The sequence below is a fragment of the Lates calcarifer genome, linkage group LG6, assembly GCF_001640805.2.
Source record: "Lates calcarifer isolate ASB-BC8 linkage group LG6, TLL_Latcal_v3, whole genome shotgun sequence".
Lineage (NCBI taxonomy): Eukaryota > Metazoa > Chordata > Actinopteri > Centropomidae > Lates > Lates calcarifer.
Genome location: NC_066838.1, coordinates 772,564 through 833,511, shown reverse-complemented (window position 1 = coordinate 833,511; position 60,948 = coordinate 772,564). Strand labels below are relative to the sequence as shown.

The following is a 60,948-nucleotide window of genomic DNA, read 5'->3' as shown; positions in this document are numbered from 1 at the left end:
CACAAAGAAATTTGCATATGCAGCATCCAGGAACAGAACCAAAAGACACAATATATCTGAAAAAACACGCCATTACCCCCTTTTTAAAAATTATATCACCCACTCTATGACAGCTGACTTTTCACTCTTTTTAGGCTTCAGAGAGGTCAGTCTATACTTTTGTGAAAGTTTTGAACTGATATTACTCTATGCTAAACTGGCCTCTGGTCTTTCTGCCAGCACGTAACACATTCCCACATTGCCATCAAACAATACAGCTTAGAGCCAAACACTGTAGTGTTCATTGTAAAGAAAGTAAAGCACTGAGAAAAGTTTTTTGGCGTTACTGAGACATTTTTAGACCTGATTTCAATAATGTCAGAACTGGTTAGTGCTGAAGTGCACCTGTTGGGGATATCTGTTAGTCTCAGCTCTGTCAGTGGCCACTTATGGGTAAATGCTTGTGCACCTGTCCATGCTACGATGAGATTCCTAGGGTTGTCATAAATAATTGTCTGCAGTATGCAGTGATCAGCACATAATACTGTATATGGAATATGAGGATTCATGGAAAATTATAGGTTGCTATCATGTTACAGTGGGTTAACACTGTACTTAGTTTTCTTTTTGTCATGTCACAGTAGGAAAAAGCACAGCTTGATGGCTCAATTCAGCTTCAGTGCAGGGTCCTGGTATTGTTCTAATGGCTGCCTGTCAAGACAGTTACATGTGCACATTTTCCTGTTAAACTTGGCCCAAAAGACTTCAACAAATTTGATTTGTTTCTGTGAGTGGAAAACCAGATTGGAACAATTCCAATTAATTCAATTGATATGTAATAAGGATTGTCTTAATTTCATATTAAAATGTCCACCCAAACATTATCTATACCGCTTATCCATAATGGGGAGCTGGAGCCTATCCCAGCTGTCATTGGGTGAGAGGCAGGGTACACCCTGTACAGATCACCAGTCCATCATTGGGCCAACACATATAGACAGACAACCATTCACTCACATTAACACCTACGGACAATTCAGAGTCAGCAGTTAACCTGCATGTGTTTGGACTGTGAGAGGAAGCTGGAGAACCTGGAGAGAACCCACACAGGAACAGAGAGAACATGCAAACTCCACACAGAAAAGCCCCGGGTGAACCGGGCTTGAACCCGGAACCTTGCTACTGTGAGGCGACAGTGCTGATACATCCAGACAGAAAATCTTACGAGCCACTCTGTCAGTTTACATGATGACAGGCATTAAAAATTAGGGTAAACAGACAACAATTTGTGAAAGTCATTTTCATTAGGCGGCTGTGTGTGTGTCATCATAAAAATCATAAAAAGTGACGAGGAACCTTCATTGAATAAATTTATTTCTCACCTCTTACGGTTTACTTTAACCATCAGCATACCTAACCTTTAAGGATAACAGGATGATCTTTGTTCCCATCTTTTGACAGTAAATGATTGTTAGGGACACCAATATTTGGAATCTGTGTAGTATTGAGCAAGAACAGTGCACCAGGCCACCACAAACAACTGCTGCAGTGTAATCCAATGTAAAAGTACTTCCACTAAAGTGCTTATTTTCACCACTGACAGGCTCCGATTATTATGTGTATCAATGGATATACTGTATATATATATGTGTACGTCACATTGTACACCACTGCAAATTAAATTACACAAAAAGAAGAAAAATGTCTTTGATAAGAGCAACAGCACACATTAAAATCCTGTCATATACTTGTCATCCAGTTTCAGTACACTTCAGTTTGTCACTCTCAGTGTGCAGCAACTGACAATTGTCATTATCAATTCATCTGCTGATTATTTTCTAGATTTATCAATTAATTGACTGACAAAATAGTTGCTGATTATTTTTCTATTAATCCACACATGAATTAATCCATTAATCCACTTAGCTCTAGACTAGTTAACATATTACATACTTTAGTTAAGTTAGTATGGTTAAGTATATAAAGCCTCATCTATGTTTTTACACAAAAATATATGCAGACACACTTTGTGTGATTGAGAAAACAGAAGGACCTTTATTTTAACAATAATAAAGGCACAAGACAGAGTTCTCTGCTTCTTTGTTCCATGGCTGCAACTTTTTTGCCATGTGCCTTTTTCCTACATTTGTAGAAACTACAAACTCCTAGCAAGCACAGGGCGTTAAGTCTCCACGTAAGTCAAGTGACACAAAAAGTATTTGGCAAACAGCCCATGAGGTCTCAATTCACAGGAGGACATACTCTCCTCTGTTTCTCTCTGAATCTCATACACTGCAGACCATACAGTATTTAAAATGGGTAAACAATAAAATTAGCTCAGACAGAAATGCAATTGCATGGCACTGAGTCATTCACAGCACAGGCAGCAAATCATAAAAATAAAATTGTATAAAAAATAATCTCTTAAATAAAACATAAAGCAGATAAGGGATTACTGATGTACAAATATGTGTGGATGGATGGATGCTAATAATCCATCAACCTGACACATGGTGGACTTCATGTCCATCAATTAATTTAAAACTTACTTTTACTTGTCTTTGCTTCACATTTTTGATCCCTTCAAGGAATGACAATGAAATACTAGGACAACTGGCCAAAAAGATACTATACTGCTGAAAATCTAATGTCAGAGTACTAACTGTTGAATGAATGAAATGAAACTGTTTAAATATTAGTTTTAGCAAAATGGGACTTGTGCTGTTTGTCATTCAAAAATCCAGTCCTTTCAATTCTGTATCATATAACAAAACCTTGGTCAACACACAGTCACAATATTAAGACCAGTAACTGGTTTTAATGTTACTGGAAACGGTCAAATCCACAGTCCTCTTCGCCTTGGCACAATCTAACACTGAACTGACAGAATGACAGTGAAAATATTACTACGTATCATATGTGCAAAACAATCATAATGAATTTACAGACTGCTGACGTGGTTAGAAAACGTTGCCGTATGTCCTGCTTGGAATGAACTGACATGGTCACTGGGCAAACTCCACTTCCAAGAACTACTGAAGTCTAGTTTAGTTGCAGGCCGTGAGGGAATGTCGGCCTGTTTTTAGTGCATATGTTCCAGTTACTTACACAGAAAATTAAAATGTACAATAGTCAAAAATAAAAGTGCTACAGTGACAACAATGATAAAGCATCTTCAAAAGGTCAAAAGAACGATTCTGAAGGTAGTAAGGAAACTGCCCTTTCATTTTGGTAGTTTGCTGTACCACAGGCTTCAAACTGTGAGCAACTGCGTCAACAAGTCACTGGAGCTGTCACTTTTTCCAACATGCAGGTTCAAACTAATTCAAACTAACACGTACCTGTCCTAATCTAAGATGCAGATGCAGCAAACAGCCTTACCTCTACCTACAACTTTCCATGTATAGTGTCAAAACTAAAATGCCCTTTCAGTTACTTCTCAGGTGGTTCATGATTACTGTATCTGTACAGCACAGTTTGCTACTTTTCTTCATTCAGTAGGAAGTGTGTAAGATAGACACTGGTAGAATATCACATTTTTAAGTATCTTTCCTTAATGTCATTTTAAATAACACAGAAGCTGTGATGGTGACTGCAGGAACCTTAAATTCCTTCACTTTTTCATGATGACTGAAAAAGAATGCAGTCATTTCTGCAAGTGCAATTCTGACTACAACAACCTGCACAGTTACATCAGTGTCATCCAAACTTGTTGACATTTTATAACTATTTTAGATTTGGTTTTTAGTGGATGTACTTTGGTAGGCAGAAGGCTGTGTAAAAGACAATGACTTCTTCATTGTGAATTCTGTCTGCAAAGCTCTGGTTGGTTGACTGTGTCTCCAACCACCAGTGTCAATGTGCTCAACATCAGATTTATTTGAATCACTGAACTATTCTATTGCCACCAACGTTTATCTGCAAACCTACATTGAGTGAGCTGCTGTTGCTGTTTTTCAGTCTTTATTTTCACTTCTATCCTTCTGTGACAGTGGATCTCAAATTAGGGTGCAGGCCCTCTGGAAGCTTTGGGGTGAGGATGGCATTATAACCAGGGAATAAAATGTGGGGCACAACTAAAGTTGAATGAATATGATATGAGTATCATGAACATGACTCATGTTGACACAATCAACAAACTAGAGCTTGCTGCTGCTAGCAAGGCTATTTTGCTAACCTTTTAGTACTTCCCCAATTATGTTAACGATTGACAAAATCTAATTGCAGCGATTGCTAATGCTTTAAGCTTAATGCTTTAAGATCCTCTAGTGTTGTTGTGTCAAAACAGAAAGACCCCGCTGTTGCTCACAGTCTGAATGCACAGCTAGTGTTCATGAATTATCAGCCATCAGTCCATCAGTATGGTGGTGGATGTGAGTTTAGTCAAATATGGTTCTATGACAGCCATATTTTGTGGTCCCAGTCCCAGCATCGAGAAGCAGTGGATCTGAGACTAGGCTGGAGGAAGGCTGACAATTCCTCAACACTGAAAATGTAAGACTTGGTTTCACTTACAGGAGAACTGTGTTCCCTAATGTACCACAGACGATGTGTGAATGGTTGTGAATGTCCTGCATATGTTTAGGAATGTCTACATGCTATTAGGAATGGACAGAGACAAAGGCTCAGGACTAGGCTGAACAGAGTTTGGATCTGAATAGCAGTAGGGCGTCCTGAGTCAGGTCAAACAGTGATGTAGTGCTGTCGCAGTTTGGCCACAAGGAACTCGTGAGTTAAATTATGTCTTGTGATTATTCCAACAATCTGAAAGAGATGACAGATAATAAATGAGTTTTTACTTAGAGTTTCCCCTGGTGTATCATGACAAAAACACTCAAAAGTCTATACTGGAGAAACTAAAACCTCTTTTTAATACTTACTTCTCCGACAGCATTGACCACTGGCAAGTGTCGCAGGCCCATGGTCCTGAACAGGTTGAAGACTTGGGAGATGCGGGTGTTGGGTGACACTGTGTAGGGACATGGGTTCATGTATGGGGTGACATCCTGGAAGACAGGGAACATAATTTTTCAGCTCTTATAGACTCTGTATTACAGTTTAAATGTTGAGAAATCTTGTTGATTTTTTTTTTTTTTTCAGTTGGAATAGTGTTCAGTCATACCACTATCATGCGGGGGTTGAGCAGGGCGAGGTCTAAGTCATGGATGTCAGGATAACGTGGGTAATCTTCAGTCATCTCTGCATAGGATAACCTGGGCTGGGTGGCACTCTGTGATGGATGGTATAGAGAGACATTCACTCAAAGCACTTTATACAGCTAGAGTCATAAAGAACTATGTTCAGAGACAGGAAGAACAAAGAGTAATATTACTTGCATGTGTGTGTTTTGTTTATGTGTATATGTGTGTATTACTCATGTTGTGGGGACATAAATCTGTTTACACAGTCACATGATGAGGGCCAAACTTAAAGTCATTAAATGTTTGGGTGAAGATTTGATTTAAATCTAAGGTAAAGATTAGGGTTAGGCTAGTGGAGTATATGATTAGGGGTAGGGTAAGTCAGTGTACTGTCTTGAATGTGTTAATATGTGTGTGTGTGTAACTGACCGACTGGTTCTCAGCGTAGCAGACTCCTCTGATTAGCAGGTTGACCAGCTGAGAGCGCAGGATGAGGCCGTGGAAGGTGAGCGGTCTGAAACGCTCCTCCATGGTCCACTCCTCACTGGGAGACTGATCTGGGTACAGGTTGGGGTAGGGAGCATGCCTGCATGTGAATAGCAACAGTACAATAATTTAAGCAAGCAGTGTTGATTGGGCACATTTTGCCACACCCATGCACAAGACCCATAAAACATATAAATTCTGAAGTGTGTGCACTGACAGTCCCTCATGTTTGAAAATCCCACTCTGACAAAACAATGGCCATATTCAGCTTGATATAGTATTAACTTCTATAATATAATTCAGTACATAAGTATATTATACCATTCACACTTAGGATTATTGTATTGCTGTTATAGCATGAAAGATTGAAAAGGTCTAAATTTAAACAAATCTAATGAAGAAATAAAATGAAATACAAAATTAATGTCACAATGAAAAACAATTCATTTATTTTTAACTCAGTCGGTTCATAGATAAAAAAGGAAAATCCTGGTCTTAACTTAGGTGCAGTAGTACAACAATTACAAAATATCACTTTTAATTTCAGTGTGATTTTAGCGCAGCACTTTATCAACTCTGGTTTTTAGTCATCAGCAACTTAAACTCCACCCTCAGATAAGCCACTGACTTTCCACATGTGTACTTCTGTGTAACGGTGTACCTGTGTGTCTGTCCTACCTCCTCTCTAACATTTGCTGCAGCAGGTCCTCTCCCTCCTCTGCGGGCTCTACCACGACGCTCTGTTCGTCACAGCACGTTCCTCAGCTCACTGGATGGGTACGACTTCATGGACTGGCAGCGGCGTCGCTGTTCCCCCGCACGGGACACAACACTGGATTTCTACATGTGACAGTGGAGGGTAAGTTGTGGTGGTGCACACTTTTCTTGATGTTGAGTCCCAGATCCATTCTAACACCAACAAATTAGACTACTGACATAATCGAGAAAATCTTATATTAACATCAGCATATCAACTCATCTATACCTCTTAAGATATAATCACTTGGGTGACATAAAAACAAATACAGGGCCAACCCTTTGGAGTGACCTGGTTTTCTACATGAATTGGTCATAAAATGTGATCTGATCTTCATCTAAGTCACAAGTAAAACTTTGGCAGCAATAACCCAAACCAGTTCCTCCAGTAGCTGTGGATCAGACCTGCACAAAGTTTAGGAGGAACACTGAACCATTCTTCCTACAGAACTGGCTTCAGACACACTGTCAGGATGTCTGGAATGAATGACTCTCTGAGCTCATTCCACCTCCAGTCTCTTTCAGTGACTGGACTCCTGCTTTGCTAACTCCTCATCAGCTGAGGGGTTCACAACTTACACTGTGAGTGTTTGAATGATGTATTCAGTATGGACAAGAGCAATAAAAAATGATTTGTGTGTTACTAGTTCAAATAGATGGTATTTGTCTATTATTGTGACTTAGATGGATTCTGATCATTGTTAAGACGAACCTACACATAAAGGGCTCACTTACATTTTCACTGTAATAATACCACTGATTTCTGTGAGAAATTAGGCTGTTTTTATTATGCACTTGAAAAGTGTTTTGGCCAAATAGAAATTGTATTTCTCACTAATTAATGACAACCTTGTAATCTGACCTAATGCAAACAGAGATATTAAACCATAAGTCTGGCTTTGTTCTATATGTTGTATATGTAATACTGAACAAATGACATGAAGAGCCAAACCAACATGTTTTAGTCCATCTCTCTACACTTTCTGACTTCATCCTCTACTCTCTGCAGCTCCAAGCCCATTGCTTCCTGTCCTAAACCAGCAGGTCACTGCAGTTTTTGCCACACGTTACTCAGACAGGAATAAATAGTGCATTTGTTGGGGCCTATTTTCAGTGACAGTGTTATCCTCATTTGGTTCTCCAGTGAGTATTTCTGGTAGGAGGGTAGTGTATGTGGGATTGAGTCAAACAAGTGTGTGTTCATGGTAACACTACACACAGACCTCTACCTCCATCTACTGGCTGTTACACAGTTGAATACAGCTCTATGTGTAAGTCATGAATATGAGGCATGGCTATTAAATAACAAGACTAATACTGTAATACAATTTTATTGAACATAAACATTTTTCAGTGTCTTTCTCCTTTAACATACTCCCTTTCTGCATCAACACACCGCTGCATTCAGGTCTTCCACTGATCAAAGCAGTGCAGTAGGTCTTTGGACAGTTGTCTCAGAACCTCTGTCATTCTTTTCTTAACTTCTGCCAGACTAAACGTGTTCCTCTGAGCACAGATTTGATCTTAGGAAACAGTCACATGGTGCTGGATCAGGTGAGTAGGGAGGGTGATCAAGCACTGTGATTTGTTTTTGGGCCAGAAACTGCTTTACCAAGAACGCAGTGTGAGCTGGCACACAGAAGTTTTGAGACAACTTTGGCACCCACTTTTGTCATGTTCAAAATTCCATGCAAAATTTGCTGAACTGTCTCTTTATCAATGGAGACCATTCCTGCTATCATTCTTATACTGAATCATTGATCATTTTGAACGATTTGTTCAATTCCTTGAATGTTTTCAGAAGTTTTTGATGTTCATTGGGTGCCCAGAACGTTCATCGTCTTGGACATCCTCTCCGCCTTCACTAAATCTTTTGTGCCATTCAAACACATGTGCACGTTTCACCAAAAATTTCAAGTTGATGGTTTGCTCAACTTTTAAGCTAATCATTTTCTGACGCCTTAGCAAAAACATGTGCACTTCAATCAGTAGCTGCAGTGAACTAAAGACGTCACTTATTGGAAACTTGTTGCGTGTGAATACCCAACCTTTAATATATAACACGGTGTGACTGTGAACCACATGGTTTTATCCTTATAAGCACAGTCTTGTTATTTAATAGCCATACCTCGTATATGTATGCATCTATTAAAAGGTCCAGTGTGCAACATTTATGGGGATCTATTGTCAGAAATGGAATATAATATACAAATATATGTTTTCATAGCAGCACAGTACATCATTGGCAGGGTAGCAGCATCATTAGAGAGATGTTTCAAATCCACAAGATCTGCTTAATGCTTCATGGTACAGGACATACCTTGAAGCGGATGTTGTTGCTGACCAGAATATTGCCCTTCATGAAGTCCCGCTCATTCTGGCGGTTTTCAGTGACCACAGGGAAGGCGTGGTAGACTGTGGTGCGCAGGATGCTGACAAGAGACTGGACTCGGGTGTGGGGGTACACATAGGTCAAGTTGGGCTCCATGATATCACTAGCTGTCAGCCTTGGAAAGATGAAGGAAATTATACATATTAATAACAAGATGACACAGAATAAGCAGTGATGTTACAATTCACCCGAGACTTGTGCGTGTAAGATGAGTCTGTTGACTGCTTAATCTTTCAATGTGCTGCATAAACTTGCACTTACACCATATTTATCCAGTTTATGACGTGACAATCGCTGGTTTTCAGAAAGTCTGTCAGAGCTTGTTCATTTAAGAAACAAATACTGGGCACAAGCTAGGTTTTCAAACTCCTCTGCTGAAATTTAAAACCTTAAGAAACAAATGTACCTTAATGATTAGAAAGTCTAAATCCGAGTTTTATTTAAAGTCAGTCACAGAGAACTTAAATAATCCATCAAAGTTCTGGAAAATAATCAAATCTCTGTCAAATACTAATGTTGTCTCAAGCCTTCCTGACAACATTCTGGTTGGTTCAGTTGAATTAAAGGACAAAGCTGCTATTGTGAATCAGTTTAATAAACACTCTCAGTGCAGGGTCTATAATTGACAGCTTATATGTAAATACCTGTGACCCATGCTCCTCCACCCCAGTTACTGATGTAAATCTAGATTTGTTTGATTTTAAACCCATCTTAGTCACCCATGTCTACAAAGCCCTAAAAGACATTGACCACAAAAAATCTGCAGGTCCAGACAACCTGGATCCTCACCTCTTAAAGTTGGCTGCAGATATCATTGCCGAGCCTAGTGCGCATATTTTCAATTTAAGTCTCCAATTAAGCATAATACCTACAATTTGGAAAGCTGCACACATCCTTCCCTTACATAAAGGTGGAGACCCTTCTGAGTTAAACAACTATCGTCCCATTTCCAAACTTTCAGTCCAGGCTAAGATCCTTGAATCTCAGGTTAATTCACAGTTGAAACAGTTTGTGTCAGAGAATAACATTTTATGCGAGTTTCAGTCTGGTTTTAGAAGTGGCTACAGTACTATTACTGCTGACAAATGATCTCATTGGTGCCTTGGACAGAAAACACAATCGTGACGCCTGATTTGTAGATCTTTCAAAAGTGTTTGATTCAGTGGATCATGAACTACTTCTAGACAAACTCAGGAATGCTGGCTTTGGCTCTAAGGCTCTTAAATGGTTTAAAAATTACTTAACAGGTAGGACTCAGTGTGTCCAGGCAGAGGGCCATAAATCAGACTTAGAGTTAACTAAAGGTGTGCCCCAAGGTTCCATTTTGGCCCCTATTTTATTTTCTATTTTTATAAATGATTTAGGTAAAGATGTTTAAGCTAAATTGCATTTGTACGCGGATGACACAATTGTCTATTCATCTGCTCCCTCTGCAGCACAGGCGATAGAAGAACCTCAGACTGTATTTCAGTCATCACAAAGAGCTTTGAAGGGTCTAAAATTGGTGTTAAATGCCCAGAAAACAAAGTTTTCACTGTACTTAACTGTACAGTGACAATAAAGCCTATTCTTCATTCTTATGATTTTATCAAAAGCTCGCTTGCAAAACTTTGACAATTTATTTCAATTTTTACGCCTGATGGTTCTTTGATTGAAAGGGTGTCCTCCTGTAAGTACTTGGGAATATGGATTGATGGAAAGCTTTCATTTAATGTACATATTTCTAATCTAGTTAAGAAACTCAAAATGAAGATTGGCTTTTATTTTAGAAATATATCATGTTTCACATTCTCTGCAAAGAAAAAACTTGTGGAAGCCATCTTTCTGTTTGTGATTGATTATGGTGATATACTGTACATGCACACAGCCTCCTCCATTTAAGAAGCCTCGATTCAGTGTATCATGCTTCTCTATGTTTCATTACAAATGCAAAATCTCTCACTCACCACTGCGTTCTCTATGATCTAGTTGGCTGGACATCATTAACCATTCGCAGACAACAACACTGGTATATGTTATATGTTATATGGTATATGTATATATATATATCTATAAAGCTCTGCTGGGTAAACTCCCAGAATGCTGCTGTGCATAATGGTGGTTTGCAAATGATTGCTCCAAATAGAGACCACAGATATAAAGAGTAAAAGAGGAGCCTTCAGTATAAACTGCCCGTTGTGGATGACTGGCCATAAAAATCGCTCATAATCTTCATTCTGTCTCTCTGGCTTTAATGCCATCATGGTTAAAGACCCCAGAATGGAACAGAGTAGCAAAACACAAAGAAAGATCTATGTGTGATTTTAAAGGGTTTGTGTGTGTGTGTGTACCCCCTGCATTGGTCTGGTGATCTGTACAGGGTGTACCCCGCCTCTCACCCAATGTCAGCTGGAATAGGCTCCAGCGCCCCCGTGGCCCTTAATGGATAAGCGGCGTAGATAATGAATGGATGAATGAATGTATGTGTTCCATAAGCAAATAAAATATTGACCTGTTCCGAGCAGGTAGGCTTTGGACCATATGAAATACAGTTATTCTTGGCACCAACATAGCAGTATGCTGTTGGACAAACCCACTACCGCATGCAGTAAACTACCAAAATACCAAACTGACACAGGTGAGGACAAAACATCAATGTGCCTCAGGAAAACACAATCTTGTTTGTAAAACAACAATTCTTACTTGTCCATCTCAACTTCAGTCTCCCACTCCAGCAGAGGCACTCCTCTTAGCTGGATGTGGATGTCATAGATGCCCTTGTTGAAGAAATCTCCAGTCCACTTGGCAACCTGTTGACACAATTGACACAAGACCATTTACCACATGAACCAAACAGGAAATACAGTCCATCACTTTATTTTACACACTAATGGACTTATCAACACTTCTATGTATTTCCCAACACCGATATTAGATAAATGATTTTGCCTTAATCAAGAAAATGCTGTACCATTAGAGTGATCATGATGGGAAGTCCATATGTGATTTCATTAGTGGATTCAATGAGGATCACAGTCAGACTAATGGTCATTCTGACCACGCCTCCGAGGAAGGCAGCAGCTCCAATGAGAGCAAATGTTCCTGAGTAGATGTCCATTCCCAGTTTCCTACACAGTAACACACAGACAGTAAAAACACACAGTAAAAACCAGTATTACTCCATTCAGTGGAAAACTGATGTGTGATCAGAGGAGGGTGAGGTGAGAAACAGCAGTGTGCTGGGTGGTGGTGGGGGGGTGGGGGTATGGCCTGGTAAGGCCTGTGCTAACAGTGGTTATGGTCAGCAGAAATGAGCTTAAAGCCTGGTCGTGACAGCACAGGAAACGAAAGAAGAGAACTGAAAGAAGAAGAGAAAGTCATCCTGTCCACAACAGCCATGTTACCAGGCTCACACTCATTATAGCCCTTTAGTCATTTGGGGTTTTCACCGTTTCTCTCATTTTTCAAAAATTCCCATTAATTTTCTCCTTAAAGTAATTGTAATTTTTTGAGAAATGTGCTTATTTACTTTTCTTATGTCTGTATTTCCTAGCCTAGCTTATCTTAGACTGGAAGCAGGGACAAAGACCAAGCCTAGCTCTGCACAGAGTTCAAAAAAATCTACCAACACCTCTGTACACATTCTCCAAAGACACTGAACTATTAACTTAAACAGCTTTCATTTACTCGTGTCAGCGAACACACACTTTTAGCACTGTTTTTGGTCTTGGACCAACACCTGAGTGAAATATCTGGCTCTTTACCAGCTAAAGACTCCCCTATGATCATCAATAAATCTCTAACTGGGTCCGTCTGCTGTTTGGTGCTGAATATGTGGTGGACTGTGGGTCCATCACAACCTTGTCGCTGAAAACAGCTGCCAAAGCTGACTTAAGTGCTGAGTAAATGTGACAGAGAGGCTAAATAGCTTTGCAGAGCTGTAGAGTTGGGTGATGATTCTGTCACTGTGAGCGATCTCTGATTTAATCCACTGAAAAAACTGTGTATGCACCAAGATGCAAGATGATGTTTCAAAGGTATATTTCCCACTGAACTAGCATGCAATCTGCACTATCCTTAGAGACTTGAATCATTACAAAATCTGTGACATAAAACTGTTCCTGGTCCGAAAATTATTCTGACTTGATATTTTATAGCCACTGGGAATGGGGAGCAGGTAAACCTTGGTCATTAAAACATTAGGAGAACATGGTTCTTACACTCTGAGGATGTTGGCAACCAGACGTCCAAAAGCTGCCCCACAGAGCAATGAGGGGACAAAGAGACCGCTGGGTACAGACACGCCGTAGGTCCAACAGGCCAATAGGAAATACAGTAGGAAGAACACTGATAGAGTCACCGGGCTGAAGGTACCTGAGGGGAAAGGAGAAGGGATGACCAGTCAGTAAAATAATAGAATATATACCGTCTGAAACTGAGCAATAGGAGGCTGGGAGCATCTGTCATTTTAACAACAATTCCCTGGTCTCATGCTGCTTTCTACTGCCATTTTTGAGTCTACACACAGAGAGCAGACGAGAACAGATGGCAGCATGGGACCACAGAAAGCTGAGCAATGCTGCATAATAAATTCTGTGGAACATAGTGGATGTGCATGCCAGTGCAAGTTTTGTCATTTGGGCTCTGCAGTGGTGAGTATTTTTCAAAATACAGTGTGACACACAAGAAAAGATCACAGTCAGGATGCTAGCAAAGAAAATATTATAATATTATTATACAGTAAATAGTACAGCACACAAATCTTGCCATTAATCTCATGCTCCATTTCACCCTCACTCCTTAACAAAACCCAGAGATACATAAATATAAAAATACATAAACTCCTTCACTTCCAACCCAAAGGGAACAATCCAGTGTTTTCCAGCAGAGAACCATGGTCTCAGACATGAAGGTGTTGACGCTCATCCCAACCACTTCACACTCGCCTGTAAACTCTTACCTATACTCCCATAGTACCCCCGATAAGACTCCCCAAGGAGCACTATAATAAGCCTGCTCCAAATCCAAATTCCAGTAGCTGCACTAGCATGAGAATTCAAAACAACTGAGCGTGTGATATATGGTTTGCAAGATAGTAACTAAAAGGTATTTGACTTTCTTATATTGGCCCATTGTAATAATGACAAAAATACTAACAATCCCAGCAAAAACAAAAAGGTTCCAACATGACTGGTGCCTAAACAAAATAAAAAAGATACATAAATGAAAAATAAAGTATGTCTTTGAGTGCCAGGTAATTCAAGAACAGCTTATTAAATGATATGATATAGTTAATACAGAGCTCTTATGAATGTGTGTGTGTGTGTGTGTGTGTGTACACTCATCTCACCATCCTGGTGAAAGAGTTGGTGGATGGCAGCCTCCTGTGGGTTGAAGAACAACGTGGCCATATCATTGTAAGTCTTGTTGGTACAGAAGAACTGGCGGATGGTGGAATTTATGTCCTCACTGCCGGAGAACTAAAAAGAAAAAAAAAAACAAAACAAAATTTGCAACTTGATGCAGGATGATAAATACATGACTGGAATGTAGAGAGTCTGGTAAGAAGGCTGCATATTGTGTTGTGTTTCTTCAGTTTCACTTCTTGTTTTCAGAATTCTGTCACACAAGCACTACACTGAACATTTAAATACTGATTCAGAACAATCGACAAGATGAGTGAAATTGTGGTACTTGTGCTTAGTACTGTAATGATGGAGGAGAGAGCGGATACTTACTGTAGTGTTATGAGTTGTGGGGGAGGACAGGTCACGACATTCACCTAACAGCATGGAAGCTGCAAATATCACCACTGTTGTCACCATGGTAACCAGCAGACTCTCTAGAACTCTAAAGTGCAGAGATCAGATCAACTTCTGTAATTACACTCTTTTTTTCTTTCCATAGCACAACTGATATTAAAGATTTTCTTTTATTGGCGTTGTGATGGCCCATATAAAGGTGGTCTCCTCCTTCTATGAACAAGTGATGGAGCAATCACCTGATAAACTTGGCCTTGGGGTGGATGTGTCTGATGCGATACTTGGCCAAGCACTTGTTCATGCAGTTGAAGAGTGCCCCCAGCAGGCCGCCCGCCACCCCCATCAGGACAAAGAAAGCCAGGTCCACAGCTGTCCACAGGTGGCAGTTCTTATCACCATCTGGACACTGGTGAGCAAGGAGTTTTGCAGCAGGGTTAAATTGAGAAATCACTGTTCTGATATATTATATGAGGCTGACAAATTAACAATAATAATAATTATAATGATAACAATAATAAAATAAATGAGGTAATAATTTTATCTATTCTAAAATAAATCATCACCATATCATTGGAGGCGATTTCCATCAGGTTCAGAACACAGAATTCAATTGGTCATACACTTAGTGATCTACCATGTCTGAAATGGCCAACATCATCAATTTCACACAGACCAGCTGGGCTTGATGGACTGCAGCATCAGTCAATATTTTAGCTATAAAATCTGTCCTATTCTCGCTTTTCTATGGCAGTTGTCAAGGATGTCCTCTGTCCTTGTTATTGTTTGCTCACTTGTTGTTGACTCCTTGGCTTCATAATGACGAATAGATTTGACAGGATTATAAGTTTCACTTATCCCATAAGCTCCCTTTGTATGTAGATGACCTTTTGCTTTGTGCTTCTAAGTCAACATCCTCTCTTGTTGTGATCTTAAGCATTCTGGGATTTAATTTAGGAAACTAGATTTAAGAATATGAATACAAAGCATACACTTGAAACAAGTTCATTAATTGATTCTACCTTGAACTCTCCAAAGTTGAGCAGACCAGGCAGCTGGAAGGAGCCCCACTTACTGAAGTTGATCCCTGAACGGAAGAAGTTGAGGGTGAAAGTGGCCGACATGGAACAGAAGAGCTGAGAAAGGAAAATGGTTTATTGTACTCAGTGGTTAGTACTTCAAGCTATGTACATGTAACTGTATGGGAAGCTCACTGACAGACTAAGACAGTAGGACTGATATTTGAGAGAAATATTTCCCTTAATGTCCACTCATATTATCTCACAGTCCTTGATGTGATATGATGTGTCACAGTCATCAGTTCATGTTCTTAATCTTCTGGATCCTGTCTGCATACAGTTCATACTGTATTCAGTTACATTTGCAGTTGTTTTTCGGTGCCATTACAATGACACCTCGTTATATAAGTAGTGTCACAGAATGAGTTGGATAAGATAAACAGTATTCTACATGTGTTTTGTAGAGTATCAATCAGTATCAATGAGTCACCACACTACACCTACAAAGAACTTGTGGCCTAACCCTACCCCATAGAGGAAACACAGATATGCATAATAAACGCAATAAAAGTCAGAAAAGTAGACACTTTTAAACTGTATTATTATTTTTGAAAAAGATGATCTTTCAGGAGGAGAGAATAAGACCAGCACTGCTAGCCTAGCAGTCTGTGGGGTTACTAAAGTGCTGCTGCTAACACGCTCACAATAATAAATGTTAAGGTGCTGATGTCTGGCAGGTAATATTTGCCATAGTCGTCATCTTAGTTTAGCATGTTAGTGTTTACTAATTAACATTAAGCTCAGAGTACAGCTGAGGCTGATGAGGAAGTCATCAGTGTTATTTGGTCAGAAATTGAAGGATTGGAAACAGTGAAGTTTTGACCCGATGATGGTGCTGGTTAAAATGTCAGAGTATCACCAAAATGATTACAATTTACCCTGAGTGTATGTCGGAACTAAATTTCATGCAAATCTTTCCAGTACATGTTTGGGTATTTCAGTCTAAACCTAAAAATTCTACTGGTGGCACTAGAGGAAAACTGAGGGGAATATCAGGGATATATGGTTTGGGAACCATGAATGTCTGTACAAACTTTTGCACAAATCCATCTAGTGGATGTTGAGGTATTTCACAGGATAAGGAGATCCTCTGTCAGTGGGATTCATCGACTGGGAAACATTAATATCTGTACGAAAATGGACAGCAATCCATCCATTTGTCCTTGAGATATTTCAGTCTTGACCAAAGTAGAGGACTGACCAGCCAATTGATATTGCCATCCCTAGAGACACACCAATAGCATGGCTAAAAACTATAGAGTCAGCAGAAAGAACAGAAATGTCTTAACTCTCTTTAAGTTCACTGGAAAAGGTTACATACCACTTTCCATGTGAGGGCCTGGTTCCAAAAAGAGGAGCCTTCCTCCAGACTGAAGAGGGTGCCACCTATAGGAGCGCCAAAAGCAGCAGCTACTCCAGCAGCAGCACCTGCTGACACAAAGTCTCGCTTGTCCCTGAACAATAGAGACAACACAGTGAGCTATGCTCAATGATATTTGCACCATGCTTTCATTTCCACTGAAGTGTTGAACAGTGTGCAGTATTTTATAAGAGTGTGTACGACAGCCATACCTGTCACTTCGGAAATAGGGAAAATCAAATTTGATCCTCTTGAAAGTGATGCTCTGAAACTGATACAAGGAGAAAACATCTGATGAGCACCCTTACGTCAGGGTCAAATGCATGAGTGACCAGACCATTATATCAAATTATATCCAGTAAAAGCATATTCTGTAAAATCAAACCAAACAATGTAAAGTTGTGTAAAGATGAGCTGAATAAGGTTAACTGAAATCATTTTATCAAATCAAATTATAGCGAGCCAAGTCAGTGAGCAGATACAGAAAAAGTACCTGAGGAAGGCCTGCTCCCACAATGGCTCCACTGTGAATCATCGGACCTTCTTTCCCAACAAACAGACCTGAGTAGATGCACACTGAGTCAGAAGCACAGTCCACCCACCCTGACTCATCACAGGACATAAATGATGGCTCTGTTTGATGAGTCACTATATCTTTATGTTCATTCATATCCTGATAAATGACATTTTAAATGACAGCTGACATGGTGACCCATCCACATAGTATTACTTGATTATTTCATGGGTGTTTGAGTTTCACATGAATGGTTACTGCTTCACAACTGCTCTCACTAAAGTATTTCTTGTTCCTTGTAACCTCACCATTGATGTAATTTGCGCACAATCTTTAGGTAGACAGATGTTTACTCAACTTTTGTTCAGTGGAGGAAGAATACCAACACAACAAGCCTCGTGTAGCTAAAGCTTCAGCATTAAAAGTTGTGGTTGTGCAGTAAAGTGTCCCTTGTGATTGATACATTATTCTATCAATAATTAATAGATTGTTAAGACTGATGCACCAATATGTAAGCAGGATTTTATTATTGCAGCTGCTCATGGTGGGGCTAGGTGTAACTACTCTATATGCAGGTAGCTAAATTAAGCCAGCAGTTCCCAACCTAGAAGTCAAAGCCCTCCAAAGGGTCACAAGATAAAGCTGGGGCTCTATGAAATGACTAATGGGGAGGGGGAAGCAGAAAAAACAGAATAATTTTGTTTTTCTTTTTCTCTTTTCTTTGCTTTGATGTAAAGTATAGGATCATTTGACCTCTTTGAGCTTCAAATTGTTATTTAAGTAAAACCATGTGAAAGGTTCAGAGAGAAAATGAGTGTTTGGTGGAACTCCAAAGAATAATTGCTTTGTTGTAAGAAGTCACAAGCCAAAACGGTTGGGAAACACTCACCTTTGGCAAAACACTGATTATCTCTGATCAGATTGCACAAGAATCTATGAATATATATTCATCTAGTTAAATAATCATCTCAATAGTCATCTATATGTCACAATTGTGTGGACAAAAAAAACCTAAATACTTCATGTGTCATATTTTTTCCATGTCATTGCCAGGGAACCATGCATATTTTGGGGTAAAAATGTCAGCTGTCAGCCACAAATGCATTTTTATGCATACTTTACCTCCAGCCACACTGAACAGAACTCCTGCTGCTTTGCATAGAAAGGTTCGCAGCCGGACAATTCCAGGAATTTTCACACCATTCAAGTAACTTTTAATTTCTGGGATCCCCGAACCTGTAGCCACTGGCTGGATAACAGGGCACCAAAAATAGCATGTTAGTATTCCCACATAATTCCCAAAATGGGGTTAAGAACTTCAAAGTTTCAAAACTTAGATATCAGTGATATCAATGACCTCAGTTACTATGGTTTAGGAAAAACTACTGTTGTCTGATGGTTTTATCAATCAAACATTTTCAGAGGTTTTTGGGAGTTTCTGTAGGGAACACTGAATTGAGAGGTTCAAGTTCGAGATCAAGCTACAGATGTTATATATCAGCAGAAAATAATTCAGATTGGTATTAGTAACACGTCCTGTATCTGAGCAGTCTTACCTCAATGAGGACAAGCACACTGGCAATGAAGACGAAGGTCATGTTGAATGCCAAGAGCTCCAGCAGAGACAGAGGGAGACAGCCTTTGTCACTGCACTTCTCTACAGCTAGTGGTGTTCAGCTAAGGTAGAATAAAGACCAACACTGATGACTCATCCTATCTCTTTAGAATTGCACCTGCGCCAAGCAATCCATCTGAGTGACCAACAGAGTCTGCCTCTGTTGTTGTCACCCTAACTGTAACACAATGATAATGTACCTACTATGAACTGAAGCAGCATTCTATAGATACTGTAATGAAGTGAGAATGATAACCTCCTGGAACAAAGGAAAATCACTACAGCATGCTTAGGGAAACAGTCTGAATTATTCTGAGTAGGGTTTTGTTTGTTTGTTTAGAGGCAAAAACACTGGTCCTTTCAAATGGGTATTCATCGGCACTAATTCTGGAGGACTGCTTATTAGCTCTTTTTATGCACCTCCAGATCACATCAGGTACTATTTACCCTGCATATAATTGTGCAAGCAGAATTGCAATTGAACATAGCACATCACAGTCTGTGTTCTAACCATTGTGTACAAGTGAATTCAGACATGTTAAAGGATACAGTCCCCAACCAGAGTAAATTTGAGTTTGGTGAAGAGGCGTACAAAGAAATCCACAAAAAGGCCCACCTGAAAGAGACAAGGTAATGTTCCCTGATCATCTGCAACATGGTGGAATCTAGTGAAGAAAACCAAAATATTCCAAATATACCTACCAGACCCACTGTGACTCCAATAGTGAAAACCATCATCCACCGTACTGCTTCATACTTTTTGGCTTTCTATTGACATAAGAAAAAGAAATTTTAAAAACATTTGACATAAAATATAATATCATTTCTATACCCTCAGCACCACCTATATATTAGCTTCAGCAGTTACTGATAAAGAGGGCATAGTGTTTCTGTATACTGCAGCACGTCATAGAACACACCTAATCTCAAAAAGAAGCTATAGAACAGACAGGCCATATCATCAGTAACCATGTGTACATCCAAAATTAAATGTAGCACATGTAAAACAATAAACAGTATCTTTCACAGCTGAGAAGATGCACAAATCAAATTTCATCTGCATAGTCTGTACATATGTTGTCAACATCTGAGCAATTACTCAACAAGAGACACCTTTAACTTGTCTTACCCTGTTGTCCATCCCCTCCAGAACCTCCACATAGGGCTCATTGATGCACCGGTCATAATCCAAGCTCTAGTAAAACCAAAATAAATACTGTGTAACTATTACCTAGGTCAGACCTCCACTCACTCTCATCTGTACCAAGGACAGCACGAACCCATGGTTTTTCACACGTTTTTCACCTCATAGTCTTTCCTGGGTAGAATCTCATCTTCTTCATCTCGGATTTCCCCAAGGATTGTCTGGGGAAAAAGATAATACAGTATAATCAGGATACAGACACATTCAACACAGTATGGAACATTTACCTGCAATTAAGCCAACCACAAACTGTAAATCTTTAGCTGTATGCCAGTTAATTCACAAAATGCAGGTGTTCAGAGTTCTGGTACCAGTTAGACCACAGTATACTCAGAAATAAGCAAAGTATGACCGTGCTTTTCCAACTATTTTTGCATGGTTTGACTCCATTCAGACTCCATTCAGTTTAATGTTGACTTATTTTACATATGTAAACACGTAACAGAGAGTATGCACACATAGCCTCAAGACATGTATATTCTCGAGGTGCATTCGGTATATTGACATTTTACAAAACCTAAAGTGAGTTGAATAGAAGATGATTAGCATATTGTTATAATGGGGTAATCAAACGTAAAAGTTGTTGGGATAGAAAGCTAAACCCAAAATAACGAGTAACGTGCATACCGAATTGAAGAAATTATTTTGACAAAGCGAAAAACGTCTAAGTTCTGTTTAGGGTAACGAGCGGCTTTATTAAAAAGAAATGAGCCTCTAAATTGTTAGATTTGTAAACACTGTTTCGCCCATGGGCTTTCTATCCATGAGCACAAGGAAAAACAGCCAGCAATATTGCACTGCGACGAAGTTACACTAGACGGTGTTGTCTGTTTTAGCCTAGTTGTGGGTCACGCATTGTGAATGGATTTAAAATCAATGCGCTTGTAAAAGATACAAGACAACGGAACACTGTCACTGAGCAGCAGGGTGGAGCAAGTAAGCCATAATATATGACACTGAGGATAACTTAGGAGAAATTCTGACGAAACAAATCTGATAAGAAAATATGAGAATCCTACTTTACTTATTAATTACATCTTCCCTTACCAGTTCTTCTGGAGTTCGTGTCTCTCCTTCTCTGCAGCAACATTGGCAACAAAAACAGTTTCCACAACACGCCATCTTCGTTGTTGTGTCATGCGGCGTTCAGGGTCTATAGCACAACCATCAGGTTTTGAAAAGACTGAAACCTCGGGGAAATAAAAAACAAAAAACGTACGGATACGTATTATATCAGACAGTCTGTTTTTTTAACAGATAAAATGTCCGCGTCGTAGAAGTGTCCTAAAATTCAACTGTAAAATACTTCTTCATAACATTGAAGCTATGTTTATATTTCCCGTGACTTTTAAATGCAACTCAAATACAGTGTCATGTGACGCCAAAGGCGGAAGGCTGTTCCAAACTATCAAAATTGCGTATAATTTACGCACAAACATATGAAATAAGCGCATTCTGAGCACTTTAAAGGCATGCATGGAAAGAGAGTGAAATATTATCTAACGGGATTTTGAGATATTGCGAGGAAAGAGTTATGATTCCCCTATACAGGGATCAAACTAGACTCTGACCATGGGGCTATTCCAGGCTGCATTTATTCCCGTGGGGAAACTACAGACTGCATTCCATTGAAACAACTGTTTCAAATATTAAACCTTTGTTTGTCATTAACGCTTAACGTGTTATGATCTCTTGGGTTGAAAAGAATGTATATTCATTCAACTAAATTTAACAAAATTAACAAACACATATAGTACTGGACAAAATTATTAAGCAAGTATGCATCATCGTTGTATTTTCTGAAACTTCGACTCAAATGTCTCCGTGATAAATGAGAGAGGATTATTAGGACTTTAGAGTCATCTCTATAACTACCTCATGAACCCACGTGAGGAGTGACCTACTCGTAGCTCTGATCAGTTGTGTCTCAACTGTAGGTTTTCCCATATGACTTTAATGCAGCACCTCGTAGTTGACGCCATCTACATAACATCAGATGTGCTAGGGGCCTAGTTCCCATTCAGCTTTCTCCATGTTTCCCACGTTATAGCAGTAGCTCACGTCCTTTCTTGGATGGAAGGTAGTCTGGGATACCGGCAACACACAGACAAACGGCTGGAGGAGGTGAGGGAAGCAGTGTTTGCTCTATTTTACACAGAATTTACCTGGGCTTAGATTCAGGCTGGTGTGGCAGAACGTAGCTTTCTTCTAAGCATATTTTGTAGTTTAACGACCAATGGTCTGACATCGCTCGTGCGCACGTAGCTAGCTGTGCTCAGCGAACAGAGCGTGCATGGTATGATATCGCTTACAAATCAGACACGTTATAGTTGATCTTTGCTGCAACAGGGTGGACCGTGTAGTTTATGTGGGGCACACTTTAGTGGTATTCTCATGGATTATGTACACAAGCCGCCGACAAGCAGGACTGCGACTTTACTTTTACCTTTCATGTAACCTTAATTTGAATTGTTTAACGTTTTATTCATAGTGGATGAGGTTGTACGATGTCAAAAACAACTAGTCGTCAATAAAAACCAAACTTCTTGGTATGGTTTGTTTGATCCCATGCCTTCCTTACAGATAAATATCTCACAGTATTGACTGCATAAAGTCAGACAGATGGTTTTTGTCTCCTTTTCTTCTCAGTATAACTTGCCATCATGGTGAACCAGGTTCAGCGAGGGGACGGTACTTGTCAGTCATGCAAGAGCGACTCCAGCGGGGCCAGCAACAGCGGCGGGGAGAGCTCCAAGGAGAGCTCCCGGTGTTCTACGCCGGTGCTGGATTCAGACCGGTCGGACAGGCTGCGGGACAAGATGCGGAGGAGGATGGAGTCCGGAGACCACTGGTTCTCGCTGGAATTCTTTCCTCCCCGGACAGCCAGTGGAGCTGTCAATCTCATCTCAAGGCATGTGAAATCAAGCTGGACCTGAATGTAATGTCTTATACAGGAAACACGATGCGTTAGAATCAACAAAGTCCACACAAAAGTTGGATAATCTTTGTTCTCTCACAGCCTGGTTCAACAATGGTAGACCAGTAGCTCCAAGAGGCTTTTTGTAATCCCCGCTGCATGATTTCAGCCTATATTCCTGCCTATATGTTACAAGAATCCATTTTGATTTAGCTGAAGTTCTGGAAAAGAACGTTGACTGAAAGAACAAAGATCCTTTTGGAATTGTTTTTTCATGTTTAATCAACATGACATAATCACTAACCACTCAAAAATTGTCCATCTTGTTACCAAGTAACAGCGAGATCATTTCTTTTGTGCATGTCGTTGTTCTTCAGATTTGACCGCATGGGCTCCGGGGGACCCCTGTTCATTGACATTACCTGGCATCCAGCAGGGGATCCAGGCTCAGACAAGGAAACCTCATCCATGATGATTGCCAGCACAGCTGTCAACTACTGTGGCCTAGAGAGCATCCTCCACCTGACCTGCTGCAACCAGACTAAAGAGAAGATTACTGGCTATCTGGCCAAAGCAAAACACCTAGGCCTCAAAAACATCATGGCACTTAGAGGAGGTAGGAGAGATGACATTTGTTTACATTTGTTGTTTATGATGTATATCACAAGATTTGAAAGATATCATAAGGACTGAGACTCTACTTGGTTATGGTTATGAGGCATGGTGCTGTAGAGAATAGACCCTATGGTCTGTTGTTGTTGGGCAGGTATCACACTGGTTGTTAGGGGAGGACCACCAGCAGGAATGTAAAGTCTTGCATTGTACATGCTCAAAAGGATGGCACTGCTTCTGCAGGAAATGCATTTTCGAGTTAGAAAATGTGTTCCTGAGGTGTTCAGGGCTTAGTATAATAACTTAAGTTTTGTCTGAGTTTAATAGTAGAAAATTGCAGGTCATAGAGTTCTTAATGTCCTCCAGGACATGTTTGAAGTTTGGCTAATTGATTGCTGTCACTGGGACTGATTAACAAGTATAGTTGAGTGTTATCTGCATAATAGTGGAAGTTTATGGAGTGGTTCCTGATAACATTGCCAAAAAAAAAAGAAAGTCATATATACAGTGAATAAAGTTGGTCCAAGCACAGAACGTCATGAAACTCCATGTCCAATTTGTACATGGCAGATTCATCAATCAATGTGTACAAATTGAAGTTAAGCGAATAAATAAGACTTAAACCATCCTAGTGTGGTTCTTACCAATAAAGTGCTCCAGAAGTATCAAGAGCAGCACTAAGATCCAACGAGACAAGTAGACAAGTCCTTTGTCTGATGTAATTAGCCTAGTTGGGATGTTGTCTAAGAGACAGGTTGGTGGTTGAGATAATACATCAGTTTCTAGGGACCATATGTTTGAAGATAAAACAGTGCCAGTTGAGGGAAGGAGGTGGTGAATTTTGTGTCTAATAGTTTGAATTTTGTTATTAAAGAAGCTCATAAAGTCATTACCACTGAGAGCTATCGGAATAAATGGATCAGTAGAGCTGTGACTCTCAGCCTTGCTACAGTGCTGAAAAGAAACGTAGGGTTGTTTTTAATCTTTAATACTCTCTTTCCAGGCTAAGCAGGGTTCTACCAGTTTGGTGGAACGCCATGTTCTCTCACGTTTTTGAGTTGTTTGGTTTAATATGCAGGTTTGGGAGTTAAACCATGGAGCTAACCTTTTTTGTTTTATTATTTTCTTTTTTAGAGGTGCAAAAGAGTTGAGTGTTATTCACACTGAGCTTGCAGCAAACAAGATGATCAGTTTGGGAGGGACTAAAGTTAGCACAGGAGTCCTCTGTTATATTGAAACAAGGTGTTGCATAAAGTGCTGATGGAATCACTCAACTTTAATTTAGCTACAGCACTATCAGACAGATATCTAGTAAAGACATTTTTTGCCTAATGGCATGTAGTCCAGTAATAAGAATTCAAAAGTAATTAAATAGTGATCTGATAAAGAGGATTCTGTTAATATTAATGCCATAAACCAGAGCAAGGTTACGGGTGTAGTTAAAATAGTGAGTGGGTTTATTTAGACTCTGAGAGAAGCCAATGGAGTCCAGTAATGAGATACACACAGAGCTGAGGCTGTCACTGTTGATGTCCACGTGAATATTAAAATCACCTGTACTGCACTGTACTAAGGACTAAAGTTGATTAAAGCTCTTGAGTATTGAGATAAAAAGTCAGAGTATGGGCCAGGAGCGTAGTACACCATAACAAATAGAAATGGCTGTCATGTTTTCCACTTTGGACGTGACAGACTAAGAGCAAGGCTTTCAAATGAGTTATGATTGAGTTTAGGTTCAGGGCTGATTAATAAGCTGGAGTAGAAAATGGCTGAACTTCCACCTCTTTGGCTGGTGCCTCTGGGAATGAGACTATTGATATGACTGGGAGGAGTGGATTTATTTAGATAAACATATTCATCATAGCCAGGTTTCAGTAAGACAAAAATAAATCAATATGATAAGGTAGCAATACAAATCTATCAGCACTAAGTAACAGCAGATAAGTTAAATTAAATGACAGAATATAGAAAGATTAAAGGAGGATGGCAGAGAGCAGTTGTCAGTCTCACAAAAAATGACAGTGTGCATCACAGGAAGCATCAGCAGTGTGTGTGCTCTTTTCAGTTTTGCTCACCATTCACATCCTCACATTGATTAATGGTTCCAGTCTTTCAGCAGAGTGCAGGGACAGTTTTTGACTGTTGACATAACAAAACAAAGTAGTCAGTCTCAGATATTGTGAAGGATTTGGCTTGATTTGAGTATAGTCTTCCAGCTGAAGGTTAATATTGTGATATCTCTGCAGATCCAGTGGGAGCAGACTGGGAGGAAGAGGAGGGAGGCTTCAACTATGCCACTGATCTTGTTAAACACATCCGATCAGAGTTTGATGACTACTTTGACATCTGTGTTGCTGGTATGTTTTCAGCCCTCAGATCAGATGTAGACAGTTTAAGTGGAACTCTCGTATTTAAATATGTTGGTGTGTCCAGGCTACCCCACAGGCCATCCTGAGGCAGAGAGCTATGAGGAGGATCTCAGACATCTAAAGGAGAAGGTGGATGCTGGAGCAGACTTTGTCATCTCCCAGCTGTTCTTCAGGGCAGACACTTTCCTCAAGTTTCTAGATGACTGCAGACAAATTGGTATCACGTGTCCCATCCTACCTGGAATCTTCCCCATTCAGGTAACTCATTGCTGCTTCCAGGAATTTTAATACTGTTACCATCATCATGCAGAAATCACAAGGTGATTGTTATAGTGGTTGTAATTTTCAGGGAAAAGCATGTTCACCTCATCCTACAACTTAAAGTTACAGTAAGCTCATTGTGTTTTGTATTATTCCAGTCTTGTTTTTCATTGCCTTTGGTCCGTCACTTCACTCAAGTGCATCGCTGTAGCTTTCAAATTATGATATTACTGTGATACACACACACACACACACACACACAAACTAAAACTAAAACTAAAAGGGGTCCTCATAAAAATAATGCAAACATGCACACACACTCACTCACTATAAGGATCAGATTTGTTTGACTAAAGACAAGTGGCTTCAGTTCACTGATTAGTTGAAAAAAAAAAAACATACAGCATAGATTGAAGATCCTTATCCTTATCTGCAGCCAACCTGGGTACCTGCACTCTTAAAGCAATGCTTTGTCAGTATCCCATACATTCAAACAGACCATTCAGGATAAAGCTGGACTTAAACTTGTTTCTCTTTAGGGTTACCAGTCCCTGCGTCAGCTTGTCAAGCTGTCAAAGCTTGAGGTACCAGAGGAGATCACCAAAGTCATTGAGCCCATCAAAGACAACGATGCTGCTATCCGTAACTATGGAATCCAACAGGCAGTAGAGATGTGCCGTGTGCTGCTGGACAGTGGCAAAGTACCAGGCCTCCACTTCTACACACTGAATCGAGAGGTTGCCACCATGGAGGTGCTCCGACAGCTGGGCCTGTGGATAGAAGACCCCAGGTCAGCAATCCCTCTGCCTGCTTACAGTTACATTCCTTTGCTTTAAAGGTTACATGGTATTTTCATGTTTGTATTGCTCTTTTTTATATTCTAGAGCTGTGTTTAATTTTTGAAATTTTTACTTCTACGTTAAATGAACCTCAGCACAAGTCAACAATTTCATCATTTCTCCAACTCAGAGTTATATTTCTCAGTTACCCTGGATCCCCAGCATTAGGATTTGTGAGACCAGATGTGTCAAAGAGAGTCTAAGCAGGTTAAACCTTTTTTGTGGAACAGGTCCCTGCTCTTTGTTTGCTTGGCAGTGTGATTCAAAATGGCTCAGATTTATGAATTTTCTCTTTCCCTGCCAGACGGCCTCTTCCCTGGGCAGTAAGTGCCCATCCCAAACGGAAGGTAGAGGATGTGCGACCCATCTTCTGGGCTTCCAGACCCAAGAGCTACATCTACAGAACCCAGGACTGGGACGAGTTCCCCAATGGCAGATGGCAAGCTTTGATTACACATGAACTCAACAGATTTTACATGACAAAACTTCAATGCCAATTTCTTTGCATTTACATTTTTATTAGCAAATAAATGTTAAATTATTATCAATAATTTTACTTCCTCAGTTTGAATTCAAAGTTATGTGAACTGGTGTTGATGTACTTGTGTAAAATGGTGAAGCCTAGTGTCAAATGACTGTTTATATCTTCAGGGGAAACTCCTCATCTCCAGCTTTTGGCGAGTTAAATGACTACTACCTGTTCTACTTGAAGAGCAAGTCATCCAAAGATGCACTGCTGAAGATGTGGGGTGAGGAGCTGATGAATGAAGTGAGCGTCTTTGAGGTCTTCACCTGCTACATCACAGCCCAGCCAAACCGTAGTGGACACAAGGTAGACAGGATGGAACAGTGAATACTGTTTCTGCAGTGGTGATGACTGATAATATTCCTCAAACGAAACTGTTGAAAACATTTGTTTCTTTTGTTTGTTGTTCTACTGTGTCTTTGCCTTGAAGTGACTCTGCATCTGTGATGTAACTGCTAAAGGACTTTTCACAACACAGTACTTGTACAGAAGTCATGTTGATGAGTCATTACAACAGATGTTGTTATCATCAGGCTGACACCAAGTTGATGATTTTCAAATGCCTCCTAATTTGATCGCAAATTACCATTACTTCCAAGATGTCAAATTTTACTCATAATATGCATGTATGATACAGTTCATAATGTGTGTACAATACAGAGATGGAGTTAGGACTCATGCTAGGACTGGAAGTAGTCTTGGATGGAAGCAGGGAGGGACAGTCTCACTCTCTGTTGGCAAAGACATGAGGCTGATGTCCTTCTGAACATATTTCTCTCTGAATATAAGCAAAGACATGTTCCCCAGAATCCATCCATCCATTATGTATAACACTTATCCTTTGAGGGTCCCAGGGGTCTTGAGCTGGTCCCAACTGACATTGGGCGAGAGGCAGGGTACACCCTGGACAGATCACCAGTCCATCACAGGGCTGACATATAGAGACAACAACCATTTACACTCACATTCTCACCTATGGGCAATTTAGAGTCAGCAGTTAACCTGCATGTGTTTGGACTGTGGGAGGACGCTGGAGAACCTGGAGAGAACCCACACAGGCACAGAGAGAACATGCAGACTCCACACAGAAAAATGCCCTGGGCAAACTGGGGTTAAAAGCTAGAACTTTGTTTCCCAGTATATGAGACTACTTCTTTAAATAGTTGTAAAATGTAAGACAGCGTATCATGGTGATGGCAGGCTAAGGTTTCTTCTCCTGCTAGGTGATGTGTTTGCCGTGGAACGATGAGCCTCTGGCCTCAGAGACCAACCTGCTGAAAGATGAGCTGGAGAAGGTGAACAGACGAGGAGTCCTCACCATCAACTCCCAACCTAACATCAACGGCAAACCCTCAACAGACCCTGTAGTAGGCTGGGGACCTGCAGGAGGCTATGTCTTTCAGAAGGTAGGAACACTTGGTCTTGTTCTGTTGGTCTTTGGTTGGGGTGGTTCGGGAGTGGGGTGTTTTTATATGCTGACATAATCTTGTTTTAATAAACAGGCCTACCTGGAGTTCTTCACTTCTAGTGAAAATGTAACCGCGCTCCTCAAAGTACTGAAGAAGTATGAGCCCCGTGTCAACTACCACATTGTTAATGTGCACGTAAGTTTGAACAGAAAGTATTTGTCATTCCATGTTTGTGTGTGAGTTCAAATCATTATTATACAACAACCGAGCAATCTGATTGGTCAGCAAGACATTTAGAATGTGCTCAAATCAGCAATGACAGCACGCTTTACTCATCACTAAAAATATTACTCCGTCATACACATTTTACTTTGTTGGTAATAGTTGTGTAATTGCAAGATTACACTCGAGGGTGTGTTTTAACATCATCTGAGCAAAGTGCCTCGGCTTTCTCCATCAGCTGTGTCGGTGACACAGCGCTATAACTTAAAATTCATGTAAAAGTTTACAGTTGCAGAAGCTACATCTGTGTGAGTAAATAAACACAGTGTCTTTGTTATAACGTGGTTGATAAAAGTAAGCATTCATTTGTGCAGTAGGCTGTGATTTAGTTCAGTAAAGTCTGAGACCTCCATAAAGCATTAACGTCAGCTCAGAGTTCACTCATCTGGGACTAGAAAATCATTTCTGTTGCTAGGTCGTTACTAAGGCTCTGATTATTTGCCGTAGTGGTAAACTTGGTTCCATTACATATAGGAGTTCACTGACATGACTGATCGTGTTCCAGTTAATAGTCAGACCCCATGTATTTCCATGGAAACAGGAAAAACATTCGTTAAAACCTTTTAATTTTGAGAGCAAATTGCTCCTCAACATGAACAGATTTTGATTATACATTCTGCTTTGTTGGTAATAGTTGTATAATCGCAATATTACACTCGAGGGTGTGCTTTAACGTCATTTGAGCACGACAGTGATGCTTGCGGACCGAGGCGCTTGCTTGTGACCTCTCGGTTAATATTGCTTAAATATATCATAATGAACATTTTGTGTGCAGGGCCGTAACCTGACCAATGCCCCTGACTTGCAACCTAACGCTGTGACATGGGGGATCTTCCCTGGCAGGGAGATTGTTCAACCCACCGTAGTGGACCCAGTGAGCTTTATGTATTGGAAGGTAAGACAGAGCCTGTTGTTAAAATGTACAGGAAAATGTTCAGCCGGTTGCTTGTTTTTGCATGTGTGCAAATAAGGTGTACATTTTGTAATATACCAACACAAAGATGAAATTTGAAATGCAGAAAATTAGATGACTTTTCATTAGCAGGCATAATGTTTACAGGTCAGTAGATTTTAGATAAACTAGCACGTTTCCATGCAACAGTGTTGGCAAAATTATATATAGTTTTAATATCTTATTTAACAATAAGCTGTTTGCATAGTCAGTGATAAGTAAACACTGGAAAACACTGGCATTGTTTAGAAAAGAAATGTTCATACATTCCACAGTATAATAGTGCTCCAGATAAATTGTGCAGTATGTACAAGCAGTGATGCTATTTTAAATCCTCTGGGATGTAGAGCACCTCACCATGAAGAAATCTTCTCTTCCACTGGCCAGCTGACATTTCACCTACTCCCCTTTTGAACTTACGATATGAGCCTGTAAAATAAGATATTTCATCACATCACAATATCATAGTGTCATAATGTATCTCTCAAATATTATGTTCCCACCTTAATTTGAAGTAAATGAATAAGATATAAGAAGCTAGTCTTAGTAATTAAGTTGGTATATTAAGCAGATAACATTCGGAGGGACAGAATGGTGTTCAAAAACTGTTTTAGTCCACACAAGGGGACTCACAGTATCAGCGGCAGATAAGAGAAGGGTCAAAGTTTGATTCATTACTGCGGAAAGTCTCAGTTGTTCCAAAAGTACATTTTTCCAAAATTATATGGTTGCAGGGACCTACAGTAGTTGTAGTCAAGAATCATTATCAAGTGTATTAAGAACATCTCTGCCTCAACACTGTCTCCTGCAAGGATATAGATAGGAGGTCAAACAGTGACAACAGTGATTGATCTAATGTAAAAAAACAAAGATAAGAAAATGTTATCAGAAACACGTATTTGACACCAGTAGTTTTTAGGTCTAGTTGATCTCCTCTGACTGACCTAGTAAATATTTCCCTCACCAAACTGTCCCCGTGTTGTCCTCAGGACGAGGCCTTTGCCCTGTGGATCGAGCAGTGGGCCAAACTCTACGAAGACGAGTCTCCTTCACGGATGATTATCAAATATATCCACGACAACTACTTTCTGGTCAATCTGGTGGACAACGACTTTCCTCTGGAGAACTGTCTGTGGCAAGTCATTGATGATATGTTTGAGCTGCTCGATGCTCCTCCAGATTCACTCAACGACGGAACAGTCTCTGAATAAAATCAATCATGTCAAACAACTTTTTTACAGAAAGTAAGAACACTATGGAACTGTCAATATTTTATGCATTGTCTAGAAAAGCTGCTATTTACAACACAGAGCCTTAAGTAAAATGTACTTCACAGTATTTTTAAAGACTTTTTATAAATGTTTTTAACATTTGAGTGAACCTAAATATGGTGGAAAATGAAACTGTATTTTATCACCTGAACAAAATCCAGAGGTTCATACAGTAGAGCAGCTTTATCCTCTGCAGATCTCCCAGCTAATAAACTACACATGCTAAGTCACCTGATGGTCGCCCTCATGGATAGATCTCACTGAACAACAAATGAGAAACAAAACTCACACGGAGTGAATTGCAAACATGCTATATAGTTTTTACACTTTTTTTGACATCTATTTTCATAGAGGAAAATACATCAGGTGGTATGTTTGAATTAAATGTTTTTAAATGATTTTTAATGATATATACTGTCATTGGTGAAAAGTAGTATAGAGATGTGTGTGGGTGAAAGTCTTTTTTTTAATCACGTTCATGTTGTAACGGGAGAGTTAGACAGTCAGATGTAGATGACAGTTCAACTGCTGCTGTAACTGCTGCTGAATTTGACATATTTATTTGTTCTGTCTGCTTTCTAAAGCTCAATAAAATGTTCAATACTGTACAACAAGTAACCTGGTGAGTGTGTTCTACGAAGGTATGTTTATCTATTTGTAATCAATGTGGATTATTGCTGCAAGACATAAATTGACTATATGACTGTGGTCAAAGTGAGGCACCACTACTACATAACCACAGGTACAAAGGCCAGGCCATAGAACATTACACTACAGCAGCCAGATGACATGGTGGGGATTTTCCACACACTGAGTAACTTAACCTACCAACAAAGCATTACCATGCAGAGAAATGGTGTGAGGTGATGTTGATAAGTCCAATCACTACGCAGACCTGAATTTCCTGAAGAGAACCTCCCCAAAGGATCAATAAAGTTCTTATCTATCTACTGGAGGCCTTCCTATGACTTGAGGCTTTTGCCCAGATTACCTACACTAAACAGAGCACCAGCAGTCACCTTTGACACATAGACCTTTTCCAGATGGAAAGGTACCAAATGGTGGCAGTAGGGCAGAGCAACCTTTCTGACAACATCACAACTGTGTACTCTAGAACATCAAAATAAGCACATCTGCATTCAGAGACAAAGTCATGAAATCTGTTTGAAATATGTTTTTTATTCTAGAAAAATGAACTAGTAATGAGAGAGACTGAGTAAACCTGAGTCAGGTTAAAAGCCACATGTATTTCAGCTGTGTTCACATACCTAAGTCAATACAGTGCCATCTAATTCACTCTATTATGCCAGAATTCTGTTAATTCCACCAATGTCCACAGACTAGTTTGTTCTGTTCATACTTTGACTGGATCTTTTTCTCTTTGAGAAATGTTCAGAGGTTGACGTATGTCATAATATCATAAAGAAGCCTCACTAGCAGCTCTGTGAGGTGGTACACAGGAACAATGGTGCTAAATGTTAAAGTTAATATGGTAACATGCTGAAAATGAGAATCTCGAGTTGTTCAACAAAACACATCTTGAACGTAAGCGTGCCAGTATTTTCTAATTAACACTAAATACAGCTGACTCTGATGGAATGTCATTAGTGAAGCTTTCGATCATAAAAACCCTGCTTAAAAAAAACTGCATTACTGTACATGCAAAATTTCATGACAATCCACCCAACAGTTGTTGAGAGATTTAACTTAAGACAATAGCTCTAAACTTGTTGCCTTTCAGTGGAATTTGTCATTTTAAATGAAAAATATGGCATTTGATTCCATGTCAACCTGATGGTGGCACCAGAGAAAAATAATTTGGGAATCAAGAATGTATATACAACACTGCATAGCAATCCTGTCAGTAGTTGGAGTTAATATTAGTTAGGACTGTCCCATATCAAAATCACATTACTCCAGGATTAAATATGTATGAAAATGGTGTATTCATGTCTGGAGGCAGCTCCGTCATGTAATATTTCATCAGCCTGTCTGCCTGTGGATGTTGGCAGTGTTCGCTGTTTCCCAGTGACTCATAGTAAAAACTATTATTTATTCTCTTCATTCAAGGTCCATGATGAGATGTACTGCAGCACTGCTGTTCAATTTCTCATTAGAAAGAGAACATATAACAATCTGTTGTCTTATTAAACACTGACATTTTAATATCTGTTTCAGTATCATTTTAACCCTTTAACACATAGTGGTTGCTACAGTGGGCAGCTATTAAAAAGCTGTTTTCTTGTATATGCATGGGTTTTGATGTTAGAATTAGAGTGTTGTTCCATACACTGCCAACCATTGGCCGGTCAATATAAGTCTGACACAGTTTATCAAAACCAAGATGACTGACGGATAGCCAGAAATGCTGAGCACCTCGAGAATATCTTGCCAATCCTTCTGTAGAAGGAGACCCCTGCAGGTAAAAAAAAAAAAGGTAATATCAAGTAGCATCTAAGGAGCAGTACTATTGTTAAAATTTCCAATATATTAATCATCCATCCACTAGATTGGACATCATACATCGCTAACTATATTTCAGCTACATTTCATACTATTGCTGTGACAAGTTAAAATCATCCTTTATCAGTCCCACAGCAGGGAAATGTATATTGTTCCAGCAGCAGGGATTGTAAAAAACTGAAAAAGGCATAAATACGAGTAAAATACCAAATAAGATATAAACAAGACAACATTATAAGAATAGAAACAAAAAACAGTATACACAGGACGATGTCACAAAAAATATCAACAAAAGAACAATATACACAGGACTATATACATAGAAACAGACTGAACTGTATACCTATACTGCACAGTTACAATAATATTGCATAGAATGAGGGACTGATAAGCAGCTGTTTCATCAGTGGATTAAAGTGCAGACTTAGTTGTTATACTTCATCTGCAGGATCTGTTTGGGCTGTGAATCAACTGCTTCATGTTATTAGAATGGAACTGTTGAATGGAATGTTTTTCTAACAAAAACAAAATGATATGCAGATTAGTTCCATTGAAAGCAACAGTTAGTGTCTTTTATATTTTGTAGAGTTCAAGTACAGCGCATGATAGAACGGCCTACAGGACAGTGGAGCAGATACCACCTGAGTCAGATGAGGATGATGCTAATGGCAGTGATGATGAATGGCTGCAAGAAAAAGAAGTATTGACAAATGCAGTAGTGACAGTGGAGCTGAAGATGCTGGTGTCAGGAGCAAGGTTCAATGTTTTTACATTGCACTGAACAGTATTAAATTATGTGAACACATTAGTTTAACTAATAAGTCTATTGATTCATTTGTTGGATACACAGCTCTTCAACTGAGAACTAGCCTAAAGAAGAATAAAAACACAAAAAATCCTGACTGAGGATTTCATAATTCATGCATGAAAGGGTTAATATCCATGCTAACCATAACATCATTCATATCATAGATAGATAGATAGATAGACAGACAGACAGACAGACAGACAGATAGATAGATAGACAGACAGACAGACAGACAGATAGATAGATAGATAGATAGATAGATAGATAGATAGACAGACAGACAGACAGACAGACAGACAGACAGACAGACAGATAGACAGACAGACAGACAGACAGACAGACAGACAGATAGACAGACAGACAGACAGACAGACAGACAGACAGACAGACAGATAGATAGATAGATAGATAGATAGATAGATAGATAGATAGACAGACAGACAGACAGATAGATAGACAGACAGATAGATAGATAGATAGATAGATAGATAGATAGACAGACAGACAGACAGACAGACAGATAGATAGACAGACAGACAGACAGACAGACAGATAGATAGATAGACAGACAGACAGATAGATAGATAGCAATAAGTTCACCATTTTTGAATTATTAAAACAGAAGTTTTAATGAGGGTCTGACTGTCCCTAACCCAAACCCTCTGACAATGTTCCATTTATGCTGCCTACTGTACAAATCACAATGTTAAGACTTAAGTCCTGTTACGTTCTAATTATGTTTCATTATTTATTCATATTTTCTTTACTTGTGACCTGGGATTTTCCAGGGACAAGACAACTAACTGAAAGTGTGTTCCACTAGTTTCAGCATCAGGAGCAAAGGAGAAAGTTTGGCTTGAACATCAAATCAGTGCAGGCTGTGAGATTTATCAATCAACATCATCAGATCACTTTAAAACTGTGCAGCCCTGACCTCTAGTGGCTGGAGTCAGTGTAACATGCTACATTACAGCACATATACTACATTGTTTAATTATCAGACTATTGACATTATAGGTTCAAAAATTTGGTTGAACATAAATTTATAAAAATAGGAATACAGATATTTTTCTGTTATTATGCTGATATATGAGCCATGGGAAAACCTGTAAGGAAGGAATATTGTTAGGAGACCCACCTAAAGCCCTTCAACTTAGTTTCAATAGGTAGACATAATTAATTACAATTTTATAATTTTCACTTTTTTCAAATGCATTTTTCTAATATTGAAACTATTCAATTCAATTCAGTTTTATTTATATAGCGCCAAATCACAACAAAAGTCATCTCAAGGCACTTTTCATATAGAGCAGGTCTAGACCAGACTCTTTAAAATAGGTATTTACAGAGACCCAACAGTTCCCACCATGAGCAGCACTAGGAGACATATATAAATATAAATACTTCAATAGTATTTTTGTTTTAGCAGTGTTTACTGAACCATTACACTCATGCTGTGGGAAGTTGGTTGCCATCATCATCACACCACATTAGTCTCTTTTGCTCACCTAAAAAAGAAAGTAAAATAAAATTTTAACTATTAGAGACAATATTCACCACCTCCTGCCATCAACCAGCTTTGAGTTAAGTCAAAACACAGGATCCATAGAAACAGCTGTAAAATGTAATCTAGAATGTTTCGTTCCCATTGACCTGTACCAGCTCACCTCAACTATTTATTCATCTAAACCTTCAACCTGTCCTTCAGACCCCATCCCAACTAATTAACAGCTCTGTACTGGATATGATTAATGTGTCCTTACTAACAGGCTATGTGCCACAATCTTATAAAGTAGCTGTAATCAAGCCTCTTTATAAAAAGTCCACTCTCGATCCAGATGTATTAGCTAACTATAGACCTAGATCCAACCTCCCCTTTCTTTCTAAGATCCTGGAGAAAGCAGTTGCGAAAGAGTTCTGTGACTTTCTACAAGATAATAGTTTATTTGGGGGTTTTCACTCAGGATTTAGATTGTATTGTGGTGCAGAGACAGCACTTACAAAAAAGTTACAAATGATCCCTTAATTGCATCAGACAATGGACTTGTCTCTGCACTTGACTTGTTAAATCTTAGTGCTGCTTTTGATACAATTGCATTTTATAGGCATTAAAGGAACTGCACTAAACTGGTTTAAGTCCTCTCTATCTGATAGGCTTCAGTTTGTACATGTTAACAACTATTCCTCCATGTACACAGAAGTTAGACATGGAGTTCCACAAGGGTCAGTGCTTGGACCAATCCTCTTCACCTTGTATATGCTTCTAATGGGCAACATTATCAGGAATCACTCAATAAACTTCCATTGTTATGCAGATGATACACAGCTTTATCTGTCAATGAAGCCTAATGAAACCAATCAGTTAGCCAAACTCCAGGCTTGTCTTAGGGACATTAAAACTTAAAGGACCAGCAACCAGGCTGGACTACTGTAATTCATTATAATCAGGCTCCCCAACAAGTCTCTAAAGACTCTGCAGCTGATTCAAAATGCTGCAGCACGATTACTGACAGGAACTAGGAAAAGAGATCACATTTCTCCTGTGTTAGCCTCTCTACATTGGCTCCCAGTCAAATCCAGAATTGATTTCAAAATCCTCCTCCTCACTTACAATTACTGTTATTAACACTACTGTATTACTGATACCACTTTTTAATCAGTTTTTACATGTAATCTGTGTTATGCTATGTTCTCTTGTCCCTGTTCTCTACCCCACACTCACCCCTTTCCCCTCTCTGTCAACCCAACCGGTCGAAGCAGATGGCCACCCACCCTGAGTCTCGTTCTGCTCGAGGTTTCTGTGTGTAAACTGAATTTAGCAACTTTTGCATTTCATGTAAATGTATAAATCTTCTTGTGGATTAAGAAATCTTTCTGATCTGTATGAACAGTTTCACTGGAAATGGCAAAGCTTCTGAATACAGCTCAGAAAAACAGAATATACACAAATTTAAGTATTTCAGTATTTATTCTTACTTAAAAATATTCTTCATGAGTGTACACTTGTATGAATGGGATATTAAATACAAGAGTACACTGCATATGGAAATACAACTGTGGATATAGTAAGAGGAATGCTGACTTCAGTAGGTTCATTAATTTTACAGTAAGTGTTCACAGGCTACAATATATATACTGCATGACGTCTTGAGTCATGACACTCTGTGACCTGTGGATTCAATCATAATGAAACCCATTTATACCAGACAAATACATAAATTAGTTGAAAATAAAAATATAATAATGTATGAATCAAATAATTGATGGAGTAAATTATTTAATTATAGCTTATGCAAGGAGTTGTGAATTCTGTTTTGTCAACATGTCAACATGTCAACGTTTATGGGATATTTGACATTGATAATGTTCTAACAGCGTACCCCAAGTGTAACAGGTAGCTTCGTGTGCATGTGTGTGCATGTGCAGCAGCTTTCAAAGGTCAGGGTCATCCCCCCTGAGGGTGTTGAACTCGTCAGGGGCTGAATACTTGTCAGCACCCTGACCAGCTGACTGGCGGAAGCCCGCTGCAATCTCATCAAAGGTGCGGCCCTTGGTCTCTGGTACTTTGAAGTAGGTGAATACAAAGAAGCCGAGCAGCAGGACGGTGAAGATGATGAAGACATATGGACCACAGAGTTGCTGGATTAAGGGCAAAACATAATTTCAGTGCAACAGTCAACAGTTACAAAGGTTGATGGCATTTATGAACTGAAGGTAAACTGTAATAAATGTATAATGCCAACATAATTTAAAATTAAAACGGTCTTACCTCAACATACTGGAAGCACATCCCCACTAAGAAGTTGGCAGACCAATTGGAGAAACCAGCAACTGCAATGGCAGCAGGTCGGGGCCCCTGGCTGAAGAGCTCGGCCACAATGAACCAGGGGATGGGGCCAGGACCAATTTCAAAAAATGCTACAAAGCTGAAGATAGCTGCAATGCTGACATATGACATCCATCTGATCTGGTCCTGAGGAACACACCGCAAGTTGTTTTCAGTCACTCAACTTTAAAAGCCTAACCAATTAAGTAAAACTGATCTCAAAAACTTACCAACAGCGCCATGGCAACCGTTAGAAAAATTGCTGAAACTGCCATTCCCATCAAACCAACAAGGTGAAGTGGTCTCCTGCCCATTCGCTCCACCACAAACAACTGCATAAAAAGACAGAAAATATCTTGAAACAAGATGAAGGTAAATGTTGCCAACATCCTGGAGTTAACATCTGGGGATTTTTTTTTTTCAAATGTGTTTTTGTGACTTACAGAAACCACAGTGAAGGCAGTGTTGACCACTCCTGTACCTATGGTTGCATAGACAGGCTGGGAAACACCAGCTCGCTTAAAGATCCCAGTCGAGTAGTAAAACACCTAAAGAGGATGACATAACACAGGAAACAGTTACTTTACATTTGTTAAAGTTGTGTTAGAGTATGTTTGAGTTGCTGTGTAGCCTTAAGACTCTACCTAAGAATTTGACACACTGAAACTACAAAAAGAACTACTAATTGACTTCCTACTTTGAAACTTTATTTACTAGTGATTAATAAGAATAATCACTAGTCCATGATTATCTGAGCATTGCCTACCCTCAAGTAAAGTAAAGCAAAAGGCAACCCTTTATAATAACAGCCCACAGTTTACAGTGTATGAATCAGGTAATAACAAGATACTTACGGGTTCCTATTCTGTTATTAAAAAGTAAAAATGGGAGATTAGTTGACATGCTGTAATCTTACTGTTTAATGAAGACTTAATGACAAGGTTCCTGAATAAACATTAAAGACTGGCTACGTTTAATGTGTTATATTATTACATCAATTTATTGCAGTTTGTCCTCCTTAGATCACAACAGACACCATCCATAGCTGTGCACTTAACAAAGGTACGCTCCATTTCACCTGTTATGAGCTGCTGCACCACCGGACCAACACGCCTGCTAGGAGCAAATCTTCAGACTCATTTCTCACATTATTCCAAAAATAGAGGACAAGATAATTGATCCAAAATTCTTCAGCATGATTACTGACAGGAACTAGAGACACCATATTTCTCCTGTGTTAGCCTCTCTACATTGGCTCCCAGTCAAATCCAGAATAGAATTCAAAATCCTCCTCCTCACTTACAAAGCCCTTAATGGTCAGGCTCCACCTTACCTTAAAGATCTCATAGTCCCTTACAATCTCACTAGGACTCTGCGCTCCCAGAATGCTGGTTTACTGGTGGTTCCCAGAGTTTCCAGGAGTAGAATGGGAGGCAGAGCCTTCAGTTATCAGGCTCCTCTACTGTGGAACCTTCTCCCAGTTTGGGTCCAGGAGGCAGACACCCTCTGTACCTTTAAGAGTCGGCTTAAAACTTTCCTCTTTGATAAAGCTTATAGTTAGGGTTGGCTCAGGCTTGAACCATCCCTTAGTTATGCTGCTATAGGCCTAGACTGCCAGGAGATCTCCCATGATGCACTGAGCTTCTCTCTCTCTCTCTCTCTCTCTCTCTCTCTCTCTCTCTCTCTCCACAGTATGGATTCATATCCCATATTACATGTTACTAACTCAGTATCTCCTCTTTCCTGTAGTATTGTGCTCTTCCGTCTCTCTCTCCTCTTCTGTCTCTTTCTGCAGGTATTTCTGCCTCTGGAGCTGTAGAGTCTGATCTGTGATGACAAGTCTCCTGCTGCTCCTACAACTCCACTCAACACCTGCTGCTAGAATTAGAAATGACTAGTACCACTTCTAGTATTATTGCTACTTTTACCATTAATACTTTAATTATCACTACTATCATTACTACTGCTGTATTATTGGTATCACTTTACTTTTTTCCATGTTATGCTATGTTCTTCTGTCGCTATTCTCTTCACAATAAGTTCCTTAACGTTTACCAATGGCTATTTGACTTACAGCATTGATTCCAGATAACTGCTGTGAGAGCTGTAGCATGATGGCTACAAAAATGGGCTGGCGGTAGATGGGGGAGCGGAACAACTCAGGGATGGTCACCGTCTTCTCCCTCTTCATCTGCTGACTCTCCTCCCTCATCTCCTGCATGTCCTCACTCACCTCATCAGTGCCCCGCAGTTTAATCAAGACTGGAAGACAACAGTCAGATGTGTGGTCAAATGAAGAGGCATTAATCAAGATCAACCTTTCTGGCAGCCATTGGTACCAGTTTAGTTCACAATAGCAACTTGTGTGTGTGTGTGTGTGTTTATCTCACTGCTGTGGGCTTTGCTCTCCTCATTGCAGTTGATGAGGAGGTATCGGGGGCTCTCGGGACAGAGTGGCAGCAGGACACACTGCAGCACTGCTGGCAGCAGAGTAAAACCCAACAGGAGGGGCCACAGGGAGGCATTCCCCATGATGGATTCAATCCCAAAGATCTATACAACACACACAGAATCACACACTCTGTTTACACATACTATTTACAGCACTGTACATTTGTTACAAGTCATAACCAAACAGGGACATTCTTTAAGAGCAAATTCAGGTTTGGGTTTATTGTCATTTCCACACATCTGTTTGACATCCAATCATTTTGAACACAGCCTTAAGGGTAATAGTGAGCACTCTTACAGTAGCCACAAAAGCTTGGCTGTAAAGAAAGGTCCAGTGTATTCTCTCCTCAACCAAAGTTGACATGTTGGTGGAATTTCAGCAATACAGTCTTTAAATTTGCATGATTGAAGTCTGCAGTGATTATGAAAACTGTGTCAGGGTGTGCTGTTTGTTGAGCACTGATGCTGCTGCACAGCTCTCACTGGCACACAACTACTAACTGCTAATAACAACACCAGTGACTTCCTCAGCAGATAGTACAACCAACACTTTGCCACTGTAAACTCCACCAGCAGAGAACAGTCTTTGAACGATTGTAAATGTATGATTTGAGTCATGTCCAGGTTTATATCAGTGCATACACTTAATAAACAATGTGAGGGTTAGTGTCATGTTCCATACAAATTATTGTTTCTCCCTCTGGTGGGCATTTTGAGTGGTGTATTTATTTTCTCTTGCTTTTTCTAGGTACAAGGCTATTGGTTAATTTTGTCATGTGATGCTGCTCGGTCAGCCAGTTTTTTCCTCCTCAGGCAGAGTTAGTTTTCTCATGAGGTCTGCTTGAGTTTTTCTGCCTGGATTTTTGAAGCTGTGTCCATCCTTAGGAGTTTATTGATTGTGAATATTATTTGCTCATGTAAGAGTCATATTTTGCAACATTGTGTTTATAAATTTTAAACTCTGTGTTACGCTCAGCTAAATTTTCAGTTTAATCTGCTGCTCACTGCTGTTAGTCACTTGTTAGCTTCTTTATATTGCTGAGTCATGCTAATCTGAATCTGAATCTAATGCGTTTTATGGTTAAGTTAATTTTATAGAGAATTTGTAAGTTAAAGGACGAACCTGTAGAATTAGCAGGCTGTATTTGTCATTGAATCTTTTCTTTGTTATACTGACATACAGGGATTTTATAACATGTGTGTGACATGATATTTTCATTTATTTCAGTTTCACAAGTTGTAATTTGAAGAGCTGCAGGCAACAATAAAGAACATAAACTTTTCTCTAGGTTCTGGGATTTCTTTAAGTCTTGTTCGCTACCTGTTGATTTGTGTGCAGACACACACTGAGGGCAGGGTAGTTGGGGTGGTCTCAGGGCCTTAAAAAGCCTTCCACTGGCCCTGTCGTTACAAAGCTGTTACCCTAAAAACTGATGTGATTTTCCTAAAATATCATGTAAAACTGCAAATTCACATACAGAAATTAGGAAAAAGGCTGAACAGGGTGAAGACGATGGCTGTTACCATGTTCTGGCTAAACACCTTAAGTTCAACTATCAGACAAACTAATGTAAACACAACAGGTCATTGTTAACATTTTAATATCTTCATCCCTGCCAGATACATCATTACAAACACTAGCTATGTTGTGCGGTCATCAATTGTTCTGACCCACAGAACTTGATAAATTCATATGGACACCATAATCTAATTATGGTCATTAATCAGGCTGAGGCCTAAGTCCAATTAAGATGTTTTGTGCTTGGGTTGCTTTTAGAAACCTACTTGATGCACAGGACATTTGTTTGTTGCCTAAACAATAGATATAGAGTGAAGCACAGAAATGAACACAATAGATTTTATATATTATATATAAATATTATGAGGCATATTCATTTATCTTTTCTTACCATAGAATGAAGCAAATATTATAAACACAATACATGTAATCAGGCTGTTGGACTGCTGTATGTGTGCTGCAAAATCAGACAAAAATTCAGATAGTTGGATTAAAGTATTCTTTAGCATCATCACATTAACATGATGACACTATAGTGGCTCTGACTTAGTCTCATTAATACCTTAATCACATTATGACTGGATTACTGTGTGCATGTAAACAAAGTTGTAGTCAATTCCAGTCAACATCCTTAAGCTTCCCAAGATACCAACTGCTGTATGTCAGTTTTAATTTTGGGGCCTTTATTTACATGAGCAGCAGAGAATTAGGTCTTCATGTCTCTAACATACTTGAATGAGAGAGACAGGCAATTTCAAAACATCCTACATTTTACTGGTTGATAAATTCAGTGTAATGCACATTTCAACAGGACTAATAGTAACACTTCAACACTCTGTTGACTGGAAAGGGAGGGATTGTGCTTGGCAGACTTTTCAAGTGAGGAAGTGCTGATTTTCACTGATGCAGCCTAACAACAGTCAAAAAATCTGCAGAGCAGTAATGATTGGAATTAATAAGTGAATGAACACAGCATTAGTGTTGAGATGAGTATGACATGAGTCTGTTGTTGTTCTGATGAAATACACGCAGTGGAAGTGTACATCAACTCACCATGAGCTACTGTAGTACAGATAATTTACAGTATTTTTTCCCCTTCACTCATCTCTCCTGCTGGCTGTTACTTAAGACTTGGCTGTTTGTTTGAATATCAGCAATGATACCTTGAACATTTTGATTTGAAATTATGAAAAAAAACATTAAAATCTGACATTGTGGGTTTCAGTACTTCACTCAGTGTGAAGCTTTAAATGGTGATACTCTCACACTATATGGAAATTTATTTTCTTATACTAAAGCTGCTGACAAATTAGAAACAAAAAGGGTGATCATGGTTCAAGGATCTCACCTGTGCCATGAGAATGCCGATCACTACACCAAGCTGATGCAGAGTGCCTAATGCTCCGCGGAGAGATGTTGGTGAGATTTCTTCAACATACATGGGCACAAAGCCAGTGCAAAGCCCAGAGTAGAGACCCACTATGAAACGGCCCACAATGAGCATCTCAAAGGAAGCAGCCAGCTTGGAGAAGCCCATGAATGCAGCAGCAATAAAGGCGAGCACATTGGCCATGAGCATGGAGTTCCTCCTACAGAGAGGATTCATTAGCGGTCAGTTTTAGAGATGGTGTGATTAATAATGTTGTTGGTGATAGAGAGAGTCATACCTGCCAAAGCGGTTGACGAAGAGACTGACAGAGAAGGAGCCAAACATTCCCCCCACAGAGAAGATGGCCACAGAGAGAGACCACAGAGCTGTTAAAGTGGTCTGGGAGATGGGCTCTGAAAACCTGCTGCTCCACGTCTCATTGTAGAAGCTCTCTATAATCTAAAACACAAAATAACATACAGTAGGCTCAATGTCTATTTCTAAACATTCCAGTCCCTGGTCCCATCAAGTTGACCATCAAGTTAACTATTGGATGAAATTTGCCACAGACATCCATGGTCCCCAGAGGATGAACCCTACTGATTTTACCAGCAGGTCAAAGTAACTGTCCAGCTCTTTGGTTATAGTTATACTGAGTGAGTGCTATCATATTGTCATTACTATCACTAACCTGCCAAACTAAGATGGTAAACATTATATCTGCTAACCAGTAGCATGTGAACATTGTCATTGTGAGCATGTTTTCACGCTGATGTATTTAGCTCAAAGCATCTGTGTCACAGTGCAGTCAGTCACAAAGCTGCTGGCATGACTGTAGACTCATGATCTCATTCCTTTTCTAAGTAAGCTATCCAGATACAGACTGTAGGTTAATAGAAGGTCTAGGTGAGCACCTTAGAATCTGTGACATCCCCAGTTTCACCTCCAGACACACATCCTTATAGATGTGGGTTAGATATGGGGTGTGTTTAGACTGGGTCTATATCCTTTCCTCTGTGTTCCAGGCAAAGATGTTTGACACATTCCTGAAGTATCTATCTCTGTGGGCTTGACAGACACAGAAAGAACCAGTTTACATGATTTTAAAATCAACTGAATTAGTACGAATGAGTACAAACCTCCACTTACACAGAAGACTTACAACTGTCCACTTGTGATTGGATGACCCAAGATGCATGTTAATGCCAAGTATGAACAGATGAACAGGGCCTTAGTGACTTTGGTAGACACACAAACAGCTCTTCTCAAACCACTGACATCCCCACTCCTACTCCCATTAATGTGTTTAACCATAAATAACAATCAACAACCATTCAACCAATCGACCTCAAACTTTGCAGGTGTATTGCTGAGGACCCAGGGAAGTGCACTGTGTTTTTTTGGGGTAAGCAATTCTTGAGAAAGCTTCAAACATCACTTCTACATGTTACCTGACCTGAAGAAAAAGGCAGAGCGACACCACGAGGACAGTGCAGCACCCAGGCAATTTACAGTGTGCACATGCCAGGACCTTAAGAAAGGCAGAACTCAACTGCTTGCTATATTATCTTGTGTAGTAGATGTTTCCTACCTTTCATTGTGTAATGTTGTATTAACTGCGCTTTTCACTGGCAAACCAAGTCATTTGAGTTCAAGGGTACAGTCTGAGGGCATGATTTGAAAACACAGATTTGTAAACCCAGAGCCTACACATGTGCACATGGTCCTCTGACTGCTGAACTGACAAAATCCAGATGGGAGAAACTCTAATTTTTTCGCCCCATATTTAGCCTGAGAGGATAAATATAGGTCATTTTAAATAACATGTTAATAGTTATTGAGAAGTATGAGGTCTTTCTATGTGATTATTGGGTTAGTGCACTATAATATAGTGGCTTTTATGTACACTATCATTATTAATAATCGTAATTTATTTCCTAATTTATTGATCAATTAGAAAACAACCTTTGTTCTTGCTGTTGAAGAACCTCTGACATCAGTATGCCCACACAACTAAATACTCACATGCTGAGGAGCATTGATAACACCTGTGTTGTAGCCAAACTGGAGAGAGCCAATCACAGCTGTCCCTACAGCCAACATCAGCTGGGGTGTCACCTGTTGATATAACAGAGAAACACAGATCAAGCTCTGCATTTAACAAGATAACTTACCCATCTATGTTACAAAGGTCTTCTGTTGAATGTTTAACGTACTGTAGAATAACAGATATCCAACAGTTATTTACCAGGCTTGTCACATTGCTCTGTGTATGTTTATTAATGACAGCAGGGACAAATAAGATTAGATTGGTCAAAATATAGCAGTCTGTGAATTGTGTCACACCTCTTTAAGTAAGTGGTTTCTTCAGATACTAACAAACACAGCAACATGAGAGCAAATCACCTCACTGTGTCACAATTTCTTATCATTTACTTTAAGCTCTGGATGGTAGAGTGTAAACCTGAGGCTGCAGTGGGCTTACATTACTACAATTTGGTGTCATGGGATGTATGGGACAGGTTTCAGGTCTTTAGGCCAGGATCTGACTGTTCTCAACATTTATCTCTAAAAAGCAGTCAAAAGTAGGGCTGACATTATCACAGTACTTTGCTCCTGATGAGTCATTTTTATAACAAGTAACTGATGAAACCGAGACTGATCTAACATTTACTCTTACTATTAGTTTTGTTTGTCTTTCCCATAAAATACACTTACTCAGTGCATACTTAGGCATCTGTAAGCTTATAACAAAAGAATGGAAATATGTTTGTTGAGTATGTGTGGTAATGTTTCCTATGTTATGTGTTAGTGAGGATATGCTGTGGCAGGAAGCTTTGAAAAGAATTAACCTCTCTTTACCCTCAGAATGAACAAAATAAAATAATAAATTATAATGTAGTGTTAAAGATTAAATGACACAACTGTACATAAAACATAGTATAAAAGTATAAAATTAGCTCAAGCACAAGCAAAAATTCTGCAAAGCATTGATAATAATGAATGCAATGAGTAGGTACACAATGAAGATGCCATTCTGGTGCATTTTAGCACAAATTTGACCTCTGTCTACGGAGAGAGTATAATCACATGGGGAAAAAGGTACGAATAGTAGCCATAATGCACCTCCTTTCAGTTTATAATGTGAGGTGTTGATCACACAGCCGTTACCTGGCCGAGGAGCTCCATGAAGGCTGCTTACACCACTCACAAACTCCAGACTTCACTTGCAGACTATGAAAAACGTAATCCGACAGGTCAGTATGTCTGTTTGCTAGAGAAGCATGTCGTCATGATGCTGTCTGTAGTGTCAGTTAGTCCAACATCAATGTAAAGGAATCTTTCTTAGTTTCTCCCTCCATTCACCTGCTGCGGTAAGCAGCTTAGTGACGTCAGCACTAAGTGGATCTTGATGGGCTACCGTGCCTCTGGAGGAGTAGAAGACTCACTGCGCTGATTGGCTGAGGACAAAACACAGCAAGCGAGTCACATGTATTATCAGTGGTAATGCATTAATACATTAACAGATGAATAATCCTGGCGTTAGTGTTAGCTATGGATCACATATATCTATTTATACGGTTTAAACAAGAATAAAAAACGAATACATTGCAATGGTTAATTCAGCCATGACTATGGCAAGATTCACCTGTCAGAGGACTCCAGGCAAATACTTGGAGTATATGTGCCCATCATACACATTCAAGTGCTCATAGCAGATAGTAGCCTAAAATTCATGGAAGCATCATAATATAGAAGCACCTGACCCCAGGTTTTCTCTGTGTCAGTTGGTTTGTAGTGATTTTGATTAAATGCAACTCTATTGATAGTAATACGTAGCATGTGAGCACAGTAAAAACTCAAATAATGTCATTCTAAATTTGAGATTTTAACACAAAGCCTCAGGATAGACATGGCCAATGACCCAGTTAATAATGAAGGAAGCCTTTCCGTTTCTATTGTTTATACTGTACACTTCAGAACCTGACAGAAAATCATCAGGTTTTTAAGATTTCTTCAGTATCAAAGACATTCAGTGATAAGTGTCAGTATATTCAGTGGTACATAGCAAGAGTGTTAATGGCTGTAGCCCTCAGAACAACTCACTGAATCCATGTCAACAGCTCAGTTTCATTATATTATGTATATTTAATATAGATGTGCAGGGTAGACACAGGTTAATAATAATGCCATCCACATTACTCAGTGACAGTAATATCTCCCACTGTCCAAACCAAGGAGGAAATGAAAGCTAATCAAGTCAGGCACAGTCAGAATGCATCTGCCTACTCAAACAGTGATAACTGACAGCCACCTTAACTTTATCTGATAATTAAGAGATTCACATCTTTTGTATGTGTGTGTGTGTGTGAATGCAGTGCACCTCTGTATATAAGCCTACCAGATGGGTCATTGCACTTTGAGCAAAATGTAAATATGTTATGTTAATAACTTATGTGTGCTACAGTGTGCATGTAACTTGTACATACATTACCCATAAAGACTGAGAGGATATATAATAAGCCTGTCTTCATGGGGATGGCATTGTAGTGCTGTTGATTTCAAGTAAAAGAAAAACACTCTCAAGCATGGACAAAATAAATAGAATAGAATAAATAAAGTGCTAGTTTTTAGAAGTCTTTCACTGAAAACAGCTGGCTGCAGGAAACCAGGCTGATGAGAGGTGAGTTCACTGGTTAAAGGTTCCGTAGAGCTGAGAGGAACACCTACCACTGAGTCCATGATAATTCTCTATGAGTTTGTCAGCATGAACGACCCCTTCTTACACAGTCATCTGAGTGGGTAAAACAATTTTGTGAGTGTTCTGATACCAAAAAACAAACTAACAAACAAAACAAAGAGAAAAAACCCTGCTACTAGGGATAAGGATACAATGTCTGTTATAGTTCAATCCATGTAGTTCAGTGTTGTTGAATTCACATGGTCTACAGTCAACCTTAAATTCTACTAAAGCAGAGTAGAATATTTTATTATGTTCTTTATTTCTTCGAGGAAAATGAATTCATAGTTGTTAATTTCATTGTTGTTCATTAGCTGATATTAGGGCAGCTGTGGCTGTGTCGAGTGGGTCACCCAGTAAGGGCAGTGGTTCGATCCCCACTTCCTTCAGTCCACATGCCAAAGTGGGCAAGATACTGAACCCCACATTGCCCCCAGTGTGTCGTCAGTGTGTCAATCTGTGTGTTAGAGTGCTTTATGGAAGAACAAGTAATGTATGAATGTGTGTGAATGGGTGACTGCAAAAGTGGTGAAAAGTGTTTTCAGCGGTTGTTATGACCAGAAAAGTGCTATATGAGCGCACCATTACCATTGTTTAAAGTTGTGGCTTGAGTAGGAATTCCAAATTGAGTCTGTCATAGATTTTTGGTTTGTATGATTTTAAAGAACCGACATATTGGGATCACACCAGAGACCACGATAACATTCCTCGGTAATTTCACAGTTTGGTATTAACTATTCACTGCAGTGTTATATTTACACATAGCTGTGACCAGAGACAACTGGATGAAATTCAGCATCACTACACAAACTTTCTACAACAGTGTGTGTGTGTTTGGCTATATTTTACTAAATTTGCGAGTTCTGAAAACTGGGAGCCCTCTATACCTGTGGGACCCAGCAGCTTCATGGGGACCAAAATGCTGACCTTACAAGTCATAAAAAAAATTTAAGATTAAGATTTGGTGTTTGAGAAAGGGTTAGGGTTAGGCATTCAGCTGTGATGGTTGTGAGAGAAGGGGCAATGGAATGCATTATATCCCCATAAAAACAGGTGTACAAGGTTTATTGTGTGTGTGTGTGTGTGTGTGTGTGTGTAGGACTCCCTCGTGTTGGTCCAGGTGAGAGGCTCTTGCTCTCTCACTAATCCTCTGAGCACACTAACTATTTATACATCCACTCATCAGAGTCAGTGGAGACTGTCTCACTGATGCCAACACACTTGACATGTGACCTGATTGATGTTGTGGCTGCTTGTCAACACAGTTATACAAGCATGGTGACGTTTTCCTAAATATGCTAGACATTTATCAGACTGAAAATTTCAGTGAACTTTCAACATCTACCCAAGAGTTTCAATACAATCAAACTGTGTGTATACTTTTGCATGTGCGACTGCATATGAGAAGGAAGGGGTGCAGGGTGTGGTGGGGGGGTTAAACAAGACAAAGGCTAGGATTATGCTAAAAAAAAAAAAAGACGTACAACTGGTCATCCTATCACATGAAAAGTAAAATAAATTTTCTTTTTCAATAAATTTGCTTCTGCTTTGTTATTATGAATATTTTCTGAATGCTTGTGTAGTAATATGTTTAGCATTGTACACAAGAATGGGTAAGGTAGTGGTCAGGGGCCCCATAATCTGATGTGGTATGGGAATATGTAAAATATGTATTTATTTTTATTTTTGGAGACATTGAGACAGGGGAATAGGTTTCAACAAGACAGATAATGTCTTGTACAGGAGAAGATGGATTATGTTGTTGAACAGTGATGTAAAAGGAGTTTTATTACCTGCTCAGGAGATTTAATGTTATAATAATCGGTGGAAGGCTCAGCTCCTCAGAGTGCAAAAGGGAAGTCCAGTCATTTAGATTTCAATATTTCTTTTGTACAAGTTGAAATGGTCTGATGGTGGTGCTAGAAGAACAGTAAGAGGTTCACCACAGGATTCATCTCTGAGTAGAATGTAATTCAAATTTCAACACAATCTGGACAGTCAGTGCTGAGATGTCAGTTGGACCAGGTGACACTGCCAACCTTGGGCCACTATGGGCTGTGACTCAAAAAGCTGGCCACTGTAGCAGCACTCAACACAGAATAATACAGTATAAATCATGTGCAAAAGGGCCATTGCAGAGCAAAGGGTTAAAAAGGGTTTTTGTGTACTATCCATGCTGCTAAATGCATTAGACAAAATTGATAATTAATAAGCATTTCAAAAGTTTAGAACACCATAAATCATATAATAATGGTTTAAATATCTTGAGGAACATTGTTAGAGCAGTCAAACCTCCACACAGTCACTTACTGGATTGAATCAGCACACACACTAAGCTGAAACAGTGTTCCTGTGTGGAAACAATACACCAAAATAACCATGGGAATGTGTGTATGATGGACCATCTGTTGTTTTAAACAGCTCTGTTCAGCTGCAGGACTCTGCTCACCTTGGGGGATCCTGGGGAACTGTGGTTTATATATTTACCATTCTGTGGAACTTTTCCACATTGATCTAACAGAGCTAGCTTTTTCCAGTTTGCTTGTGATGCAGTGCTGCCCAGAAGCAGCCAGTTTCTTATGCAACCTTGTGCTGAACACCTCACCATATTTCCACTATTACCACAAATCACAGGTAGGGAGTGGGAAAAGAGCTAAAACATGGAAACAATTCAATAGGCCCTGTGTGTATGAGCAGGCCATAGAAGCCCAGTGAACTCACCACATAACAATCCATCACCAGAGCCTGTTTTTTCTCTTTTTGGAAGGAAGAGGAGTGCCTCTACATGTGACATCACAAGAAACTTGAAACCCTGATTTTCAGCAGCCCTTCCTCCTCACTGCCTGCTCCCACATTTACTCCCCTCTCCCCAACCTCTTACTGGGACAGTCTGTGCTTCTCTGCTGAGTTCCAAAAACTGTCCAGTGTTACCATCTTCCCAGCCCAAACTGCACCTCTGATCCCAGGACTTCACCGTGAAGGTTTTCCCTCTGCTTCAGAGAATCAGCTGGGTCAGTTTCTGGAGGTAAGTCACTCCATTATCCTGGATGAGTTGGAGCAACTGTGCTGCCACGTGGTTTGACCACTCAAAACGTCTGCTTAGGAAGAGTGAAAGACCATGGGAGCAGAGCTTTGTTATGGACACCAACCAGTGCTCAGAGGCTTTGATTTTGAAAGGCTCATTAGACTCATTAAACTAGTTCTAGTACACAGGTTATGCAGCTGTGCTCCAGATGTAATCAGTTCCTGGCAACCAGGTCTTGGCAGTCCTTTTATTAGATTATTTTCTCATTTTGATTTTATTTATTTATTAAGGTTTTTGCTATAAATTTACATTAAGTAACTTAGTATAAATGAGTGTGAACACTGAGTATGACTGATATCATTTCAAGGGATTTTCATGTCTAATAACTGTATATGTTTTATTACTAATTATTTTCTTTTTAAAGGCTATTTATTTTAATGTCAGTTTGACTTTGTTAACAAAGTCAGAAGCCAGTATTAAGAGTTTTTGTGTGGCAGTGATATTTTATATCCCTAAGTCTTGATGTAGACATATTTTTCTGATGTTTGTGGGGGAAGAAATAAGTGAAAACGCTTACCAAAATAACAACAACAAAACAAAGGTAAATATGAAGCTCAGCTGATGTTTGTCATACTGTGGGCCTCAGACAGAGGCTGATGTGCTGCTCATTTTACATAAAATGTAAATCTATACATTCCTACCTTGGAAAGTAGGGCAGGGCCTCAATCAAGCACATATTGTACACTATACTATATGCTTCCTCTAACCTCACCGTGTAGCAGACTCTTTATATTGTTCCATTCAAGTGAAAACAGAATCTGTGTCTGTATTTTCTGTGTAGTAAAATTTAGTGAAAGAGTCACAGCTCTTTCTGTAGGATTATGAAGACGACCATAGGGAATCATAAACTTGAGGGAATTTCCAGAAGGAAATAGTTCATTATTTGAGAAAATACAAATATTCACTTTGTCTTTCAGAATGTGATATTCACATGAATACAAATCTATTGTCTGTATATGGAGCCAGAGTCATTATATTGTTGGTCTAGTTTGCATAAAGACTGACAAACAGATATGTAAAAAATACAGCATGTTAATTAGTGAGCTTTAGGGTTGTTGGTAGGTGTATTGTTGAACTGTGGACAGGACCACACTTCTTAGCTAGGCTAACCTTGTCCTGACTCAAGCTCTGTGCTTGTCAACTGTTGGAAAGAAAGTAAAGGTGTTCCCCTAAATATTAAACTATAACTTTAACTTTGTTTTGAATGTTTTATACCAGCTGGCCAGATTGGGTTAAACCCACATGGACATTTAAGTTCTATACTGTGTATTATAAAGTTAAGGCCTGGTTGTTCTTGCATTAATAATGCTTGAACATTTAATTCTTTGCTACAGAACACACACGTTACAGCAGCACAGACGCAGAGGTTTCTGTTTACAGATGTAAATGAAACTCTCGAGCCTGATTGGTGCACAGGATGGGTGGGTATACCTGCATCACAACAAGTCAGACAGTGCCAGCGAGCAGGTAGTCACAGGGAATTGTTTGACTTTGACTTTAATATACTCTACCCTCACAGAATATTTTCTCTAATTTTAATAATTGCCATTTAAAATTGTATATTGTCTTAAATGGTCTAATGTGTTCACCTAATTTAAAAACCAGGTTCACAGAACTATTTGATCAGGTGTGATAATCATGTGTGATATCTGCTAAACATTAGAAAAGCATCAAATGCAATCAAAAATTGAATCCAATCAGTTATGATGGGAGTTAGGGATTTTATTGCCCCAGTCAGGCTAAATAGTGTCATTCTAACATGCTGAATCAGCATCATACTTTTAAGTAGTAATAGCAGTATCATTAGACCTCTGCTTTGTGACAAATAACCTTTGAATTAACAAACAGAACTTGACCCTGATCTGAAAAACCCAGACCCCAGTATTGGTGGATGGTGTCCAGTTTATATGGCTAACTTACAATTCCACTCTTCAAGTTACATTCTTATAAATGGTGCTTTTCAATACACAAAACCTCAGTTAACCTATTCCAGTGTAAAGTCTAGTATGTAAGGGTTTAAATGTTCATGTTGCTCTGCCACCACCTGAACTGCATGACAACATCATAATAAATGTTTTCATTGAAATCTAACTTAGTTTGAGTTCTCTCTGCGAAACATGAATATATTTAGTAATGCCAATAAAATGCATGAGACCATGAAAATGTAAACTGTGTGTCATGTGATATCGTGGGATATAAATAGCTCGTCACCCTCAAGGCCATTTCTTGTGGCATGGCTATTTTAAGCTTTTTGCGTGTCATTTAACTCAGTATATAAAGCGAATAGTTTAGATCCTTGATTATGACTGGTTCAGCCTCATTCAAAGCTGTGGTAAAGTACACACCTGTCCCATCAGAGATGAGTGCTAGCATAGGAGTGCTTGCATAACAAAACACTACTTCAGTATTTGCACTATTATTAATAATCAAACCAATCTCTCCACTGCATCTGTCTGTTGCTTGGCAACCATTCTGCTTAATTTCACTATAAACTACATTGTTTGGTGGGGGAATGATTGTCATCAATAAATTATTGCATTTTTTGTTGCTGTGTGCTTATGTTGTGAAACTGTGGCCAGGTATATGTAAGTGTTTAATAAATGATGTGGCATGAAATGACATATGAAAACCAAAAGAGGTGTAGCTACAGATATATAACAGATGAAATAACTTAAAGAAATTGTTTTGTTATTCCTACACCATTTGGTGAAACCAGGCTGCCTGATGCATGGGGACAGTATTTACAAATAGAGTCCATGTGACAACTACTGTACACATATCAAAGTCTGAGGATCCAGCTCAGTCATGTTTGAGCAGGGAGGTCATTCTCAGCTGTTATCACTCTGTCTGTCATTTCTAAGGCCTACAGGGAAAAGATGTCCACAACTGGAACTGTCCAGACTTGGCGTAACTTCAACTGTGTTGTTCTTTAGTGGGGTTTGGTCCATTAATACAAAATTAAACTTTGATATATTACAGGTCAAGCCCATTACATAACTATTCAACTGCTCATTTAGCTGAATAGGAAATCTATCTGGCAAAGTTTCTATTTGTCATTTTTATAACTTTTGCAAAAATGCTGAAAAGTACAGCTGAATAGATACCAAATTCAAAAGTTGCTTTCTCCATAAGCTGATTCCATACTACGTTACATAACTGACTAATTGTTTGCCATGAAATGTTTGGGCCAATTTTTAATAGAACAAACATTACAAGGTGATACCAAGTGTAATCAAATCTTAACGGAATGTGTCATAGTGTTTGACCTGAAGTGTCAGTGGATCAATACTGCAGTGCTTGTTGTCTGACTCTTTCACTGGTACATTTAAACCAAACACAGACACGTGTAGAGGGGTGTGTTTGTAGCTCAGTGGGCTCACATGTGTACTTTGATACTGATGACATGGGCATGAGTGTACCATCTGAACTGCTTGTGTAATTCACTTTCTCTCTCCTTCTTTCACTGAATGCTGTGTAATAAATCAGAAATACGGGGGTAAGACATGGAGAGTATAGACAGTGAAGTATTAGGAAATTCATTACAGTTACAGTGTGCCTCTGCTTGTTTATAGATCAGAGTTTTACATCATTGAGCATAGCTTTGGTATTTTCTCTTAACCAGAAGCACCATCAATACAACTATCAGACACCTTCAAGGTAAGAGAGATAGAAAACTGTATCTCACTCACTCCAAACAGTTTTGCACTCCTTAACTTAAATTCCTTAAAGGAGCTATTTGTAAGTTGTGTAAAGGAAATGTTGTGAGTTCAGCATCAAACTTTATTCCTTTACTCACCCATCAGTAGAAAACAACTGTAATGTTTTGCTTCTAGTTTTATCACTTCTTACCTTACTGAAGTTGAAGCATGTTAACCAGCTAACTCCAGCCGAGCTGGCCCATCTCATCACTTTTCCAATGGATGCTCACTGTAGCTTAACTTACAGGTAGCAGCTTTAAAGCTGCAGCAACTGATTTATTTTTTTAAACCCAACACTCACTTGGGTTGACAGTGACATGACAAAAACATTATTAACAAACGTGATCTATTTACACATACAGGAGAAACAGACCAATGTTAGCATTAGCATTTTTAAAATTTGTTTGTGTGAAACAAATGACAACAAGTCCCCCAACCTGAATGACTATATGGATGGTTTGTCTCTACCCTCTGAGAGGAGCCATAGGAGCAGTGCTCCAAAATGGGGATTGTACCATATAAGAGGCTAAAAATCATTGTATATTACTCAGTCATAAGTCATAACCAAGAGAACAAATAGGTGTAAATGTGTCATTTTAGAAAACACATATTTATTGAGACAAACAAGTTTTTGACTACATATCTAGCCACATTGAATTTTTTTTTTTTTTTTTTTTTTTTTTTTTTTTTTTTTTTTTTTTTTTTTTAATGCTCATGTAGTACGTACGTGTATGTACTCTGTATAGTGTTAGTATAGTGTTATCATCTGGGAGTGTCTCCTAAAATAGTGCCACAACATTAAAACCACTGGCTAGTTTACATTTTGATGGTGTCACTGTCCTACAGTCAGTATAAAATGATTAAATATGCAGACTTTTTCCATGAGATGGTTTTCAGGTGTTTGTGTTTTGTTTTTTCTTCTTTCAGATTTCACCTTTCAATACCTTTTCATTCTTTTGAAAAATTCCATCTATCTGAAGAAATACCTCAGCCTACTGAACCAGTTATAAGTATGGAACTGCAGAAGCTATCAAATGGTAATCACCACCATGACGCTGCTGTGTCTGTGGAGGGAGGGTATGTTTCCTCTTTTTGACTACTATATTGACTTGCTATGAATTCATAGTAAATCAAGCAAGTTGAGTAAGTGTTTCTTTTTTATTTGTGATGGATTTTGCAGAGTCCCACCAGAGAAAGAAAAATTCCAGCAGAACAGTGATGGATCAAAGAGACCTCAGTTCACAGATGTGAGTGTGGGAGGGGCAGAGGCCATGCAGCCTGCTGCTGCTCCATATGTCCATGTCATGCCAATACACCTGGCCACCAGGTGACAGTCAGGCCTCTTTATTTTATCATCATATTTATCATTATCGCAGTCTTTACCCCACATAAACCAAGTGTTTTGTTTTGCTTTCTAATATTAATTATGTATACCTAACACATACATGTATTGCAGGGGTAAATTTTTGATCATGAAGATAATGAATGAACATAATTGAGGCAGGATTGTTTACCATCAAAAAACAGAAATATTCATATAAAATAGTTGCACATCAAAGTATGTTGAAGGGATGTGGACATGTATGTATGATTTGTGAGATGCTGAAAGCTATAACATTATCTTGAAAACTAAAGTTATGTGAACTGTGATTAAATGTCACAATATGCAGCCTAACATGAGATAAGTTAATATCATAGTCTTATATCTTTTTCAGTTTGAGGGTAAAACCTCCTTTGGGATGTCTGTCTTCAATCTAAGCAACGCCATCATGGGCAGTGGCATTCTGGGTCTGTCATATGCCATGTCCAACACCGGCATCATCCTTTTCCTGTGAGTGCCAGAGATGTACAAAGTGTGTTGCAGAGAGTACAGCTGGTTGTGGTACACACGTCTCCACACACATGTCCACACACACATGTTCTGTACCTCAGTGGTTCCCTGAAAACGACAGACAGTAGACAAACAGACACAGGAAGAGGAGACAGGGTAAATATTACACAACACTTACTGCTTACACCACATGTGCTTATGACATATGATAAGTCATAGAAATGGAGAAAGAAAATGTTACCAAATGTTAAAGGATAGTATCAGTGAAGTAGTGAAACCAAGCTCTTGCTTCAAATTTGCCCACTAGTCATGTCAACATGTTTATACTGTGATTTTGACTCAACAAAAACTGTGATGTGCAATTGAATCATCATGTCATGTAAGAATCGACTGAACTCTCCATTAAAGGGCTAACTGATGTACAATAGTTTATAGTGGGCAGTGCAGCTCAGTAGTGGCTTGACAAGCCCTCAGCTCTCATTCACTTCCCCTCAGTATAATCTCTGACTTCTGTGAGACTGAACCTCATTAAAGCCATGCATAACACCCAAAGTTGATTGTGTGTTTGAGAGAGTCAGCATCTGTTGATATTCACAAACATTTAGTTTCTGTTGTGTTCCAAACTATTTCTAAACCAGACAAGAGCAATGTAGGTAGTTTGTGTGTAGTGTGACTGAAGGCAGTAATGAACTCACCTGATGATCACATATTGCAGTAATTCAGTGAAAACACTGACATTAACTGTTGAAACAAAGTAACTACAATTCTTGGACAGTTAGACAAACTGCTCTGTCACCATGTATCATTGTATAGTATTTGTGTTAACAGGTGAGGACAAGCATGTTCAGTTTAAATCTTCTACTGCCCTCAGACCCTGCACCTTCACTCTTTAGAGGATAGGTTTGCATTTTTTCAAGTCTTAATGACGTTAAACAATATTCAGGTGCCCACATGAACATTAAACAGGTTGTGCTTGCAGTTACCATTCCTCTTGCTCCCAGTGGCCATTAAGAGATCATTTCTTACTGTACTTTCAGTGTAAGTGATGGAGGACAAAAGAAACACATTCCACAGTTTAGATGAAGCTAATATGAAATGTTTGTCACCTCTCTTTGTGTTCACCTCAGCAGTCTTTACTTGCTGAACTACAGAAATGAAAAGGAGGAATGATTACAATAGAAAAACCTGTTGCAGTCTTTTCATGGGCTCCTGAGTGTTGCTTTAAGACAGACTTGAGAAAGTGGGACCCCTTTCAGGTGATGTATGGTGTACTGAGGGGAAGTGAAGGAGGGCTTTACAGACTCTTCAGTCAAATAAAATAAAAAATAAAAAGTGCAACGCTTGTGTCACGTTGGCTGGACCACTGAAACGCCTCTTTTACCTGGCATCCTAAAACCCACATCTCTCCAGTGATAATCACAATTCAAAGCTTTAAAGTTGTGTAGTACAGTACTGAAACTAATCTACATATAAGAAGTGACAGTAATAACATACCATACAATACCTACCATACGTGTTGTATTTTACAGGATCTTGTTGACATGCATCGCTTGTCTGTCCTGTTATTCCATCCATCTGCTGCTACGCAGTGCTGGAGTTGTGGGTAAGGCTTCATTACGTTTAGAAAATATTGTTAGAAAACACTGATCAGCCCCAGTGCTCGCATATCACAATATAAAATTCTATAATACAAAATATCACCCCCCCCCCCACATCCGCTCTAGGTAAGGCCAGTTAAGCTACTAAACATGTTTGCTAAGATGGTTGTTTTCTCTTTGCTCTTGGTCTCTTCAGGTATTCGTGCCTATGAGCAGTTGGGGCTCAGAGCTTTTGGTCACCCAGGGAAAATTCTAGCAGCTGTCATAATAACATTACATAACATTGGAGGTAAGACACTAGCAAATAGGTGTTATATTTCAAACATTTATGTCATATAAGTGGAGTTGGTGGTGATACATTTTGCCACAGGAACCAAATGTGCTAGAACATCAGTGTTTTGAGGGAAAATGTAAACACATGTGGCTTATGTATTTTATTCAACAGTTTGTCTGTCTATATTTTTCTCTCCTGCAGCCATGTCCAGCTACCTGTTCATTGTGAAATATGAGTTACCACTGGTCATCCAAGCCTTTCTTGGCCAGACATCTAGCTCTGAGTGAGTACTGCGGACAACTTTGAAATCAAGAAAATGTATAGAATTTGATATCAGTATCATTACGGAGATTCAGAGGTCCAAGCTAGAGGCCAGTTGTTAGTCTGTCCCTCAACATTTTCTGACTTCTCTATTCTGTCTGTAGCTCTCAGCTCCAAGCCCATTGGTTCTTGCTGAAGACACAAATAATAAAAAAAACACCTCACAAATGCATAGTTTCATTTCTTTTTAAAGGCTACTAAGCTGAGGAAGTAGTGCATTCATTTGGGACTATTTCCATCTATCCATTATCTATACCACCTATCCTTTGTGGGGGCTGGAGCTTACACTGGGCAACAGAACATTTTACCAGTCTATTGCAGGGCTGACACATGAAGAGAAACAACCAGAGTTAGAGTTACCAATAAACCTAAGCTGCATGTGTTTGAACTGTGGGAGGAAGCTGGAGTACCTGGAGAGAACCCACACAGGCACAGAGAGAACATGCAAACTCAGTCAGTCAAAATAAACTACAGTGGACTGAGGGAACATGTCATCCAACAGTGTGGCTCACTGATGTAATCTTGTAGTTTTTTCTAAGCAACTACAGTAGACACAGGCAAGTAGCAGCTCTTGTCTGTGTGTATGGGCTGGACAAAAGCAAATATATCACAAGCATACACTTGACTTCCTGTCCCTGGAATGAACTGAAAACAAACTTTTGTACTTTGGACCTATCTTTTGTTCTAAATTATAATTTGGAAAAACAGTTCTATACTTTTTCTGAGAACGCTTTACCTGTGGGTGATGCCTTGTGATCTGCATCTAGCAACTGGTTCATGAATGGAAATTACCTCATCATTATCGTCACTGTCTGCATCATCCTCCCGCTGGCCATGATGAAACACCTGGGTATGTCACTTCCACTCAACAACTTCTCAGAGTTACACTTTTCATGGTTTGTGTGCAAAAAGGCCACTGCAGTAATAGTGCATTTATGGAGTTTTTATTCTGATGTGTGTCTAAGGGTCGTTTTCTTCTACTCTGCAGGGTATCTTGGTTACACCAGTGGATTCTCTCTCTCCTGCATGGTCTTCTTCCTGTCTGCGGTGAGTCTGTGGCTTGTCACACATAACTGCTGTTGTCATGGCACAGGTGGTGCTGGAGAAATGTTTTTTTGTTATTTCTAACTTACTGTGACTGTGACAGTATTCAACTCTCTCTCATAGGAAGTACATTATGATGCTACTAAACAGTTTTTTCCATTATGTTGTGGTGGCAACACCATGGCTGCCTGGATTACATTCAGAGGCAAAGGCTGTTT

At 39.3% G+C, this 60,948-nt stretch overlaps 4 protein-coding genes across 7 annotated transcripts in view; 2 read left to right on the top strand and 2 right to left on the bottom strand.

Moving 5' to 3' along the window:
* Window positions 1-1,336: 1,336 nt before the first annotated feature.
* clcn6 (chloride channel 6) lies at window positions 1,337-22,033 on the bottom strand. The gene is given in 24 exon segments (XM_018701586.2): window positions 1,337-4,743; window positions 4,860-4,985; window positions 5,102-5,209; window positions 5,550-5,706; window positions 6,285-6,358; window positions 6,360-6,446; window positions 8,683-8,869; window positions 11,437-11,543; window positions 11,705-11,861; window positions 12,954-13,107; window positions 14,084-14,213; window positions 14,472-14,583; window positions 14,735-14,901; window positions 15,515-15,628; window positions 16,893-17,025; window positions 17,144-17,202; window positions 17,425-17,492; window positions 18,568-18,694; window positions 19,002-19,108; window positions 19,610-19,676; window positions 19,763-19,828; window positions 20,190-20,255; window positions 20,366-20,425; window positions 21,312-22,033. Coding segments are annotated over 24 exon segments (2,589 nt in total). The 5' UTR covers window positions 21,387-22,033; the 3' UTR covers window positions 1,337-4,662.
* Window positions 22,034-22,229: 196 nt separating this feature from the next.
* On the top strand, window positions 22,230-32,316 carry mthfr (methylenetetrahydrofolate reductase (NAD(P)H)). 2 transcript variants are annotated; one of them, XM_018701588.2, is made up of 12 exons: window positions 22,230-22,388; window positions 22,914-23,175; window positions 23,559-23,797; window positions 26,040-26,150; window positions 26,227-26,420; window positions 26,963-27,213; window positions 27,567-27,701; window positions 27,914-28,094; window positions 29,012-29,194; window positions 29,291-29,392; window positions 30,255-30,374; window positions 31,421-32,316. In XM_018701588.2, exons 2-12 carry the CDS (start codon window positions 22,928-22,930, stop codon window positions 31,640-31,642), a joined length of 1,986 nt encoding a protein of 661 aa, XP_018557104.1. In that variant the 5' UTR covers window positions 22,230-22,388; window positions 22,914-22,927; the 3' UTR covers window positions 31,643-32,316. The 2 variants fall into 2 exon arrangements, with proteins under 2 accessions (XP_018557104.1, XP_018557105.1); XM_018701589.2 differs by lacking the exon at window positions 22,230-22,388 and adding an exon at window positions 22,601-22,813.
* Window positions 32,317-38,013: 5,697 nt separating this feature from the next.
* LOC108900481 (solute carrier family 2, facilitated glucose transporter member 1) lies at window positions 38,014-47,585 on the bottom strand. The gene is made up of 10 exons (XM_018701548.2): window positions 47,310-47,585; window positions 46,164-46,256; window positions 44,437-44,597; window positions 44,118-44,358; window positions 41,190-41,352; window positions 40,874-41,061; window positions 39,243-39,347; window positions 39,030-39,131; window positions 38,743-38,946; window positions 38,014-38,612 (listed from the first exon to the last, which is right to left on the bottom strand). Exons 1-10 carry the CDS (start codon window positions 47,325-47,327, stop codon window positions 38,406-38,408), a joined length of 1,482 nt encoding a protein of 493 aa, XP_018557064.1. The 5' UTR covers window positions 47,328-47,585; the 3' UTR covers window positions 38,014-38,405.
* Window positions 47,586-51,508: 3,923 nt separating this feature from the next.
* LOC108900506 (sodium-coupled neutral amino acid transporter 3) overlaps window positions 51,509-60,948 on the top strand; it is a 15,969-nt gene continuing 6,529 nt past the window's right edge. Inside the window, exons 1-10 of one of the 3 annotated variants that reach the window (XM_018701594.2) lie at window positions 51,509-51,904; window positions 55,537-55,621; window positions 56,590-56,739; window positions 56,843-56,909; window positions 57,378-57,493; window positions 59,023-59,096; window positions 59,288-59,380; window positions 59,567-59,648; window positions 60,454-60,536; window positions 60,675-60,733. In XM_018701594.2, the coding sequence (XP_018557110.1) occupies window positions 56,675-56,739; window positions 56,843-56,909; window positions 57,378-57,493; window positions 59,023-59,096; window positions 59,288-59,380; window positions 59,567-59,648; window positions 60,454-60,536; window positions 60,675-60,733 (639 nt within the window). In that variant the 5' untranslated portion in view covers window positions 51,509-51,904; window positions 55,537-55,621; window positions 56,590-56,674. Of the gene's footprint in view, window positions 51,905-55,409; window positions 55,622-56,589; window positions 56,740-56,842; window positions 56,910-57,377; window positions 57,494-59,022; window positions 59,097-59,287; window positions 59,381-59,566; window positions 59,649-60,453; window positions 60,537-60,674; window positions 60,734-60,948 lie in introns of those variants that run through there. The other 2 variants (XM_018701593.2, XM_051071003.1) reach the window with 2 other exon arrangements.

What these genes read in the sequence shown, in the direction of transcription:
- mthfr (XM_018701588.2), top strand. Translation starts at nt 22,928, where the DNA reads ATGGTGAACCAGGTTCAGCGAGGGGACGGTACTTGTCAGTCATGCAAG. An exon ending in GCTGTCAATCTCATCTCAAG is followed by an intron (nt 23,176 to 23,558) that starts GCATGTGAAATC and finishes GTTGTTCTTCAG; the next exon opens with ATTTGACCGCATGGGCTCCG. An exon ending in CTGGAATCTTCCCCATTCAG is followed by an intron (nt 26,421 to 26,962) that starts GTAACTCATTGC and finishes GTTTCTCTTTAG; the next exon opens with GGTTACCAGTCCCTGCGTCA.
- LOC108900481 (XM_018701548.2), bottom strand. An exon ending in AGTTATCTGGAATCAATGCT is followed by an intron (nt 39,348 to 40,873) that starts GTAAGTCAAATA and finishes CATCCTCTTTAG; the next exon opens with GTGTTTTACTACTCGACTGG. An exon ending in CTGCCTTCACTGTGGTTTCT is followed by an intron (nt 39,132 to 39,242) that starts GTAAGTCACAAA and finishes CTTTTTATGCAG; the next exon opens with TTGTTTGTGGTGGAGCGAAT.